At 37.8% G+C, this 72089-nt stretch overlaps 1 long non-coding RNA gene across 1 annotated transcript; it reads left to right on the top strand.

Annotated features, from left to right (window-relative positions):
* The first annotated feature begins 24226 nt into the window (after nucleotides 1–24226).
* Nucleotides 24227–54629, top strand: LOC101793756 (uncharacterized). Its single transcript, XR_003493000.3, has 5 exons — nucleotides 24227–24561; nucleotides 26810–26942; nucleotides 28974–29050; nucleotides 32568–32777; nucleotides 33398–54629. It is a non-coding gene; the product is annotated as an uncharacterized lncRNA (long non-coding RNA).
* Nucleotides 54630–72089: the final 17460 nt, after the last annotated feature.

Genomic DNA, 72089 nt, shown 5'->3' on the forward strand with positions numbered 1-72089 from the left:
GGGCTTTAGGGAAAGGTTCTGCACCCAGAGGGTGGTTGGGCACTGGGAGAGGCTCCCCAGGGCAGTGGTCATGGCTCTGAGCCTTCTGGAATTCAAGAAGTGTTTGGGCAACGCTCTCAGACCCGTGGTCTGATTTAGTCCAGGAGTCGGACTTGTTGGTCCTCATGGCCCCCCTCCATGTGGGAGAAAAGTAAAAGGCCATAAAAAGCAGGGTCATGTGATATTCAAGAATCATATTGTTCTGAAGATTTACCTGTCCTGTGACGGTCTGTCTCAAGCTTTCTCTACTCCTTTCATAATACAAAAGTCACTTGTATACTTGCCAGCCATGAATGAAAAGGGGAACAAGGGTGCAATAGGTGCCTTGCAAGTGCCCACAGACCTTTGTAGGGTTGCATTGATTTATGCCTATTCTGGAACAAATTTTGAGATCATGTGACAATGACAAACAGTGATGTACTCACTTTTTAGATACTAAACATTAAATTCATAAAACAAACTCATTTAAGGACCACTTACTCAGCAAAGAAACTGATATGCTCTCATCCCCACTCCCTGCTTAGAGAAGCAAATGGAATTTTCCAAATCCTCACCAAAACTGTGGACTAGTTTGACTCCTTTGTAGACAAGATACATAACTCATCTCAGTCTGAGGTGATGTCCCAGAAAATCCCAGTTGATTTTCTGAGGGCTGATAATAAGCATGCTCCTGCTAAGGATTTCCTACATTTGGGTTAAGTATGGAAACTGTGTTCTATGATCTTCTTTTGTGACAGCTTCATACTCAAGTGCATCTTTATGCTTAAGCTTTGATTGAAGAATTGATTGCTCATCTGCTCAACTTCATAATTTTTTAAGCACTCTGTGAGTCGTCCAGCTCTGAGTGTGAAGTGAGCTTGAAATTGGCCAATGGGTCCTGAAAGTCATAAGAGAAGAGTGCAGTCTGATGTTCAAGACAGTGAGACAGACACAGGACATGCTAATTTTTCCTTTGGTTTCTGGATGAAATGCTGATGAGAGACAGGAATTACAGAGAAGGCTACAAAATAAAACAACAAACAAACAAACAAACAAAAATGACTGGTTTTGCTTACTTAGAGATTAATTTAAACCCCATAGAACAAAGTGCACTTCTTCAGTGACAATGGCTTGGAGTTGTATACTTGGCAGCTGTATACATTTCCTTGTTTTTTACAGCCAGGTGTTTTTTACAGCCCAAACACTGCAAAATAAGACATAATAAACTAGTTGGTACAATGCCAGTCATGTCAAGTACTTCTTACCATTTGAAAGGAAAAAGAAGAAAGGAAGGCAGAGTATCTCAGACTGTTCCTTTTCTCATGGAGAGAACAACTATGCTTACATCTTTATGTTAAGTCACTACTGCTCTCTCTTTTTTTCTCTTTTTAAGCTCTGACTACAGACATATCTAAACATCTACAAAAATTCTATTTGGCTGGACAGAAGAAGTTTTTAGGCTCTGAGATCGATGTAAATCACTTGTAAATGTAAATCACAGAAATTGCCTTAGCTACTGCTCCAATAGCTACTGAGAATCCAGGATTTAGAAAGAGAAAGTATAAAAGATACTGCAATTTATAGAATTTATTTTAGGAACAACAACAACAACAAAAATCACCACTTAAAGTGGGTTTTGTGTTTAGCTTTACTTCAAAGAAATGATGTTATTTCCTGCATCTAAACAAACTACCTACTTTGGCGTTAGTTTAACCTCTGGATTACAGGCTTTCATACATTAAAGCTGCACAGAACCAGCAGGTTGTGCAAGAAATGAAATCTGCTACTGTCTGGAATCCTCTACTAATCCTTTTTCTACTTGCAAGCTATGGAAACGAACAAAAACAACAACAACAACAACAAAAAAACATGCAAAAATAAACAAACAAACAAACAAGATATACTAGGAAGTAGAATGATGTAACACACATACAGACATTCAGGATACTTCTGTCCATATTTGCTTCATGAGACAATTTACTGACTTTCTCCAGAATTCCAAGTTCCTCTGTCTTACACAAATTTGTTGAAAGTCTTCATTTAAAGCTAGAAGATCAAAGTGTCCAAAGGAAGTGCTTGGCCACTTACCACTGGTATTTCTTGAAGATAAATAATACTGCCAGGTGATCCAGGGCTTCCAACAAGGAAACAATTTGTATGCTGTGTTTTGAAAGGAAGCTGAGTGCATGCCAATAACAAATACTCTGTACTTATCTGATGTATTACTCCTCAAATGGATAGCTTGACACTATTCAAAAAGATGAATAACCTGCACCACACAGGCTTATAAATGTCAATCTGTACTTTCTCTGACTGAACAAAGATGGGCTATGTCACCCCTATATATTTTATCCCTGTGCCAAATATTTCATTCAGCCATATCTACTCTATACATCCTGGGGGTGTTAGCCCTGGGTCTGAGTAATAATATTGTTGTATCTCTATTCACTTAGCTTGTTCATTATTATTAGAACAGAGTGTCTAAAGATCACAAGCAAAATTGGAAAAGAACAGGCTGGATGGTGTACATTTTGAAAAGATCTTACTGCCAGACCAATATCATCTCTGAGCTCCAGTTGTGGCATATGCATCAGCCTACATGAAAAGCTGGAGAAAATCTGTTCAATAAAAAGATTAAGAGATTATTTAAGCTACAGTTAAGTGAAATAGATGACTTCTAATGTAAGATAGCTCTTTAATCTAGTTGATAAAAGCTTAACAAGATACAACAGGTGAAGCTAGACAGATTCAGACAAGAAGTATTAATTACATTATTAAGAAAGGGTAGTTAACCATTGGAACAAAATTGCCCGTGCTAGATAAATTCTAATTTATTCAGGGTAAAATTCTGTCTCCAGTTAGAGTCATCAAGAAATTTGGGAGTGTTGTACATATGCCTAAAAGATGGGCTTCAACCCAAAAAGAGGTTAAAGGGATTGCTGAAGGAATCATAAACATCTATGTGAGACATTTTTAAAGAGCAGGTCACTGCAATGATCTGGTGTTATCTGAAACTCCTGGAATAACAAACCACCATTGCTGTCTGTTATAGCTAGCTGTTTGAACAGGGAATATCTGAAGGAAGCACTCAGAGGAGACAGAAAGACAAAATAGATTGTCTAGGATGAAAAATATGGCATCACCATGATTAGACTTTACTCTTTGCTCTTTGGAGGGATGTTTTCAGGCAGATTATGATGTCTCTGTTTGTGGCTGGTTATGCATGTCTATGGAACATCTGACTTGTATGAAAACTTCTAGCCAGAAATTAGAATCCTGTAGGATTATTTATTTATTTATCTATTTATTTATTTATTTATTTATTTATTTTTAAAAAAGTTAGATCTGTTGTTCTAACCTGTTGTGGCTCAAGTCTGTATTTTGTTGCTGAAAGGTAAGACATTCAAACACATTTCTACATGTATTTATTTAAGTTTTCCTGAAGCTTCAGCACCAGCACCTGGGTCTTTTAGTTTCTGTCAAGAACAGTACTGGTATACTGTAATTTGTTTCAGAAACAACATTTAGAGTTCTTTGGAGTACTTTATGAAGTCCCATTATCAGAGTGGTAAGATAACATACTATTACTAAAAAGAACAAGATGACATGTTTGATATGCCCCTGGGCCATAATGGATTGCCTTGGTTATGTGATATGAATTCTTTCTCCTATTATTCCTTGCATTTTCATGCATGCTAAGATATGCTTATGAACATTGCATTTGTGCTATTCTTTGTAGTTGTGACATTCTAAAATAGGAAAACAGCAACAATAACAAAAGAAAGAAGTCCACATGGGAGGTGTTTGATCAAACAGCTTCCATAACTGGAAGAAAAATTTTCAGGCTCATAAGTCTTTTACCTTCCATCTTTAAGAGATATCAGGGATACCATTTGTAAGCACTGAAAGGTTTCTAGATGTGTTGTTTCATCCTTATTTTGTTTCTGAAGACCACAACACTGTTAGGAAAATAATTCTGTGTACAAGTAGTAGATTTAACAGAAAGGACCACACACTCAATGGGATCTTTGGCATCTACCCTAATACCAATAAGAGACTTCAATATGTTTATTTGGAACTATTTCATCAGGCTTTCCTGAACTGCTGGATGTTTGTGGATGTGTTTACAGAACTAGTGTTCTAGTGTTCTGTTAAAAGAAAATATTTCAAATGAATAGCACAGACTTAACCTAACGGAGCCCTTTTCTTAAGACTCCAGAGGTTTCCTAACAAGACACCATACAGCATGTCAGCCAGTCAGATCTTCATGATGTTTCAAGTATGTGCCACTTCTTTGCAAGTAATTTCATTTTCAGACTTCTGCTGTTGTTAGAATTAATTTAACTCTTTAACTGCTACATTTGTAAGCCTTGCTTTGCAAGAGATGGCAGAACTGCTCTGTGGGTTCAACTCTTCATTTAAAGAGATAGCACACACAAGGAGAAGCCTAAAAATTGAAGTAAACATGCTTACCATCACTTCTGTTCTTGTATTAGAATTTCCATGGCAGATATTCTGTGGGTTTTTATGTATTGTTATCATTTTTGGAGGCCAATGGGGGTGGTGCAGTGTTTTGTTTTGTTTTTAAAAGGGAAGAAAACAACAAAAGGAAAGAAAAAGGAAGAAAACAGCAGGTCTACTTCCTCACAGTTTTGCGTATCAGCACCTGATTAATGCCAGTGGATACAACCCAACCTATAGCATGGAGAGCTGTAGTAACTCTGTAATGTAGATTCTTTCCATGCAGAGCTCCCCATGAATTTTTATTAATGGAATCTGTCTTGAAACAGCAGACATGTGCTTCAGAACATCCAAAGAGGAACTTGAATGGATATCTTCCCTCATGGATTTCATAGTCACTTGTAGAATTGTATAAATGCAACAGTTCTGTATGGGTGTTATTCTGAGCTTGTATTCTATTAAGACTATTGCAGCATAGCAATAGCAATATGCTATTGCAGCATATTATAGGGCTTCAATGAAGAAATGAATTGACACGGATAGTGTGTACAAACTCTGAGGAAGAGCTCAGTAAGTCTGGGTGATCAACCTAATTACATCTATGCCCATAAAAGGGCCAAAAACAGACTGTGATCTCTCTCTTTTGCCACAGCACCTGATATTCAGCTTTATCTGGCACCATTCTTGATTGTCATTCAAATAATTTTGGCAGTTTGTCTGCTGTCAATTAACCTTTAATTCTGGTTGGTCCATGTCCCAACCTCTATGAAGTCTGCATGTCTGTAAAACACCTGAAGAAGCTTCATATTACTGATCTTGAGTTCCTTTCAAACTCCACTTTCTCCTAACTGAAGCTGTCACCTGCTTTTCCTTAAAATCTAATCAGCAATCAAATGGAAGACTCCAATAAAACTCAATTAATTTTCATTTAAGCTGTAACTGTTTCATGTCTTATTTCCCTCTGGAGCCCTTTAACTCTTTTTCTTCTTTCAAATACTCTTCTTTCAAATGTTCTTTCAAAAGCCCTTTGTACTACACCCAACAACAGGCATAAATAGTCTTTGTCTTATCTGCATGCAACACTTCTTTCTTTCTCAACTCCAGTTGTTTCAATCAACTCAATTCATCCGAGCTTAGAAGCACAGAAGAACAAACTAAACCTTATGATTTCCACAAAGGTCCTTTGCCAGCTAATACCCTGTTTCCTAGCCCTGTAAATATTTTTGATGGCATTATTGGTGTAATTATTTCAAAAGAAAGGAAAAATAAATAAATAAATAAATAAAAGAGTGGATGTGGCTGTAGTTTTCAGTCTGAATCTGGTCCACTATTAAAAGTCAGAAAGATGACTACCTCCACATTTAGTGTATTCTTTCTGTCTTCCTATCCTATTCGAACACTGTTTTTTTATGTCTGTAGGCAGCCTTGGTGACACCCAGAGGGGCTGTGTTTCATGTATGTTTCTGCAGCCTATTTAATATAGTTCAAAACACCGTGCATGAATGTAAGCATCACTCTAAATGTCCTCAGAACCTGCTAAGCACTTACCATTGCTTCAAAAAATAAAGTTGTTTCATTCAAAGCAATGAAGAAAGAATTATTTTCCATATGGTTTTTTCTTCCATACCAGAGGCATCTCCATCATCTTCCACGTATGTGTCCATTCGTTTGTGTCTGCATTGTAAAATGAAGCCAGAATATACTCATCAGCTGTTTGCTAACACAGAGAGCTTGTTTCTATTTTTTTTTATCCACAATCTGTTTTTAACATGAAATGTGTCCCTTATGAATCTAAACCAGTAACCCATTAAGTAATAAACATTTCCAAGGTATGCCACATTCTTTTTATTCAGGACAGGTGTGAGCCCATTTTCAAACTGAGACATGAGAGTATTCTTTCACTGTCTGACATACATGCATATATGAATTAAGGCCAAATCCACAGCTTTGTGGAGAGAAGTTAAGCATCTAGTTATCTTAGTGGAAACCTAAACTTTTATTTTTGTAGATGGGTTGAATGCATAGAGCCTAGCCCACCCACAGATAGTTTTCAACTTTTCTGAAATAGAATATGAATTATTTGGGACTGAAATGTGGACTGAAATTCATGGATCGAAGGGTTGCTCTGGGACATGTCACACATAACCTTGTATGTGAAATTTGGACACATATAAATTTGATTCAAGATGTTTTTGAAGGGGTCCTAAAAAAAAAATATTGCCATAAAACTTGGAGTAAAGCAAAGGCTATTAAATTTCAGAAAAACAAACCAAACTAAAAACAATCTTAAGCAAAAAGCTAATGAGGAGGGCATGGCAGCCTCATCTTCAAAACACTTCACAAACTGAATCACTGCTTTTGGGGAAAGTAATAGAGTTAAAAGTATTTTATGCTTTTAAAAGGACCATCCACTTTCTTTACTCCTGTGCATAAAGTATAAGGAAGCAGAAATCCTGCCTGAGGCAGCACACACTGTGCCTTATACCAGCCATCTGAGTTGCAAAGCCAGAGCTCCAATGAAGGCAAGGCAAGGCAAGGCAAGGCAAGGCAAGGCAAGGCAAGGCAAGGCAAAGAAAGGCAAGGCAAGGCAAGGCAAGGCAAGGCAAGGCAAGGCAAGGCAAGGCAAGGCAAGGCAAGGCAAGGCAAGGCAAGGCAAGGCAAGGCAAGGCAAGGCAAGGCAAGGCAAGGCAAGGCAAGGCAAGGCAAGGCAAGGAAAGGAAAGGAAAGGAAAGGAAAGGAAAGGAAAGGAAAGGAAAGGAAAGGAAAGGAAAGGAAAGGAAAGGAAAGGAAAGGAAAGGAAAGGAAAGGAAAGGAAAGGAAAGGAAAGGAAAGGAAAGGAAAGGAAAGGAAAGGAAAGGAAAGGAAAAATATGGAGCTACACTCCCCATTTCTCTACTGTTGTCATTCCTTCTAAAATCACATGGATGAACAGATGAGCTTACTGAGTAGCAGCTCCTCTGCTGACTAGATCCAGTACTTTAAGCTCACAGGAGATCCCAGTGAGAACATCTGCATCCTTAAGGGCAAACCCTAACATAACAACAAAACAAACCTTATTTTGTTCACAAGATTCAGGGTATAACAATGGAAATTTGTTCAACTACATTAGTAGCTTGCAATTGTAATGTGTCACATAGGAACGTAGGGGATAGTAAAAAGTCAGCTCTGCTCAAAAAAGAAAAAAAAAAAAAAGACATAGCTCAGTTAATGGAAGATCTTAGGGGTATTTTTAATTTTTTTTCTTTACTTTGTTTTTGTAATAGTGTACAAAATAGAGATGTAGGGGATAAGTACTGTAAAACCTGAGTTACCCTGAATAGCAAGCTGTCCAACCTCCACACTGAACCATAATCTCCACCAAAAAGAAGGCTTAAACAAATTTTGCGAAGGTATTTAAGAGCCTTGGCTAATTTCTACTTCCCTCACTTCCAAACAAGTCAATGACTGACTGATATTCGAAATCATATATATATATATATATATATATATTTTTTTTTTCCCAATGTAGACAAGGAGCTAGGCAAGCATGGTTTGTTGTCTCATCTGGTATTCAAAGAAGGCTGCCTATATCTCATCAACTACAGCTCAGCTTAGGGAGCTCTGAAAAAAACACTCCTGCACAAAACACAAAACAGAGCTTCTAGTGTTATTTCCTACAATGCTAAAATTCAACATCTACGTCTTTTTTTGATTTTATTTATTTTTACAGCACCCCACTATTTCAGAAATACTTATAAACTGTCACACCCCCAGACCACGCCTGTGGCTGATTCCAACCACAGAACATGAAAGACCACTTCTCCAGATGCTAGTACAACAATGATGCAGAAGGGATTTCTCAGGAATGCTGTGAATGCTGTGCTTTTTATGTGTACTGGTCAAAGATGTCTATGGAAAAAAAGAAAAAATAAACAAACAAACAAACAAAAAGACGAATCAAAACCCAGAAGAACCCAAGTCCGGAAAAGCTAAATTTCTCCTTCTTCAAAGCAGGCAAATAAATAATTTGCTTCCATGATGTTGCCTTGTATTGATTGCAATAGTCCTCCAGAACATCCCTAAATATTTTGAAACAAATTATACTTGGTAATGACAAAACATCTGTAAAAAAGTAGTGATATAATAAACAGAAATAAATTAAGTTTTAGCATTTATCCCCTTGGGATACAGTGTTAATTATTCTTGGTCATGTGGATATCATAAAAGTATGTTTTATGTTAACAATACAGTTTGGATAAAGGACATACTTACTGCAGAAAGGCAGATCTAGCAGGAAGGAAACAACTATAGAATATATACACTGGTACAGCCACATGAGTGTATTGGCTAGTATAAGAACACCATCTATCATAGGAGTTACAGCTTGCATGTTTAGCCAAGATATTTATGCCAGCTTTTCTGTTTCTTTATAATTAATAAAGGAAGGACTAGATTGAGGGTTTGGCTCAGGTTTGTTATCTTATCTTTCATATGTTAACAATTTCAGAGATTTATTTATTTATTTATTTATTTATTTATTTATTAGGGGGGGGGGGAGGGAACTGGGAGGCTGGGGAGGGGGAGAGGGATGGAGTGGGAAGGGGTGCTATAGCTTATAGCAAAAGGCACTGTTTCCTGGCCCACTTTAGGCCTATGGAATCTATCCCAGAAATGTGAGTTTGAATCAGAGGATAACTTTTCATAAAGCACATCCTTGATTGAATTAAGCAAGAACAAAATGCTTTCAGTGGAAAGTTTATTTTGGGCTAGGGAAGTCTCTGGAAAACCTTGCCATCTTTTTCTGCTGTGTAGACATCACATTACATAAATAGAATTAAATATCAAATAATGCCAAGGTGTTCAAGATCACTGAGTATGGTTTATCCCAATTGAGAGTATCGTGGAGCACAGCATAGCTTTGCACCCTCAAAGTCATCGAAAGAACTTCAAATTGGTTTGCATGCTTTCTTTGGTATTTTCATTTTTTCAATGTCACAGAAAAGTCCATGTTGGCCTCTTCATGAAGTGTTTGGCCACGTGCACAATTTTAAGCACAAGTCATTTAACTGATTTTAAAATGAGCACTTGGTCGTAGTGATTTCTTGAGGAAGAGTCTACATTTTCTGAAATATATTTCACATCTCCAGGAAAGGGAAAAACATGAAAACTTTTATAAAGTTTGTTAGGAAATGTGATTTATGAAAGAGAAATCTATCCCGTCAAGTAGCAGAAAAAATATTACATAACTTCTCTTAAATGTAACATTTAGAATACCACCTAACCAATAGACTATAACAAATAATGAGTTAAGTTACTATCTTCTTAATCAACCTACCAACCAACCAACAAACAAACCAACAACACCAAAACAAAACAAAACAAACAAACAAAAAAAATCTGACATATGGAAGTCTTCCAAATAAAGGCCAAAGACATGTTAGGATTAGAATGAGGGCAGTTAACACACGTGTATGCTCTTTTATACACATATTCATCGATTTTTTTTTTCACTGAAGTTATTTTTTTCTACAGACATTGAGATTATTGCAAGTATTTATTCTCCTCTTATGTTCTTTTATCTCCATATTAAAACCTTGTCTCCTTCCCACTGCCATCCTTCTTAGATGAATGGGTTTGTTGCCACACAATTATCTGCATACCAAAATCAAGGATTTCATGGTTTACAGCACAGGGGAGGAAATTTACTGAGGATTTTGTAGACAAGAGTAAGTACACTCACATGTGAACAGAGACACAGAACTGCAGCTGAATAAGACCTGCTTCCTTGGGCTTCTATCCCTTAAAGTAGAAATAAATGGTAAGGAATAATGTTCTGATAAAATCAACAGATCATTCTTTGCTGTACATGGAATATGCTTTGGAAATGCCTGTAAATTTATTAATGGGAAACAAAGCAAAACCAAACAAAACAACCAACATTCCCACCCCCAACAAACCTGTGGAAATATGCAGTAGCTGGAATTCAGCTTTTTTAATAAGCACTCTGCTAGTCAAATCTTTCACTCTCTTGATAACTAGAATGGAAAGTTTGCATTTATCTTAACTTTCTATTATGTCTTGAGACAGATTTGTTCTTTAAGTCCTTGTAACAAGAGTGATCAAAGTTTGTGTTATCAGTTCTTCCGGTTTTATTCATCTGATTTCACCAGATGTTGGTGGTATTTGTGGATTTTTTTTTTTTTTTTTTTTTTTTTGGGGTGGGGGGAAAGGTTATGGTTGACATGTTATTTTTGAACAGACAGCAAGTTCTTTAAGAAGAAAAAATGTTGCAAGTGTGAGGAAATGCATACATATATTTGCATGCCTGTCTTGAAAAAGGCTCCCATTTCTTCTGTTAGAAAATGGAAACCTCTATCCAGTTCTCAGAATACTGCAAAGTGCTGAAAGTTTTGTGTTTTAGAACGCTGATATTCTGATGCCCTTTGGCAGCCTACTTTGTGTGATTATGTTGTCTTTTGTCATTGTCTCTAACATTAAGAACTTGAAGAGCCTTGCCTTTTGAGCTAGTATGATCTGGATCAAATTACTATCTGCTACATACTTCATAGCTGGTTTTCCTTTTCTGTTTCTTGCCTAAATTAGAGTGAACATACAATAAGTTCCACACTATCAGGAGCAGGCAGTGTTTTTTTGTTTGTTTGTTTGTTGGTTGGTTTTTTATCCTCTGTTCACTGAAAGGCATGTCCATACCTTCAAAAATATTTTGCAAATATGAGAATTGTGAACTATCAGATAAAGAACCCTTTCAGGAGATCTAGGTAATTAAAAATATATATTTAGGTGAAATCCAACCAATTTCAGTGAGCAGGACATACAGTTAGGGTGATAGAAGATTTTCAGGAGACCTACAGAGGTAAACTGAAGAAATCAGAAGACAACTGAAAGAGCGTATGTTTAGATTAGACATTACAAAAAAATTCTTTACTCAGAGGGTGGCAAGGCACTGGAAAGGTTGCCCAGAGAAGGTGTGGTTGCCCCATACCTGGAAGTGTTCAAGGCCAGATTGGATGGGGCTTTGAGCAACCTGGTCTGGTGGGAGGTGTCCCTGCCCATGTCAGGGGGATTGGAATTAGATGATCTTTAAGTAAGGTCCCTTCCAACCCAAACCGTTCTGTGATTCTATATGATTCTCTGACTGGGAGGGGGACAATTTAAAGTTAAGAAAATTTTGAATACGTCATGTAGCCATGCTATCCTTCACAGACAAGTGCAAGAAATAAATATAGTCACAGTGAACTATTGCTGAAAGGAGGTTTGATCTCACTTAACCTTGCAATTCTAGCACACCCAGACTTTGCTCTTTCATATTTTCAAAACTGAAAAGTAATAGGAAGGAAACTGAAAATATTTGGGAAGTGTTTAAAGACAGAACTAAAGCTGCCCCATCTTTTTTACCTGTTTTTACCTCATTAAGAAAAAGAATATCACTTGGAAAAACATTTAGATTTTATTTATTTATTTATTTATTTTTTCCTGTGACCAGTAACTGCATTTATGTCTCTGTGATCCTTTCTGTTCTTTGACCTGCTGATAAAATGTACCACCTAGCTCATGGCTGGACACATTTTCATCCTGTTTGTCCAGCTACACAAACATACTCAGAAATGTTGTATAATGTCATTGCCTCTGCTATTAAACTTATTAGCTTAATACGAGAGCTGTCACAGGTCCCACAAAAAAAAAAAAAAAAAAGGATCACTGAGGTACTGAGCAGTTTTCTTTAAACATCATAATTTTGAAGTAGAAAAAGCAATATACTTGTAATTTCATAGATCTCCTAATGCAGATAGTTGCACTGCAACTGCCAGTTCACCACCTTGTTCAGTGATATAGTCTTTGTGAGACACTTTTCAAAAGTAATGAATAGATTTTTCCAGCATGCTTGTGTCATTTTATGAACCAAATCTTACACTCCCCCTCCCAAAAGACATTTGTTGCCACATGCTATTTAAAATACACACACGCAAAATGAAACAAATGAACAAACAGAAAACAGAAGAGGGAAATATATCCCATAAGGAGTTGTTAGTTGTTATCCTGATTTCCCAGGTACTGGGTTGCCCATTATAACAGTATAATAGTTCCTTCCCTTTTTCACTCTTTGACATTTAGATATGAGCATAAAATGTCTTTGCTGTTAGTGTTCTTGGTCCATTGCTTTTGCAAACACGTAATGAAATGTGATTAAACTGTGTATTAAGAAGATCATATAAAACAAGATGGCCATATTATCCTGCTCTGAAAGAGCCACATTTTCTAGTTGGTGGTTCTGTATTATCATATCTTTTAGTGTACATGCTTTCTGAATTAAAAAGCAGGAATACCAGCATAACCACAGCCCACACAAGGGCTGAACTTCCACAAGGACCTTAAATTTAATATTGTATTTAAGGAAAATAATCTCAATAATCTTATACTAGTTCAGCACTGCAAACAAGTCCACTAAAGCTCCTCTTGAGAAAACAATTTCTTTTTAAATAATGAAGACAATATTTTTCTAGTTCTCATATAAGTTTGTTCAAATATATGCAGTAGATATGCACATATGCAATTTTGTTTCCTGTCATAGTTATTCCTGGTAAGTAAAAAAATAATAATAATAAAATAAACAAACAAACAACAACAACAAAAAAAACACTATGTTGTTTTCTGTCTGCTGTGCATAATTTTCTGTGGTGCTGATTCATGGTATTTTGAACGTGTCTGTGTTTACACCTCTGCCACTAATAAAGAATTTTTTAAATACACAATATTTTATTTTATGAAGTTTTATTTCAAGAGTTTCAATCATTCTCATTAAGTATTCTTAACAGCTAAATAGTGTCTGAAAATCAATTCTATTAACAACCATAAAGGAGGAGAGAGATTAATCAAAACAGTAAGGAAAAGGGGAAAGCAAACAAACTTTACAAGACTTTTTTTCTTTTTTTTTTTTTTTTTTTTTTTTTAATTTTAATTTAGAATCCTGCTTACACTGTATCCTAATGTTATATCAAATTTACCCTGATATAACCCCAAAAACTTAGGCTTTAGTCATGAAATGTTATTAGAGCTGCAAAATCTAAGAAAAAAGAAAATTAGGTGAATTTGAAAATATTATTCCACAGTGCACACAGAAGTTTTACTACAGTGGATGAAAGCCATACATTTTCACATATCACGTTTGTCACTGATATTCCAGAGCATATTATGGTTGTGTGCTTCTATATTTGTTCTGTAGATTTTGGAAAGATTGCAGTTATGGCAACTGTCCTGACTTATGCTAATGACCTTACTTGGAAGTAGTCTTGTTTGTATCAGTGATTGTTCCAATAATAATTTGAATTATTACAGGGAGATAAAGATATCCCTGAAGATATCCTCCTTCCAGCTGGGTCTGTGAAGAGGAATAGACAGCTCTCTGCAAATGTATAAGAAGAAATAGATTAATTCACATGTCCCTCACACTGATTAACAGCCTGACTTTTGGATTTTAAAGGAATTTGGCCTATATCATAAGTATACATCATGTAACAATTATGGAGTTATAACAAGAAGGTTGACAAAAATGCCTAGCTTTTGAATTTTTTTATTTTTTATTTTAGTTATAATTAGAAAACTTGGGACAGATCACAGGTGCTCATGAAAATAAAAACATTCTCTGAGTTAAAGTGAAGATCGACCTCCTTAAAAATGGACCCTCAAGTTTTCAAGTGAGCACCAAGTATAGAAATATGGTTAAAAATGGTCAGTGTCAATGTGGTAACTAAATGCACATTTGGAAAAAAAATCCACATGGGTAGTTCAAAATTATTCTGTAATATGTTTCATTATCAGTTCCAAAGTTGTGTGCTGAATCCACCTGATTTTCTTGTAGATAAAAAAAAAAAAAAAAAAGTGAAAGGATGGTTCACTGTTGCACTGAAAGCAAAGGATGTTTTGATGTCTGTGTTGATGCTATGATGATGGTATGATGACCCTGTAGGAAAGGGAAGGCGGAAGAAAGACAAACCTCCATCAGAGAACCAAAGTCTGATGCTCATGGGCAAGGGAAGAGCTTCATTTAATTATTATTTCTCTTTTTATTGTATTAGAGGTGCTGGAAGGAGGATAGGAAGGAGGATGTTTCATAGAAATGCAAAATGAGAGATTTGAAGGGCTCCAATAGCAGTTTAAATTAAAACACATCTCTGCTTATTTATGCACTCTATTAGCTCTGGTTCTTTAGCAACAGCCCCTCAGCACAGTCAATTGTTATACGTATCTGGGATTAATTAGGGATGCTGGATGCACAAATTACGAACTCAAAATTTCTGCAGAAGAACCTGACGTAGGTTGATTTGAAGTCAAGACTACAGCTGGTTTGCTTGATTTGCCTGCCCCTGCCAAATTTAAGAGACAGCTTTGCCCAGAAAACCTTACTCAGCTTTTAGTGGCCCTGTAGGCCTACTGAAACTTATTACAGTTTCAGTAATACACAAAATATAAGAGCTATCTGTGATTCAGTTTGAGTTACTTCCAGAAATGACCTGAACTGTTGTGTGAAGTAACAGTGAAGATAATGAAAATCCTCCTTTTTTAAAACCTAGTACTTGAGATTGGCAAACAATAAATAGTTGTGTATAATTGGGCATTATATTGCCAGAGGAAGTATACTTTGTTAAATCAGCTCCATTTCTTCATTAAACAATCAAATTTTTCCAAAGAGTGATGTATGACATATCTAATATTGTGTTTTTTTTTGAACACCCACACCTCTGAATTAAGTATGCACATGTATTATTATTGTTATTGTTGTTGTTACTATGTTGGAAAACAAACAAACAAACAAACAAACAAACAAACACAATGATATTCCTATTAATCTCTACCAGCTTTACTTGTCAGTTGCATTTCTGGTATGTTCTGGATTCCTGTTCCAAGGACCTTTTACTCTGGGTTGAAAACAAGGCTTATTGTAGAAGGTAGTCACTTGGACCAGACACAGTTCACCTTTGGTTAACCCATTCAGACTCTTTCAAGCAACTTCCTTACCTTTTATGTGTGAAGAGATGTGATCCAAAGGATTTGCTTCATGATTTTCCCAAGTACAAAAGTGAGGCTGATTAGTCTGAAGTTTCCTGTCATCCTTTTCCCCATTTTTGAAGTTAGCATAACATTTACTTTCCTGTAGTCATTAGAAACCTGCATCAGACTTCTCAACTTTTAAAAGAATACAGTGGCATGCCAACTCTCAGCATGCTCAGTACAGCCAAATTGGGTCCCATGGATATTTTGGTTGTGTTCTTACGAGCCATACCCAAAACAGCCTTCATCCACCACTGGCCCTCCTCTTTCTTGAAACTTTTTGCTAAGCACAAAGTTCAGGGAGAACTTGCAGGTGAAGACTGAGGTTAAGAAATATGAGAGGCCATCACTTCTATCTGTGTCCTCTGCCACTAAATCACCCATCTCTTTCAGCAATCGGCCCACATTTTCCTTGCTTACCATTTTGAACCAATACAACAGCAGAAGCTGTAGTTGTCCTTGATGATATCTCTTACAAGCCTCAAGTACAGCTAAGTTCTGACTTTGCTGACATCATCCCTTGGTGACCAGGCAATATTTCTGAACTGGTTCTTTGGGCCTGTGCCTTCTTCCCATTGCTGTATGCTGTGTTTTTGGGCTGGAGTTCTGCCATTAGTTCCCTGCTTAGTCAGGTATATCTTCTAACAAGTCTGCTTGTTGGCCAGTGCATCAAAGTGACTGTTCTTGTGCTTGAAGATGCTGTCATTAAAGGCCTGCTAGCTTACCTGAGCTACTTTGCCTATTAGAGCTACCTCCTAGGGATTCCACATACCTGCTCCCACTGAATAAACCCAGCCTTGTTCACCTGAAGTCCTAGGTCTGTACTCTGCTTCTTGTTTGCCTCTCTCTCTGCAAGATCACAACTTTTGATCTTGACTATGACTACTTTGAGGTCACTACAGTCAAAACTGTCTTTGATTATCACCTCCCCTGACAGTTCCTCCTTGTTTTTTACATGAAGTATGTAATACTTGCACTGTGATCCCTGACATCTCTCTTGTTCCCCTCCTCCTCCACCCTCTGCTTTTCAACAGGGTCCAACACCTGTTTACACTGCTGTGGGTCATTCTCTCCCTTCCCTGTTGTTTCTAGTTTACATCTCTCCTCATCAGGACAAAGGGATTCCTTTGGGCAAAGGGATTTTGTCTTGCTGGGTCAGATGGTGTTCACATTTTGAACACAAACACTGCTGGGTACCTTCAAGACCAGCATCCATGTTTCAAAGTATGACAAAAGAGGGCTGTCTTTCTCCCCAAACACACTCTTTGTTCCCCAGACTCAGGTTTTCCTCTCCACTCTCTTCACATGCTTTCACAAGCCTGTGGATAATCTATTAGCTCATGTACTTGTATACCAATGAGTGTTTTAGAGGTTCATCACCCTTCATCTGGCCTACAGAGAATAGATGTCTGAACAGACAACCCTGGTAAGAAATCTTCTCTGCTACTAGCATTGTATCTTAATTGTGATATCCTCTGTTCAGTCCCTGGTGTAGGCTGGGGAAGACAGCTATTTCACATTTATATTCTAGTTAATTTATCTGTGCACACCTTTTTTTCTTGACCTTTCTTAATTCCTGGGAATTTGATAGGTTTCTTGGTCTTGGTAACAAATACAATCCTCTTACACAGCTTCTAAAATTTTCAATAAAATTGATTTTTTTGTTCTTTTGAAAACATTGATAGTCATGTCAGGTTACTATATTGGACTTCACAAAATAAAATCTCTGGGCCATGGAAGAGAGTCTGAAAGCTTTCTGGTGGAAAAAAAAAAAAAAAAGGAACATTCAGCTAATGTAGTGTTAGATCTAGAATGCAATATTTATTTTTCATTGCAAGCAATCTGTGCTTACATAAAAGCCTTATCCTCCTTTTATTTTATTTTTTTTTTTAATTTTTGTTTTTGTTTTTGTTTTTGTTTGTTTTTTTGTTTGCTTTCTGTCTGGTCTCCCAGAGAAAAGCCATAGCATCTGGCTGTTTTAAACTAAGACATCTTTATACTGCTTGGTAGCAGAAGTTTTATGATGAATGTGAATATGAAGTACCTACTAGAAGATACCTAGAGTTCATAATAAACAATGTATTACATTAATATTTTAATGACATAAAATTGATTTCTTTAGAAATGATCATACAATGTTGAAAAAAAAAAACTTTAGCATTAGGAAAGAAGGGTTCAATGAACCTTCTGCTACATATATGATGAATTTTGCAGGATTTTTTCAAATGCTCTCTCCCCCTCTTCACTTCAAAGGCAAAAAAAAAAAAAAAAAAAAAAAAAAAAGGTAAAATCATGAATGAGAACTACCTCATCATTTGACATTTGAAGTTGAACAGTGTTTCACAACAAGAGCAGACACCCTCTGTGCCAGAATGAGAGCTCAATTCCTGTTGCATGAAACAAGGATTATTGAGCCAGAAGAACTGTTCTCAATTAGACTGGGATGGGCAAAGGATGGGGCTCACAGCATGACAGTACTGTGGGTTTCCTTCCTGAAGGTTTGGGGACCTGTGCTCTAACAGCTTGTACCTGCCTCAATCATCCTAGAGATTCAACCATGCTTCCTCTTCCCTTTTTCCCACCTGCCTCACCTCTATAAAAATACGTATCTTTGGCTACATTTTCTGCTAAATCTTGGCTTCACTAATCTGCCACTAGCATTCAGTTCTCTCAATACTGTCTGCTCTCTCACAGTCAAACTGGAAAACATCATTGTTGTGTACTAAACTGGCACACATTGTCCTTGATAAAAGATTATCCAGGAAGTAATAGAACCACAGTCTCTCTCTCCCAAATGATCGTTTCCCCTTTGCAACTACTCTTTCTGGGTGAAAACCAGCTCTCTCAGGAGTGCCATCTTCCAAATGCTAACTGTATGCTCTTTGAATTAAAGGAGCTCAGAATCAATCCTTCCTCCCACCCCCCAAATTCCTGCGTAAGGCAAATTATCTGTGGTTTTGGTTTTGTCTTGTTTTGCTTTTCTTCTGTCCTAAGTCCACTAGCCTGGGTCACTGGCAATTAATATGACAGCTACTATGGACAAACAAGCCTACAGAAAGAGAAAGAAAGAGAAAGAAGCATGTTTCACTGGTTGCTTCAAAGACTTGTTGGACGGTGCAGGGGAGGGGAAAGAAGGCAAATATGTATGCTACCGTGTTTGTGAGAAAGAAACTGATGATATATATAATTCCTCCATTCTGTGCAGGGAGGGCAAGGCCAGAATCAATATTGGCTTTAGGTTAACTGAGCAGATGTTTCTCGTGGATTTCTTTAGTTAAGGACTGGCCAGTATGCTGTTGCTTGCTTTAATGCAAGGAACTCTTTCATACCTGCAGATAATATCTGTGCATTTACAACAGCAAGAAAAGGACTGGGCTGCATTTCCCCCTTCACTACCCTGTCATGTGAGACGTCTGCCCTTCATTTTGACTTGCTCTGTCATAAAAGCTCCCTACAAGGACAATGTGGTTTCTGTCATTTGACAACAGTAAAACCGTAAGAAATGTAAATAGCACCATCAAACTTCAGAAAGTGTCAGGAAGCAAACAAAATGTAGATACATTGCAAAACTATTTGAACGCCTGACCTCATTCACTATCACATTGCTATTACATTCACTTTCAACAACAGCCTGGAACTGCAGCCCACCTACATTTACTTCAGCCTCAAAGCACCCCTTACACATGCAGAATCAAGTGAGCTGTGCTTGGTGCAATAGGGATTTAGGCTGACTGACATTTAGGAAATGGATTCATAAGACATTTATAAAGTATCTTGCCCTCCACATAAGGAGATGTAGGCAGACTATTTTTACATGAGAGGATGAAAAGCTCACAGTAGCAATTTTCACTTTCTGTTACAGCAGTTTAGGCGTAGGTAACCCCACAAAATCCATTTGAATTTAGTTTCCTTTTTATGCCTCAGAGCAAGTTTTCTTTTACACAATGAAAGCTGTAGCTGTGTGTTGCAACCCTTACAGTCCTTTTCCAGCAGGATTAAGTGTTCTCTTCATGCAAAACTCAAAATGGGGCCAAAAAAACTGAGAGGAACACCACTCCTAAGAGCTGTGCCTGATGCAGCATTTCTGCCCTATTTGTTGTGCTGTTAAAAAATCACTTCAGACAGGTTCCTCTATAGTGAGCCTCCTCTTGTTGCTGGATGCAATACCAGCTTCATCCAAGATACCTGTTAAAAGTGGAGAAAGTAACTCCAAAGCTAGAACTCATAATTGAGTTTGAGTTAAGTTAATGAGCACAGATTTGGCTGTAGATGGATCAATTATTTAAACATGTTGTGGTTAACTGTCTGTAGTATGAGAAATGCTTTAGAAGTTTAAAAGTTTCCTTGTTTTGTTTTGTTTTGTTTTGTTTTGTTCTACAAACTCTCCATCAGCCAGACCTGAAGCCCAGTAAAACCCATAGGTTTCTTCAGCAGACTGCTGATTACACTCTGAATGCAGGCAGGTTTCTGTCTAGGGCAGTGAAATTTCTAGACCCACTCTGTTCACATGGGATCTATGAAATGGGGTTAAAGGAGGAAAGAAGGAGTTCTCCACTGGCATTTTCCCATGCAATATACCTGATCCCAGCTGTGGGAAGCAGCTATAATGCTGTGACATCATTCACCCACGTCACACTGTGTCAGCCTGCTGACACATCATCCTTCTTCAGCTGTGTATTTTGCAATTATGTCTCTCAGTTGTCTTTTCAGGTAGGAAGCAATAGGTAATTTCAGATTTAACAGCCTTTCCCAAACTGTTGCAATGAGCAATGAAAAAACTCATTAAAACCAGTCAGCCCGTTTCTCCCCACACAAACATATACACACACTGGTGTGCTTCCCCATAGCATAGCTTTATCTTCCCGTTTCAGTGAATTAATCCTTTTGTTTTTCTCTTCCTATCAGGTGGACTGATAAGTTATATTTACTCTGATCCAACTCAAAACATGATTCAAACATGAATCTGAAGGCAGAATAATCCCTGGTGGCAAAAAAGAACTACATTTAGACTCCCCTCCCCTCATAAAAATGGAGTAATGGTTTCAGGTTACTCTCAATGGATGCCATGTTTTGGAGGAGAAAACAAAAACAAAAACAAACAAACAAACAAACAAACAAACAAAAACCTTTTCCATAAACATATTTCATTTTTTAGAGAAAAAAAAAAAAAAAGAGAGAGAGAGAAAATAGTTTCAACAGAACTCTGTTTGTTGTATTTCTTTTATCTTATTCTTTAAAGAATAAGCAAACAGCTATTCTTCAACAATGCACCCCCCCTTTGTTTCTGTTAATTTTCTATTATTTTACAAGAATGTAGTTATTGTGTGTATATATATTGTAGTATATTTAAAGTATAGTATTTTGAACAGAAAGAAGAAATTAAATGAGTCTATGAACCATACTAAAACTCTTTGGTAAGATTTCAGCAAAAATTTGGAAGGGGAAAAAAATGGACACCTTCCAGGTTTTTCACTTAAAAAAATATGCTGACTTTCTTGAAAAGGTTTAGCCTGCTTTCTGATCAATTGCCTCTTAAAAATTTCAGAAAAGGGACAACCTTTAAGTTATTACTCTAACAATGAACAAAAACGGTAAAAATAAAAATATATCAATTCTCCTTGAAAAACAAAACATAACAAACAAACAAACCAAAACCTTATGACCATTGAAAACAGAGGAATGTAACTAAAATAACCATTTTGGTAGCCTTCTGTTTCTCTAATCCACATCTGTTGGTTCTATGGAATGTAGTGGGTAAAGGTTTTATTTTCTACTGTCTTAGTGCATTGGCTTTGCTGGACTATCTATTCTACAGTGTAAAACAAAGCTTTGCTTCAGGTAATTTATCATCTTTCCTAGTGTGTATGCAGGCTCCTGGTGCTTCTGCATGCTTGGTTAGTGTGACATATTCCCACAGCTTTTGGAAATCTCCCAGCAAGAAGATACAACAAAGATGTGATTCCACATTTTAATCCCTCTGTACAAAGACAAAACCTCACCAGATCTCTTTACTTGGTAAAAGGAATTGCAGGACCCTTCTGTCCTGGGAATTCTGTTTTCTGGAAGCTGGTTTGCAAATGCAAAGGCATTGTTGATTCTGCCCAGGATGTACTCACATCAGCAGGGCTAAGGAGGTGATCGTCCCCCTGTACTCGGCTCTGGTGAGGCCACACCTTGAGTACTGTGTTCAGTTTTGGGCCCCTCGCTACAAGAAGGACACCGAGGTGCTTGAGCGGGTCCAGAGAAGGGCGACGAAGCTGGTGAGGGGCCTGGAGAACAAGTCCTATGAGGAGCGGCTGAAGGAGCTGGGCTTGTTCAGCCTGGAGAAGAGGAGGCTCAGGAGCGACCTTATTGCTCTTTACAGATACCTTAAAGGAGGCTGTAGCGAGGTGGGGATTGGTCTATTCTCCCATGTGCCTGGTGACAGGACGAGGGAGAATGGGCTTAAGTTGCACCAGGGGAGTTTTAGGTTAGATTTTAGGAAGAACTTCTTTACCGAAAGGGTTGTTAGACATTGGAACGGGCTGCCCAGGGAAGTGGTGGAGTCATCATCCCTGCAGGTCTTTAAAAGACGTTTAGATGTAGAGCTTAGGGATATGGTTTAGTGGGGACTGTTAACGTTAGGTCAGAGGTTGGACTCAATGATCTTGAGGTCTCTTCCAACCTAGAAATTCTGTGATTCTGTGATTCTGTGATTCTGTTCTCCCATGCCCTGCCTGCATCCAATTCTTTCAGAACAGCTTGTGGCTTTCAAAGTCAGAGTAGTTATCCCCAGTGGAAACCCTAAACCAAAGTGGGATTCTGCAAAATAAATAATTAAATAAAGAAACAAAAACACCACCACCAAAAAAAAAAAAATCCATAAAATAAAACCCCAACCCACATGCAGTAGCTATGATTCCTCACTTGAAGAAATATGTTATGTTTTAAAAATATACAGCCAACTCAAGGGCTGGTCCTGGACAGCTTCCAAAGATACTGGATGCTATTTTTAAAGCAGTTCCTTCCCCACTGCTGTGTCACAGGACACTTCAATGTTGATCTCAGGCCTGTGAATAATTGATGAGAAATCACACAGCTTTTAAGAAAACCACACCCCTGGAGAAAAGCTGTTTCCTGAATGTCCATTATTCTTGCGTTCAAGTACGTATTGAACAGTTTTGAGACTCAGCACTTTTCTTTATCCTTCACCCCCCCACACACACCCCTGCAGAAACAATCCTTACAATATGGGATTGCAAAACAGATTTTTTTGTTGTTGTTGTTGTTCCTGTTTAAACTCTGAATAACTCCACCAATCAGGGCAGTCATAATCTTTTGAATGTGCTTGCATTGTTTTGAGGGATTATGGTAGAAATGTCCCAAAAGTTCAAACAAATATACATGTCAAGCTTCACAGCTCTAGGAAAAGAGATTTTATTATATGTGCCACCAAATATTTAAGTAGTAAGCCAGTATAAATACATACCTTATTTTCTTACATTTACACTGCAGCATTGGTTCTTTCTACAGAGTAAACAGAAACCTTGTTTGTTCACGGCACCTTATCACTGTATCATCAATCATCAGAGACGCCATTTGTTCTAAATGGCTGAAAGTACATGAGGTAATCACCTACGGCTCTCAAGCACCACGCCTGATTTTCTCCCTCCAGTAGAAGTTTTCACCTGCTGCCCCCTGTTTTGATGGCAACCAATGTAGTCCAATCCATATCCAAAGGCAGGGGGCCTCATGGTGCATGGTTCAGAGAGACCTTGAAAAATTTCCCTTCACCTCTCCCGCCCTGAAGCTGCAGTCAGTTCCATGTAGAAAAAAAGCAATTGGTTTACATGTTTCAAGACTGCAGGAACACAAAATCTGCTATACAGAAGCTCCCCTGTTATCAGAGACACCAAAGCCTGCAAGGAAGCTTCAGTAGCTCATTTTAAGAACTACATAACCTGAAGGGAGGAGGGCCTTGTGGAAAGGAAACAGCCTTTCCCTGATTTTGCTATCTTGGATACGTTTTTAGGCATTTCCTCACCAAAGATAGATACAAAATTGAAGCACTTTTTTGAAGGCCATGGAATGAAGAGGAAATAAGGAATTTTGAAAGGGGTTGTGTTCTCTCATGTTTAACTAGTTAATTCTCTTCCAAGGCATGACACATATGAGAAAGCTGAAGAAACACCCTCCAGTGAGCACTGCATAAGGCTGTTCATGTTTCATGTGAAAATGTTGTCCTATTTCCAGGGTCAGAGTTCCCTGAATGCAGCAGACCACTTACCCCCTCCCATTACAAGCTGAAAACAAGCCTGAAACCCAGACAGCTGCTACACAGCACGCAGGCCACTTGTGCCTATTTAAAGAATGATCAGCTTCAGTTTTGAACGTTATTATTTATTTACCACTGCAGTGTAGAACTCTGTGTGCTTATTTTAGCAGCACAGCCAATTAGAGATCAGCAACTTGCCTATCCGTAGATGTAAATAACCACAAATATGTTCATTAACAAAAGAACTCTCACTTATTTTTTATTAAAAAAAAATTCAAATCTCCCACTTTTTATTTTGTTTGTTTGTTTAAATATTAAACCACTGTTATATCCTCGTAAGAAAAAAATAATGAAAGAAGAAACATACTGTAGCTTTAAAACATTCTTGACTATAAGCCAAAGAGAACCTTGTTGAAACAAATTGTTCCATCTTTGCAAAAAAAAAAACAGTTAGGAGGTGGAAAACTGGAGCTGTGCTCTGGTGACTGGTGTCTGCAACAGGCTAATGCTCATCGGTGCCATCTCTAAATCCCAGCAGGTGGATATGCACAATTGCAGCACCTTCCAGTAGACAGCTGGCACCTCTGTTAAATATTTTGTGGCAATACGTGAATGCAGAGATGACCACAGGAATGCACTACGCATGCTGTGCTGAGGTCTGATTTAACTGTCTGAAGCCAAGAGAAGCTCCACAGAGACTGCTGAGGACACGCGCTGCATAAAGCAGCTTTTGACTACTCCATGACTCAGAGGAAAACCCAGGACACTCGTTATAAAATGTGGTAAGATCACTGCTAAAAATGGATTTCTGCACTCCCTCTTTCACTTTTCTTTCTTGGTCAGCTTGGCACAAGCTTCTCCTTCAAGCTCACTGGAACTATTCCCTCTGTCCCAGGCCCTGAGTCCTGTCACCAGACAATACCAGCATCTTTGCATCCTTCTTAGCCCCAGTAGCAGAAATATCACTCACTAAGTTGACCTATGTATGGGCTTAGTGGATCAGGACTCCAAGGTGCTGCACTAACAGTACCACAGAGTGATCTGAAATGCCTGGAGCTTATAAGCAGCTCCATGCTGATTTCCATGTTAAAACCATCGCCATACCAGGGCTGGGCTAGGGCAGAAGCTCCTTAGCAACCTGAACTGCAGCTGTGAAGGAAGGAGATAAATAGATATAGGCCAGGATCCAGATGCATGCCCATGCCCTTATCAATTGTTTATTTATATGTTTTACACAGGATTTGTGGCATTCTTGAAAAACATTCTTAAAGTATGCAGTATGTGGAGTTCTGGGTTAATTTGCTATGAAAATTAAGGTCTACAGGTCATATCAGAAAGAAGCTGGCTATGTTTTTGCCTAACCCTACAATATCTTCTTCTACTTTGTATAAGTAAAAGGAAGAAGCAAGAAGATCCAGACTAATCTTACTGCTCTCCTCTAGCTTATCCCTTCTCTCATAAAACCTACAGGTTGCAAAAAGCTCTGTGCAGTTTTCAGGGATGCTATCTAGTCTAGTCAAGCCCAAGGCACTACAGATAATTTGTGTTATAGCAATTGCGTGCCAAGGAACTTCCTCAGGGAGACAGTCAACAGCCAGCAAGGCACTCTACAAGGAAGGGATTATATCCTGGACCAAAAGTTTGCTTTCAACAGAGTGCTCTTCTCACGCTTACGTTATAGCAGAAACAACTGCTGTGCTTCAGCCACTCCCTCTAAGTGCATTGCTACATACTCGCTTCTCACTCTGAGATAAGCAGGAACATATGCTAAAGAGCTACACGGGCCTTTTCATCATAGCTGAATAAGGGCTACAAACTCTCATGAATTAGCACAGAATCAGTTTGGCTTTTACTTGGGTGAAAGCCATATACATGTATGTATAAAAACCACCTATAGTGGTACCATCAGTGAATTGAAACATGCACTCAGGCCTGGGTGCAAATCATCTAACCTACTGCTTAGTGACGTACAGCTAAGTGGCTTCAGCCTCCTTTCTTTCTTTCCTCCTTGAGACATTTATTTTTTGTCCTGAAATCTGAACTAATGCTTTCTGTGTTTGTGTCCAATTCTGTATTTAGACTGCTGAATGACAAACAGAAGAGGGAATGAAGGAACACACTTAGGTGACACAATGCCTAGATATGCTTTTGCCATGCATGTGACAGAGCAAAACAAAGATCCAAGAATGAGTGAATATAAGCCAGTGATATACATGTATATTGCTTTGATCCCCACACACAAGCCTTGAATTAAACACTATCAGATTATTCCCATTACTGAAAATACTCTCCCTGATGAAATCAAATTTTTGAGGTCTAAAGGTAAAACATCCCAACTGCAGTGAACTTTGTTTAGTCCAAGTGACTGTGCATTTGTTTTTCTCACAGAAGCAAAACTTCTGTAGGTTAACTATTCATAATTTGAATTAAGGATTTGTCTCCCCCAAGTATCGTTAATATCCACTAATAAAAAGTAGTATACTACTATAGTACTATAAAAGTAGTATGATCACTGTACATTAACAGTTTTTAGCTACATCTCAGACATTGTTTTCTCTTTCCAAAAAAAGGTTCTCTGACTGTAGCAGTAATATATTTTCAAAGTTTTCCTTAGTATACTCACAGCATACCTCAAACCCTATTTTCAGCCAAAGAAACAGAGGAAACTGCTGTGTACCAGTGGTACATGGATTTTTATTTTTCTCATCACCACCAGAACTATTTGGAGACCACAACTAACTTACAAGTCTAGCACACGATATTAAAGAACCAATGCAAAAATATCAAAAATGGTAGAAGGCCAGATTGCGAATTCTATGTATTTTCACCAGCTGAAGATGTAATATACATGTACATTCAATATGTATTGAAGTCTGTTTATTTATCTAAGATAGGTTACAGCTTGACATAACCTTGCCAAGAATGTCAAGTGATGGAATCCAAATATTTTGACTGTGATGATTAGACCACTAACATATCCTCTCTTTCTAATAGTTTCTTAAGTTTCATTTTATTAAATATGTACTGCAGGGAATAATGCTGCATTGGCAATAGAAGTGACACGAAGACCTATTACTTCAAGAACCCCTTCATCTCACATTACCGTGATTCCAAATGGATATCATTTTAATCTATTGGACAGTGCAAACTATAGCCGATATCGGTAAGCCTTGTATTATTTTTCACTGGGGCCAAAGCCAATCTTCCCCAAAATTCTTCCCCAAAATGACTCTATAACTTAGTTACAAATCTTGGGGGAAAATGAAGGATAAAAAGAGAAAGAAAGGGGTTTATGAAGTGCACACTAACAGCCACCATCTGGGAGCAATGATTCTGCAAATGGACATTGTTTTACCTAATCAATCAAGTTTGTTAAACACAACAGAAACCCTTGATGTGTGTAATCAAGGAAAACTAGCAGCTGCTTAGGTCATCACTGGAGATTTTCCTACTATCTGATGAATATAGCCCTTTGCCCTTCCAAATTTCTGGTTGTGTATTAATGCATCAGAAAGAGAGGAACAATGCATTCAATGCTTGTTTTTCCTGATCAATAGAGGTTTGAAAAAATGATCTTTCAGAAGCACCATCTCTCCACTAGTGGCATATATTTATGCTCTGCTATATTTAAGTTTTAGATGCAGGACTTTTCAATACTGTGGCTTAATTCAACTATTGCAAATAAATACCCATTATGATCCAAAGAATATTTAGTCTTCTACATATAGCTAGACTTCAGTCAGCTCAGGTTTTACCATCAAAAATGAACATTTTTCCACTGTCATTGAACATTTCCCCACAGTTTACACTCACCTCAAATTATGGATTTACTTCCTAAGAGCAAACTTTTCCAAGGCAGAAGTGTAATTATGGTTGCAGAATTCAAAATGTTCTTGCTAGCATCTTCTTTGACCAAGCAGAGGAAGAATTTGGTCAAAGTTTGCAATTACTGGCTAATTATCATTTCAACTTTTATTTATTTAATCTTATTACACAGAAGATCTTCCTGACTTTCACACAAGATATAAATAGTTAGCTCATCAACTTCAAGCTTCAAAAGACTGTGGCCTAATTTCAGATGTGCTAAGCCACTGTAGGCTATCTCTACTGACATCTAGTAGTTAACACTGGTTACTTAACACTATTGGGAAAAATGTCTGTTATTTGGGTAGTTTAGTGAAGATTTACATGCCAAATTTTGCATTTTACTTAGCCAAAAGTGTTACAATCAATGAACTACAGCAATATTCCTGCCAATTCTCCTTTAGAGACACGGATGAAAAGAGAAAGCTGTTTTTGTAAAGCAGCTGCCTGGGGATTTCTTTCGGGGTGCCATTGTTTTGTTTGTTTGTTTTGTTGTTGTAGCTGTTGTTTTGTTTTGTTTTATGTATGTACATGCAAAAAATACCAGTCCACTGGAATCTGGTGAAACAGACCGCGATCATTCCTTACTGTTGCAGTGACAAACAATTCCAGAGGTCTGCAGTGAAAGCACTTTGTAAACCATGTAACTGCTCCTTCAGAAGGAAACATGCATGTGTATCTTCCTACAAGTACTCTCTGCAGAATATCCAGTGTATCCAGAGAAAGACTAGACACTCCCTGTGGCCTTCATGCAATATACAACAGCTTCTTGGAGCCATATATGATAACATCATCTCCTCTCATAGCACCTGGCTCTCTGCAGAGCTCTTTGCTGGAGACCTGCCCCACTGGCAGATCAGATACAGAGTTTCCAACATTTCCTTCTCCAGAGCAACTGCACAGAATTACATCCTGTGGTTTTCTGCAAGGGTGACTATGTTAATGCCAAAGCTAATTTCACATCCTATAACAGATGAAATTATTAATACTATCCCATTATGGCCACAAATAGTTTTTTTTGTTTTGTATTGTATTGTTTTGTTTTGTTTTGTTTTGGGGGGGGAAGGTTTGTATTTTTTTTTCCTTTTCCTATTTTTTTTTTTCCTTTTCTACACTGATATTCTTTTGGATCTTTCTCTTGAAAATTCAGAGAGATGTATGTACGAGGAAAGTCAAGACAAAGAAAGTCTATGTCAGACAAAAGAAATTGGAAAAAATATCTTACTTTCTCTTGCCACTTATGACATATCAAATAAAATCCTTTAAAAAGAAAATTGCTAGAGTATTTTATCCCCAGAATTACTGAAACTCTTTTTGCTTATTTTCACAGAAAGTAAGAGGAAGACCTGTCTGTCTGCACACATACCATGCCATAGTCCATGTTTCATTTGAAGTTTCATGAGTGAGGTATGTGCCTTTTGAGGAAGTGTAGTAAAGAGATTAAAAAGCAGACAGCATTGAGCATAACAGCATTAGCAGGGCTAAATGCAACACAACGATCGTGATATCAGATGAGTTCACATTTAGTCACTGATCAGAGTGAAACCCTGCCTTTTTTCCTGGGAACCAGCACCTCAGTAGCAGAGAAATGAAGGCCAGGCTGAGCAAATGCACACTGTGCTGGGCAGTGCTGTTCCCAACCAGAAACAGCACATCATCATTGCTCTTCATCTCTCTGTGCATTTGCTGTAGTCTACAACATTATTTTTTTCAAGGGAAGGAAAGCTTTCAAGTTTTGCTGATCTGAAAGCTGCCTCATGATTATTACTTTGATAACCTGAGGGCTCCTGGTAGAGATGGTGAAAAGCAGAGACAAATTTTCATGTTGGTTCATTTTCAAGGCTCCTCTGAAAACAGCAGAGCACTGATTATTTTTGTTTATGTTTACTTTCTTCTCTGTAAACAGATAATTTACTGAAGTTTGAAATGAAGGTTCAGACCAAGTCATGAGAAGCTAATAGCAGCTGGTTAGATTTACATAAAAATAATATGCATTCACACATAAAACTAAAGTCAGTTCACTGCAATATGTTTAATATGTTTGAAAAGCATATTAATTTCTATGAAAAACTCTGCTTTTCAGTTTGACTAAACCAATATAATTTTCTATTCTGTGTAAGTCAAGATTCCAAGTCAAAATTTTAAAAAGGATAAAAATGCATAGCAAGATTTTGAATTTTCAACCAAGTTATTCATTCTTTTCTGGTGCAAGAAAGCTATAAAGATCCAATGACAACATATTGTATTCTGGAAACAGATAGTAACAAGTGTAGAAGCAACAGGTAGTAAAAGTAAATAAGTGTTAAAAGCCATTAAAATACTAACTAAATTTTGCCTCAAATATTAAAAAGCTAGAAGTATGTTTTATTGTTTTGGGTTTTATTCTATATGTATCTCATTCAACTTTAGAATTACGTTTTCCTCAGATGAACTTAGTCAAGAAAAAGAAAAGGAAGATTTTAAAGATTGGCTCGTAATGTATAGTCTGAAATGGAAACAAGCTAATACCTAATTAACCTGGTATGTTCAGATGAAAGAGTTCTTTTTTTCTATAATCTTGAAGCAATATTGGTTACCTTACCACTCCTTCGTAAATAAAATGTATTTAAGCATCTCAAAACTCCACACAGCACAATAGCTTTGTCTTCCTGAATGTTTTCAAAATTTTCCTATAGAGTAAATTACATCCTCTTCAAGAGATAGCTGTCATCCGTGGAAAGGCAGTTATGAACTGAATGCTTTTCACTCCGTAAATGATCAGGTTGCATCTTTGTGTCAAGAACAGTCATTAACTTGGAATGACATACAAGAGTTCTTGTTATATAGGTGGTATTTTCCACCAAATAGAAGTTTTTTGGGGGGTATGGGAGGAGAAAAACTGTTTCACCAGCTCTGCTGGAAGCCTCTACTGCAACAACATGTTGAAGCTGGAAACAAGGCCAGACTTATTTCATTCACCAGGCTCTCAGGAGAGTCCCAAGAACTGTTTCCTCAACCACTACAAATAATCAAGGCCTGCTGAACATGTGTATAATACAGGTGACTCAGAGCTGGTTCAGTCTGGAGAAGCACAGGGAAGGCTGAGTTACCTACCTGTACCATATTCTTTGGAATGCAACTCCCATACAAGCTTGCCCTTCTTTTTTATGAAACATGCAATCTATAATTAGCCTCTGTCTGGCAAGAAACTTTGAAGAAAGTTCTATTAATACATCCTTTTCCACCTGACCACTTTGTCTGTATGTACAGTTAGTTGTTTTTATGTGTTTCCATGCAGAAAGAACAAACATTATTGCAACTTGTTTGAAAAGACTTTCTTTAGAGGAAGACAAGAGGCAAACAAAGAACAGAAGAAAAAAATCCTATTGGAGAGTACAGAGGGTACAGACTTGTGTGAACAGTGAACATCTTGTGCCTAACCAAAGGGACAGATGCTCCCCTGAGACTTCATTCAATCTGAGCTGCCATGGACAACATCCCAGAATCACAGCAAAAACATAGATGCAAACACGATGGCTACAGGTCCCACAGGACAAATTCATTTGCATGCTTTTGAACATGATGGAGCAGAATCAGAAGCAAAGTATCAATACCTTGTAGAGACATGCTTTTTTTTTTTTTTGTTTTGTTTTGTTTTGTTTTGTTTTGTTTTATATATAATGAGCAAATGGATCAAGAATAATTAGAAAAGATAAGTGGCTTAGCATGTTAGCTGTCTCCCCAGGAGAGTGCAATTAGTGTCTCCTTTGGGTTTCCAAAGGCATGAATCTCCTCTTAGTTGCAGTTGTAAAATCAGTTGCTGCTCTGTACATCTTCAAGGTACTCAGCACTCTGCAGTGCCCTCAGTTTATCTCTATTGGCTTTGCATCTGACTGTAAATTTCATCATGGAATAAGCTCCATAAATATGCCAGGTAATATAAATTGATATGAAACTGAAACAGTTCAGAAGTTTATAATTTTAGCTCCTGAACCTACCAAAATAATACACCAAATTTTCTGATACAGAACTTTTGCTTAAAGAACACCAAATGTTAAGCACTATACATTTAGGCTCTCCAAATACTTCTGAGTGACAAAAGAAAAGGCACTTTCAGATTTTGGTAATGGTGCTCTACAATGGCCACAGGTCATTAACTTTTCAGGTCAAGGGCCCAGAGCTACATATGCAGCTTTAAAGCACACAGAAATGTTTCCTTGAAACAGGCCAGGAAGAAAGCTTTTCTGGTGTAGGGTGGTGGGAAAGGGCTGCCCATTAATCAGGGCTCAGAAGACCTGGATAAGACAATAAAATAGGTATAGAGGATGTAACTGCAGTGTTACAGACTTGTCAAGTGGAGGAAAATAAAAGTTTTCAGGTCACTGGCTTCTCCATTCAGTCCTTTCAGGTAAACAACCTGCACAAAGACTTTCTCTATCCTTTGTCCATATGTCTCTTTTTCCCCTTCCTTCTTCTCCAGCTGGTACTTCCACTCCCAGACCTGTATTCACTTCACAGCATTGTTCCATATCTTATCCTGCCTTATATCTGCTGTGTTACTTCTCACTTACACTTTATAAAAAATATTTATTGATAGTCCCCTCCTCCCAACAAATTCTCCTTTCTTTCTACACTGCTCTCCATAATTTACATCACATTTGTTACCTACCTACTGTTCCCTCCCTTCCTTCCTCACTCCCTGCCTTTCTGTTTCATCTGTCCTAATAATGGACCGTGAGCTGTTAAAGACCATTTAGGACGTCATGCCATTCAGGCCTCCCATTCACAGTAATATAATAAAAATTGTCACAAGCAAGCACTGATGTCTTAACTTTCCACAGGTCCATCTGTTACTTTATCAGAAAACTGAATCTTGGCTATACATTCAAGATGCGACTTTAATCCACACCTTTTCTATTTTTCCTCTCTTATTTTTACCTTCCAGATTATGGACAGCCTTACAGCGACAACATCTAGTGATACAGTCTGTGTAATTATTTCACAGGGGCCAGAAACTCCTCCACCATCCAAAATAAGCCTCTGTCTCGTTCAGCCTGCTGGCTGAAAGGACAAGTATCCAGCTGCTTGCACTAAGATCACAGGAAAATATCTGAGGAGATGAGATCTGGTTGATTTTCCTCCAGACTTCAGCAAGGTGAGTGAGACACCTGATCTAGGCCCTCACTGTTATTTCTCTTCAAGTGAGGGAAGCCCTGAATGTACTGCAGCATCACATACCACTTCTTCAAAGGTGCATATACTGCATTAGGCACGAAAACTATTCTTGTCACTTGCTTTGAGCATGTGGAAGACATTCATACCTCCAGCTTGCAGTATATATGTGCTAAGAGCATTGCCAAATCCATGGGAGGAAATTGTTTTGTGACCTTCGTGGAAGTGTACAAATGGGAGATACTGGGTGCTGAATTTACGGGAGGCCTCCAGGCCTGCAAGAGATCTTTTAGATCCAGGAGTCTAACTGGCAGCCGCATTTCCCACCCCAGTCTTCCCAGTTTGGCTGAGGCACTGCGGAGACCCAATACTCCAGGCTGTATCTATAGGACAGCAGAGGGAGAGAAAGGGAAAAACCACTGGCCAGGGACAAGTGTATTGGTTGTGCAGTTCAGCAACATGATCATGAGATAGTGGTTTACATGGCTGCTAATTTCCAGCTTGTGATTTAATTCCATAGCATATCAAAGCATTACCTAACTTCCACCAGTTTTGCTGAGTATATGCTGGATCTCCACATCATTGTTCATTTTCTATTGGCAGGATTATAGCATGTCTCTGGATAACATTCCTAGGAATAAGCACAGAAAATTTGCCAGCTGAGTTCCCACAGAGATATGAGCCTGACTTGGAACCTATCACTTGCTCTACCTGCTCCTATATTTTCTGCATAGTGAACAACTCATTTCCTCAGCAGTTCTTGAAATCACTTCAATGCTCTTATTTGCCAATTGCAGCAGGAGAAACAAAGGTAGAATTTAACAGTTGCATTTTGCAGTTGAAGGAAAGATGGAAGCAAACTAGTAAAGAAAAAGAGAGACGTAGCCCTTTTAAAACAGGCATTCACTCATTTAAGTAACTGAGTGACATTGTCAGGAGGTACAGGCATGTATTGGTGATCTTGATGCCTGGCAGGTAAAAAGAGTGAAGACATTTTCTTACCCTATGGAAATCCATTATAGGTCATGAACTCTAAATTTCTCATCATCAGACGCCACACACTGGCTTTTCTTGAAGAAAGAATTAATATACAACGTCTCAAAGCTTCATTATATTTCACTTACATGTAGAACATGGTTGAACTTCACTGGAAATGGTATTTACTCTCTATAGCCTTGTTTTTTTAGATGCTTTTTGTTGTTGTTGTTGTTGTTTGTTTTTTCATTTGTTTGTTTTGAGTCAGGGTAATAGAAATATGTGCTTTACATCAGGACTGAAATACACCTGCAAGTTAATGGGCAAACCAGCTTTTTTTGTTTATATATATATATAAACAAATAATATATATATATATATATATATACAAGTCATGATTCAAGATTCTAGAATAACAGTGTGAGAAAGTAAGTTGTGCTGCAGTAGAGAATTACTTTTCATAATTCCAAGGCAGTTATGTAGTCATAATAAGGAGAAATGTTAAGTAGATAAGTAGACAATAGAAGGTAAAATAAGCTAGAAGCTTGAGAAAAACAGGATGAACAGTGTGAGAACAGTAAAACAAAGATCACAACTTCTCAAAACATAAGAAAGAAGGAATTAAAAGGTTGAAAAAAAAAAAGAAAAAATGTACATAGATGGTATAGAGGAGTGTTGAGTAGCTTGTGAACCTGCTGTACTCGGCTAATAAGGAAACAGGAGAGGTGATCAGGCAGAAGGTAATAGGGAATAAAAGGTTATGATTTGTTTACAAAAATGTGCTCGTAATTGACAGCATGCCAACCGTTGCAATCACGAATAAAATAGCTTCACAGAAGATCCTGTCTGAATAAAATTGTTTTGAGATGTTTCTCACAACAGTTTTAATAGTGGGGAAATTGTATATGAATGGATGTTGAATACTGAGCATGTTGGCCCATGGATGTGCAGAAAATCTTGATTCATATTTGCATGTAAAAATTTTCTGAAAGCTTTCCATCACATAATTCCATTTTCTTTAGTTTCTTATTTCTGTCTAATTTCTCCACAGAAATCTCAACCCAGCATTCCAATGGAAAACAAACAAACAAACAAACAAAAATACCATAGTTGATCTGGAGAAAAAATAAACATGTGAAACTTTATATATGACACCATCTATAAACAAAAAATACTGAAAGTTTGCCCTTTCAGAAAAAGGAATGGGGAAAAAGGCTGAACCTCTGTTTCTATATCTAACAATTCATATGAAATGTGCACTTCAGTTGTTCATTATTATTATTATTATTATTAATATTATTAAACTAGTTGCTTTACTAGTGGTTAAACAGGTGTGGCTCAGAATAAACTGAAAGACAGTTGTTGGCTTCGGCAAGCAGCCATTTTGTGTTAACAATGACAAGATTAACAGCAAGAACATCAGAGGTGGAGCTTTTTGAAAGCTTGTCAGATTTTTGTTTCACGTAAGCAAAGCAATATGTGGGTGGTAAAAAAACAACCCTTGCTATAGGCAAACTTGAGAAATTCAAACCTGGAGTTAGTTGCCTACACTTTTTTTTTTTTTTTTTGTCATATCTGTATTGTTGTGATTGACTAAACAAGAATCTGAGGCACATAATCTGTTTGCAGATAAAACAATCTACTAGTGTCTGTAATTATCACCAAAGAAATCCCAAGATTGTACAACCTGGCTTGCACTAACTGTCTAAAAGTTCATCTGCTTCTCTAAATCTGAACTCCCCTGATTTTGTCATCTGATCTGGAAGGTCATGAGATCATACGTGTTTGTGGCATCAATAGTACTTGTTTGTTCAAGCAGAAGAAATATTACCGTTGGGCTGTAGTATATTTTAATTAATTGTTGTAATGCATAAAGGGACTGCTAGAGGTTTTTACAAATGTTATGTTCCCTCAACAGACATACATGTACTGATGGTATGCTAATTATTTCCCAAACTGAAATTATACAGTGACCGACGGGATTGACATAATTTATCACAAGCATAACCTGATATCTCTAATGTCAGAGGCTTATACTTTGTTTGAAACTGGAAGTAAGGAGCTTTGGTGATTTTTATTTATTCTGAAATTAGTGATCCAACTGTAGCTCACTTTAGCCGAGTTCTTGTTTTGTTCCTTTATAGCTTTGGTAGAAGTTTTTAAAGAATTTAATTTTGATGTCTTTAGTTCAGTCGTAAATGCTGCCAACTCCTGAGAGCATGCTCAAGTTCCTACACCTCAGTAATTAGCTGGAAGTCAATAGCAATACCTGTGTGTCTAAATCTTGGCAAGTTTCATTCCTGAGGCACCTTAACAAGCCAAATGATTTTCTAAAGTGTCAAGCAATTGGTAGTTACAATAGGCTTCTGCAAGACATGATTAAAAACACAGACATTGTCCCTAAAGCCTTTTACCCCCTACTAAAAAAAGAGTGTTCCTAAAGGCAAAGTGACTGGCAACTGCTCCAGCAGAGCTGGGACCCAGGACTTCATCTCTCTTCTCAGTGCTCTGGACACAATACTTGAATTTACGGGGATATGTGCACTCAATAAAAAGTCAAGATAAACCGAAGGGTGCAACTGGACAACACAACTAAGCTAATGTAGCATCTAGCTGACTCCAGAATGGCCAGGTTGTCTGAGCCAGCTGCAAAGTGTCTTGAAGCACCAGGCTCACAGACCATGCGCCCTACAGAAACAATGGGGTTGTTTGTTGCCAGTGGCCCTCCTGAAGATGTTCACTGTTCTGACAGCAATTGCCCACAAGACAGGGAGAAAAGTACAGGTGGGGGCAGGCTGGGCACGGGAGCACTCCTTAGGACACTATCCTTAGGACACTATCACAAGAACTTCAGGTGCCTTTTTCTCTATCGTTAAACCACACAAACATCCACAGGTGTACTTTTAACTCAGCTTGCTAAAACGTGCAAACGAAATTGCAATGTTTGTTAATGGACAGTTAGAAATCACCCCTTTCTTTCCCTCCACCTGAGGTGGACTATTTTGCTTTCTATACGGCATCCCTGCTTCTTAGCATGCAGTACATGTGCCAGGAAAAAGTAGGCTCATCCAGGTCCAGTTCCAAGGGAGTAGAGCTAGCTTATTTAAATCAGAGGTATCATAATGCCTGTCCACAGCCCTGAGTACAACAGCCCTGAATTATCTTACACGTGGCACTTCCAGGTAGGATCTACCCAAGCTGTTCCACGTTCAATACAGCAAAATGCTAATCAACACATGCAATTAATTACTGTCTATAAGTAGGGCCTGAAGCCTTAATTAACATTCCTCTCTGATTAAATTATCACTGATGATTCCAAGTCTCAGGTGAAACTGAGTGTCGGAAGTTTTTAGTGCTTGATCTTCCACCCCCCTGTCTCCCAGGACTTCAAAGTAAACATAAGGTCCATTTCCCAAATCCGATGGAGCCTTGCCATGCTCCTTTATTTCCCTGGCCGTATTTCCTGCAGCAAAAATCCTGAACTTAGCAGTTTTGCCTGTTTCACTGTCCCTTGATGTCACCAGATCTCTGCAATTTAGTTTTATAAAAGGCTTAAGAAGCTAGTCATTTATTTTTCAATGTTAGAATGTTACTGGTTTTATATTTGAGGTGTTTCACAAACAAAGATGAGGAAAGACAACCTCTAGCAACCTCTAGCAACATATGACTAAATCCAGTCACTTGAGTGAACAATGTTCATTTTGAGTTTTTACTACCTTGTCAGTCAAAGTAAATTTCTCTGCCTTAAAATGATCCTTTTGTTGTGTCATTTCCATCATCCATATCTCCTGTTTTGTTTTTGTAGCTTATCTCCTGTGTTTCAACATCTGAAATGGTAACTGACTGTAAATCCATCAAAATATATATTTGTAATTAAAATGCTGTTTTCTCAAAAACAGCATGGTTTTATATCACCAAAAATCTAAAAGCACTCTAAAATATTACAGAAACTTGTGTGTTAGCATGTTACACTTTGCTAAAATCTAGACATTACTTTTTAAAAATTAGGGTAGACAGAAGCCTGCCCAACCATCTCATGTGATGAACAAATGTGTCCAAGTATTAGATGAAGTGCTTGGAAAACTACCAGACTGAGATGATTAATAACAAGGAAGGAGGTATTTACTTCTGGGTACTCAGCCAAAGTTTTTGTTGCCTATAAGAGCATGATGGTTGCTAGCTGACATCAACCTTTAGAGTCCAGGTGATTAATTTGTTTTACTAACTGTGTTATCACCTCCTTCAAGGGGACTACCTTAGGGTCAAGCTGATCCTAATGGGCCCCTAACATCAAATTTTCAGATATTCTAAAGTACTGGGAACATCTAGAGACTTCTCACTTTTATAAGGTCATATATGATAAAAAATATCAACAAAAATATCAAAACAGACTGAAACAGTTTCCCATACCAAGTTTTCTTTTCTTTAAAATGAAGACAATAACATATCTTTATCTCTTAGATGAAAATGCATGTTGAGAAATATGCTTGGGTACTTGGGGGGAATTTGTTACAGATATGCAAAAATCTGTATTAAAATATATGTTGATTTAGATCGTTATTTTAGTAAATTGTGTGTCATATAAAGAAAACTGTTTTGGTCTAGATAATAACTTCCTCTGATTTGCAACTTGCTAACATTTTTGAGATTTTGATTTTAGTCCTTGGAACAGTGAGAAATAAATATTTCAAAATCTTGTATATTTGCATAAGGTGGGGAGATGAATTTCCTTCTCATCTCCTCTGCTTATCTCTATCTTCTTGTGAATTGTCATTCACCTTTTAGCTCATCTTTATGTTATATGCATTTCATTTTCACCTTTTCACATAGTTCTCTACAGCTACATAGACTTAATACATTTAATCGTAGCTTAGTACTATAGCTCTGTATCATAAAGAAAACAAGCGTATAGATATAGCATAATTAGTATCTTACATCAGAATGAGGGAAAGTAATGAGTGATTATAATATCTGGCTGGAATACGTAACTATACTTCCAATTTGATACAGTGTCAGTGTGTCATGATTGGGAAATAACTTTGTGAAGGATATATTTTCTCAGAAGGTTTTTTGTTTTGTTTTCTTTTGTTTTTCTGGGAAAATAACAAACAACATTGGATAGTTTTTGTTACCTTTGAATAGATGTGTTACTAGAAAAAGCAGAAGACTAAACAGGTTTTATCCACTAGCTTAAATTTTAATAAAGTATAAAAACTGCCTCCAAGCAACCATCCAGTTGTGCCTTTGAGTGAGCCATTTGGGGCACTTTTTTCATTGCTTACCTTCTGATTTCGCTCTAGGACAATACATACCAGTGGGCAAGAAGTATGCTTGCCATATCAGAGCTGTAAAGTGCAGTCCCAAGGAAAATGAATGAAAGAGATGAAGCTGTTCCTTGTGAAATGTTGATGTTGTTTCAAGGTCCAAGCATTCCAAAGAATTAAGATGTAAGGCATAGATGGAGGCATTCCCTCTTTTTTTCTTCTGTGGCCTAACACAGAACATGAAGCTATATCTATTGCTACCTGTGGGATCTCAACAAATAAAGACAGATCTGGACCCTCTGCCTCACAAAAGTGCTGGGCTGAAGACAGTCATATGGAATTTCCTCCTTTGGTTGGGCCTTGTTGCTGCTGTTAGCCTGTTGTTTGCAAGGGCTTTGTAACTCTGTCTCCCTGTTTTGGACAATGCCCATCTTTCAAGTTCTTGTGCCTGATTTCTGGCAGTGCACTTAAAACTATTTGTGATGATTATTCAGCAATTTCTAGAGCATAATGCAGTGAATCACCTTTTGCAGTAAATATTTCTTCAAGAGGCTTGGGGTGTAAAACAATACCTGCTTGACATATTCTGGTTAAGCCTACCTGTTGCTAAAGTTGACTGATGAGTCGTCAAAGGATACGGATCCCTGCCCTTCCTTTACAAGCACTTCCCACTTAATTTTTAGAGACTTAATAGTTGAGTCACTGTTATATTAAAGAGTCTCCGTAGCTAGAGACCATAGCTCAGAGTGCTCATCAGTCACTAGCTAAAATCATTTTACTATCTATCTCTGAGTATATGAATGTGAAATATTCTTGCTTCATGCCCCACAAAAGATCCCTCATCAATTCTGAATGCAGCCAAAGTCAGGCACCAACTCTTCTAGTAAGAAAATGATTTGTTCTTGCTTAACAGAGAGCAATAGTTGGATTAGAGATGCATTGGGCAAGTTACTAATGAGGAAGCACCTCATAAGCAGTGTCAAGAAGTCTCATCCACAGGACCTGGGGTTTCAGTGGTTGGCTGAAGGAACAAACACTTTTTTTTTTTCTTTTTCCAGTGACTGGTGGATGAGGTATTCGAATTTGAAATAAATAAAATAAAATAAAAAATATTAAAGATGGTAAGTGTAACCCTACATATCCTTCACCCACTTGTCTTGCATTGATGGATGGCCCCTCAGTTCACAGCTGGCAAATATAAGGTAATCTTATGCCAAAGTCATCATGGGTCAGGTGCTCCTTCAAGAATAAGGTAAGACAAGACAGAAAAGTAAACTCTGCTACTCCATTCAGTACTTGCTTTGATGAGGTTTTGGCTCAAAGGCAACGCATTTTTTTATGAATTGACCACTGAGGTGTGAGCTTTTTGCAGGGCAGGTAAGAAGCAGTCAGGCTAAATCCTTTGGTCCTACTGCTACTCACTGGCAAATGATTTGGTTTGACAGCAACATGCCCTGATGAGATGCCCAAAGACACCCATAAATGACTCTTTGTTTCATAAATATTTTTGTTGGACACCTTGATGCAATGACATGACAGGTCCCACCTGTGATACAAACCTTGCCTGTACGTGGGTAAGTACGAGCCTAATACAAGTAACCCAGACCTTTAACACTGACTCAACCATTTCAAATTCATGCAATGTGCAAAAACAAGACAACCTACTTGTCGGACCGACCTACACAGAGCTTTCTGGAACTCCCTAGGTTCCAGCCCTGAAAAGTTAATTTCCTTTTGCCCCTTAAACCTCTATTCCATGTTGGGACATGATCTGCATGCATATTCCCTCTGTTTTACCTTTTTCTTTCTCTGTTCCTTTGCCATGTATCTCGGATATTCCACAATTTATTACCAGGAAACCAACAGGTGCTTGACAGATGGCAATTTGCCTGCTATTAATTGCTGGGAAACTGCTCACTCAGAGATCTTATCTGTTCATTTTCTACTCCTTATACTAATTGGCATTCCTGATTGGTGATAAGGAAGAATAATTAGATATAGATGGAGCATTTTGACTGATGTAATCTACACAGCAAATACCTGTACAGCAACAATCACAACTGTGCAGGAGCTGGCAGAAAGATTTGCATAGAGTTTGTGTGTGGTGTTCAGAAAGGCAGAAAGCTGGTGAATTACCATGCAGACTTGCAGAGCTAGCTGGGATATCAGAACAAGCTAGAAGGTATCATGTCGGAAGGTGTTAATTAGCATTGCCAAAGTCCATTCTCTAGTGTCGATAGCCTTCAGGAGCAGGCAGCCTTCAAAACCCTTTTAAGCAAATAGGCCCATTAGTGGAGGCAACCAGAGCAATGCAAGCTGGAGCCAATCATTCCAAGGCTGAGCAGCACGTGCTCATGCTTCCCACCACCCTCCTCCAAAAAGGGCAAACCCTGTTAACCCCTACTGATGCTATTTTTGCACTGTCTCAGTGAAGAGCTCTGCAGGTGCTGGTCTCTGAAAACCGCACACTCTGGGGTGTGCACACAGACACTGCCTGCCAAGCCCAGGCTCTGCAGAGTGGTGGTGTTTCAACTTGCAGCAACTGATTTCATGAGCTCTGGTGATCATCTGCTGTGTTAACATGAGTCAAGGGAGATCCCTACCAGGCAGGACAGCAGAAATGAACAACAGATGGAGCTGTTCAGAAAAAGGAATGTTTCTCAACAAAAGCTTTCAGAAATATTTATTTTATGAGTAAAGATTAATGTCCTTTAATTTGTTATGGAAAAAAAAAATAATATTGCATTAGGTAACTGTTTCAGGCTTGTCTGCTGTGATAGATGTTTAATGAAAAACAATCTGGAATTAGTCTAGGGCAGACAAGAAAAATTTCCTGAATGCTGACCATTGAAATTTTAATAACAGAGGAAGTAGCATGTATTTTGCTGGGGTTTGTGTGTTTGCAAATGACATGCAATATGCTATTATGGTAAGAGCAATGAGATAATAGAATTCCCTCCTGGCCTACAGGTTCAGAGATCTCTGTAAATGATGTCTCAAGTTTGCTAATACTCATTTACACTTTAAAATTATTGTATTTTCTGTATGTTCACACCCTTTTTATTTTGTCTTTCTGTGACTCTTTCACTGAGAAACACTGCTGACAAGAACATTTACCCAATGGCAAATTCAAAGCCAGTTAGGTGGAGTTTCAGCAAAACACCAGGTTCCAGCCCACATCCATGAATACTCTCCTGAGAAGGCCAGCTCTGAGAACCTGTTTCAGCTCATTTTGAAATAGTAATATATCACGTGAATAATCACATAATCATATTCTCCTCACAGCAGCTCATATGGTACTTGCTAAATATTAAGTATCGGAACATGTATACAAATAAATTACAAACCCAAATAGAAAAGAGTTGTGTGGATGAAATATATGACCATTTTGAAGTGAATGAAAAAACAAGGTTCCTCCAACCATCACTCTCTGAAAATGTACTCACCAGGGGCAGGAAAGAAACCACCACCTTCTTTCTTTAGATCTTTTCCTTTCTCCCCTACTTTGCAGACTTTTATCTGACATCAGGAACCTATCCTCCTGCACCTTCTCCATGGATGAGAGAATAGCTGCACTTTGTAGTCTCTCTGTTTGCCAAAACAATCAGGTAGTATATTTATAGGCAACTATAATCAGCTACAGCAAGCAACTAATTTTTCTTGGAGCAGTTGAACCTAACAGGAGGTGGATATAACCTTTCTGGTTCCTCCTTTACTTCTTTTTAATTTTCTTTATTTCTTTACCCTTACTATTATTACATTTTTAATTAATAATAGGTTGGAAGGAGGGAGGGAGGGAAAGAAAAAGAGAGAGAGAGAGAGCCTGCTCCCTCTTTCTGCAAAATAGATATATATATAAAGATGACAATGTGATAAAAAATACCCCTACTTCTTGACAATTTGTGCTACAGAAATCTCCAGGTCTTTGGCCTGTGAAGGAATCCTTATGTGATGAGAACTTTTCTACTTGATAAATCCTAGCTTCAGGTAGTATTTCAAAAGAGGTAACCTCTAGAGGACTCAAACATGATGATAGAGGTCACATGACAGCTACCACAAAACAAGGCAAATCTGTTTTAAGAAGATAAAGTAGTCCACCAGCTAATAAGGGCCTATGTTTGTGTGTGGTCCTGTGTTAAGGAATGATTGAAGGTCTGAACATCAGGAAGCACTTCGTTACTGTGCAGATATTTACCTGTGCCAGGAGCACTGGCACAGGTGGCCCAAAGAGATGTTGGAATCTTCCTCCTTGGAGGTATTCAAAAACCATCCAGGCATGGTCCTGGACACGTGGACCTAGGTGGTCCTGCCTGAGCAGGGACATTGGACCAGACATCCTCTCCAACCTCAGCCATGCAGTACTTTTGTGGTTCAATCTGGACCTCGGCATCTTCGTGGATTTAACACTGAAAATAAATGGAAAAGAAATTCATAGTGAAACAGTGAGATATGGAGATATGCAGTTCCTTTCAGATGAAATAAATACATTTGCTTAGTTTCTTGAACACCTCTGTTTTGTACTGAAATTTTCTATCTCCTGCTATTTAGCATTCATCCTTGCTACTTCTGCAGGTATGTTTACAATGGAGAGGAATAATTACTGGAGATCCTGAAAGATTCATTCCCCTTGAAGTTGAGAGTCCTTCTGCATTTGAAGCTTCCCCTGCACTTGGACTCCTTAATCCCAGTGTTCCTAACCTTGGCCTATGGTCTCTCTAAACCTAAAGGAACGGCAAAATAATCCTCTGGGCAAACATTTGCACTTGGCCTTTCTGAATTTCTTCTTGCCCACATTAAGGAGAAAGTCATGAAAATTAAACAGCTTTTAGTCTGCCATCCAGAAACACTGAAGTCTAAACAGCTTTTAGTCTGCCACCCTGCTTGGGGACCTGCCTGCTGTTCCAGGACACGTACTACATGGATTGCTTTCCTGACAGTGTCAGCAGGATCTCTGGGCAAATCAGTTTGTTCCCTTTCTGCTTGTTCTTTATTGATCTCACTTATTCTTCAGAAAAGAAAATGCTATCAATCTCTTCATGCTCTGTAAGCAATAGTTTGGGGACTTGATTTTATTCCAGACCTCAAACCACAGCAAAATCTAGACATTAACAGTGCCCAAGACTATATAGAGTAAAAACTGATATATACCCCCATATTTACTATTTCAGACAGGCAGTGCTTCGGGGTTTGTTTCTTGTCCAACCAGGTTTAGCCTTTAACTAAAACAGAGTTTTCAAAGTGTCTGGATCCCAGCCTAATGCTAGTCCAGGGGAAATGAGACGATCACAGTGGTAATAATATGTATGTTGGACTCTTAGTCAGATGTGGTTGTTCTATTCTTAGCTTATCTGTCCATATGGGATTTCAAAAGAGGAGAAAGTCGTGTGGTAACAATTTGCTTGAAAAGGCCACTGTTTTTTCAGTCTGAAGGTTTAAGGGGGTTGTTCAATTTTCATCCAGATGTTAAAAAAAAAATAAAATTAAAAAATGCCAGCTAGTGTAATATTAATCAGCTCTGACTAGATGTTGTATTGCTGGGGTAGCCAGGCATATGCTTGAGTTGTCAGGTTCAGTTTTCTTTCAATTTCCTTTGATTGTATCAGTCGGGACTGGTTCACATTACAGTTGTGCTGGCAGTGGCATGCTTTTCAGGGAAGCCCACCTATCTGCATGATTCAATGGCTGTGAAATGGAAGTAACTGCCTGATTAAAAGTGTCCTGTGCATTGTGCAGACCTTGCTGGTCCCTTCCCCAGCCATTCTGCCATGTCGTGGTGTGGGACTGGACTGGGACAATGTGCACCAGAAGTGTAATAGGCTGCAGACCTGCTCCCCCTTCACAGCTTGTTCTGAGGGAGGATCAGCTGCATTCAAAGGAAAAAAAAAATATTGGATCTTTCTGTGATCATGATACTTCAGATTTAATTCTGAGTACTGATGATGTGATTAAAGCACAGAGTAACCTACCTGTGTGAACTCAACATAAGCTTTTTTTTTTTTTTTTTCCAGGAACCTTAGTTTCTCAACTTGAATTTCTGAAAGACTTTGAAACAGAAGCCAAAAGTAACTCTGAGTGCTAAAATATGACTATAAAGATACAATAATTCACTCCTTTATACCATTTTTTTTTTATTTTCAGCAATGAAAATACATAAAATTAACAAAAGTATGAAAACTTCTTTTAATTTCCCTGATTATATATATATATACGTATTATATATCGATATGTTTAGTTATTCAAGATTTCTTTTTTTATTTTTATTTCTTTTATTGTTTTAATTCCCAATAATTTCAGTTTTACATTGCTCATATGCCTTGGATGTTGACTCTCCATTTACACTCATGCAGATAAACTTTACAGTTGTAAGCATTTATGGAAGTTTTTGTAAGGTCATACCTAAGCCTGACTGAAGTGGATAATACCAGAAAAAGATCCTGTTGACATACTGTTTTTCACATCAGCTAATTTTCTTTTCATGGTATTGGTTTCTAGAAATATTTAATTCTCAGTCTTAGAAAAAAGCATTTCTTTCAATCTTAGAAAAAAGCATCTGGATTGTACTTCAATATTTTGTGATTACATTTCTAAAAGGACTATTATTGTCAACATTCAGAGAACAATTTTTTTAGTATGTTCGTTATCCTACCACTTTTTCTCAAAACAGCAGATCTTAATTAGAATAGAAATTGTCACTTTGCAAAGATCTCTGCTAACTAATACGTTTACTTAGACTTTACTTGCTAAGATATTGCTGACATGGAATACAAAACATGTTTACTGTGTTTTGACTGAGTGAAAATAACACTAGAAAAAAAAAAAAAAGTCATGATTTTCTCCGTATTGTGGTTTCATGGATATCTGCACAAATTGTTGGACACATAAAATCTTATCCTTATGATTTGACATGTACTTTCCACAACCAAGGTTTATATCTTATAGAGAGAGGCAATGCCACCAGGCATGACTGGTTGATCACAATGGAGGGAAAAAATTTGCATTTTATGTTGTAAAATAATCCTGCTGTAAGGAAGAAAAGTATTGTAAGTGGTTTTGGAGTCCTTATAACAAACAATTTGTAAGTAGATGACAGGTTTGAGAAAAATCTGAAGTCCTTTGTGTCTGATGTCGTAGGGGATTTTACAAAGACAAAGGACAAGGTCAAATTCTGCTGCTGCTCACTTCTGCTCATGGTGCTTTGCAAGCCTTGAGCATCTGAAACTGTGGATAGCAACAGGGGTCTGTCTGAGATGGGCATCAGTAGATCCGCTGCACCACAGTCCTGTTGGAAATCTTTTAATTTCTTTGGCTTAGGGAGGCCTCAGGTGCAAGCAAAAAACCTCAGCCTTGAAAAGGGAGACACTAAGTAATGTTGGGAATCTCCCACTTTGGCATCATCTCTAAGGAATCTGTCTATGACCTAACATAGACTAAGAGTGATGAAAGCTCATTTGATCACACAGCTAATGAAAAAGCTTTGTTTTGCTTTTATGTATACAGCAAAACCACATCCCCTGTTTAGTGTTAGAAACAGTAGTAGCTTCATTTTTCCTTTTAGTGTATAGGATTATGTTCTGGCCTACTCAGTGAAGAACCTATGACTTAAATGCAAAAGAGTGCAATATAAAGGAAAGTGTAATATGGTGGACCAAATCCAGTGTGTGAAGTTTACTATATTTATATATTTAAGTTTCATACACATATTTTAAAAATATATCCTTCTTTCTCTGTTCTGGCCAAACTTTTCAAATCTTTTTCTCCAAGTGTGTTAAATCTTGCTCACATAACAGCAAGTGTGAGGCTTAATAGACTTTATACCACAAAGAACCTTGAAATTAAATTATGTAGGATTATTCCTTACAAACAAATAATAAAGTTAAAACTTTGTTCAAAACAAAACTTTGAGCTCACAGATAAACTAATCTGTTCTCTGTGATTTGCTGATCTTTGCAGTGAAAAATACTCAGAGTAATATATTTTATTCTATCTAGCAACCAAGAAAGAAAGTGATTGTGCCTGTTTATAAGCTCTATGGATATCTCATTTTTTCAGGCTGAATCTGTAGTTTTTGTGGTTGTGTAATTTAACTAATTGAGTACTAGTCCCTTGAATAGACTGACAACCTTCTGAAACTTTATCTTCTGTACCAGTAGTTACTAAACCTGTCACAACAACATAACTAAGTTATGTTATAGATGGTTACATTCAGGCAGTGAGGCAGTGAAAACATTGAATTGAAACCCATTAACACAAGCAACCCTCCTTCCACACACACACCCCTTTTGTTTTTGTTTTTGTTTTTGTTTTTCCCCCTATAGACTCTGTTAAATCCCTGTCAGAAAAGCAGCATCCCATCTCTACTACTGCCATAGATTTATTTTAGCATTTGGACAAATACTTTAAACCTAGGGCCAGATTTTGGACCTCATAACTAACTTAGTATTTGTCATTCATGACATATAACTGAGCATGTGGGCATGGTTTAAATGGCTGTTTCCTCAGTGTACTGGATGATTATCCGTTTTCCTTCCCTTTGCAAAGTTAAGAAGATGTTTTGAAAGGTATTAACAGATGAGAAAGATTTTTCTAAGGTTGTGAAGGATATCCATTCATTTGCTCTAACAGTAGGAAAAAGGGGATAGAACAAGACTGTGTGTGACAGCAAACCAAACTGGCGACTTCAAGGAAAAATGTTAAAGTGCCTTAAGCTTTTTTTAGTTTCATCATCATCAAGTGCTGCCTCAGTCATGAAAATCTCAGCTCACTTTGGAGATAAAGGGGATCTCAAAAGATATAGTAAATTGTGTGGGCTTTCAGCTAGGAAGTAGACACAGATTCTGTCCTTTGAGCTGTGTAGACCAGGAGTTTTCCTCAACCAGGAGACACCCTTGTTCTGAACATTGCTTTGATCCCAAATCACAGGAAACAAAGTCAGGAGGAAGTGTTTTGCCTTTCTGCTTCTCATTTCCCAACCTGGCCAGAGCCAGGAAGTGCAGAGATAAGGTTAGTGACAAAGACTGCTTTAATAAGCTTGCAAAAGCTACTCCCTTCCTTTTAGGAGCTTTTCTCTCGCTCTGTCTTTTTTTTTTTTTTTTTTTTTTCTCATTCTCTATGCCACCTGGCAAGCCAGTCTCTCTCCCCAAGGGCCCATTAGGCTTTGCAATACCTGAAATGCATCAAACTTGGCCAGCTCATGGAGATATCTGATGATATAAATTCTATGTGCTGAAATATGTGGAGAAGAGATTTCCAATTTGAGGCTAAGCAATATAAGATTATGAAAAAAGAAAACACATTCGCTGGCAAGGATGAAGTGACTGTGACATAGGAAAGGAATGAAGCATTCTAGCTGTCCAGTTTTGTACTGTTTACCATAATGATAATCTCCACACAGACACTTAGCATTATTGAGAACTTTGGCATGATTTATCAAGTGAACACAATCTGAACAATGTCTTTTCTTATTGCTGTAATGACATTGCAAATTCATAGCTAATGTCTGTGATTTGTTATCAGATGGGTGGATCTGGAAGTTTCTAAGGCTTCTGCTATCTACAATTAACTTTCCCCATCGCAACAATCTAAATCCTCCCAAAACACAAACAGTTTTACACTTAATTAACTTCAAGCCCTTGAGTTTACAGACACACTGTTCTGCATAACGCTGAGCCCAAATGTAACTGCAGGGCTGGATCTGAGCCACCAGTTCTTCACCTAGAAATTCTCCGACTCACAGCAAAGGAGCCCAGAGCATGACCGTTCTGGCCAGTGCACAACTATGTTCATCTGGAACGTGGCTGCAGTGCCTCCCAAGAGCTGTCCTCAGCCTTCTCCTACTTCCACCTCCCCACTGTGCTGTGCTGTGGGCTGGGACCAGCTCTTCTGTGCTGCAGGCTGCTGGCAAGGGTGGAAAGGTGCCACTCAGTGCTGGGTCTGCAGCACAGCTGTGAGAGGGTAGCACAGCTGGGGAGACCAGCCCTGCCAGGGAGTGGCAGGCATGAGGGAAATACAGTGGCCAGTCAGGTATGACAGTGGGAACAAGGACAGAATTCATTGTTATATATTGAACAAACACTTCATTTTGGCCAAGAAGCTCCCCAAAAAAATGACACCTCACCCCCCACCCCCAAACAAAGAAAAAAAGGAAATAAAATTTCCTTGTCTGGGGTTATGATTTTGATGTTGTTTCTAAAAGGAGAAAGGGGAAGGGAAAAAAATAAATAAAGGAAACTAAAAAAAAAAAAAAGTAAAAAATATATTTTTAAACAAAGGGTGTTCAGTCTGTAAACTAAAATGAAACCATATCTCAGGATACTGTTTCAGCAGGATTTCTCTTCTAGTCCTGTTAGTTATTAATCTTCACACTACAGTTATTTACCTGCTGTCACAAATCAGATAATCACAATATTTCCTAACAGCAAGAAATGAAGTCTAAGGCCCCACCTAATCCAGACAGGTGATGTCACTAGATTTGGTAATCTCAGGCTGTCATCTACCATCCATCTTATAATTCAATTACCATGCCTATTACTTTGTCAACCACACTTATGCAACGTATATCAAAACCTACTTGGAAAACAGAACTTGTATGTGATTCACAGCTGGAGTGTAGAAAATTTTGTGTGTTTGGGGTGTGGAGAGGAGGAGGCAGACTATAAACAGGGGAGAGAGAAGCAGGATGGGACTGTGGGCTTGGGTTCCAGCAAGGCTCTAAAAGTTCTCTGTGTCAGGGAAATCAGGCATGCATTTCTGCCAAGTGCGCATAAGCTGGTTGTTACAGGACTGAGATGCAAATGAAGTCCTAAACTTAATGATGATACAAATCTCGTCAGAAGAAACTGAATGAATCCATTGTCCTCTCTGCCTGTCATTTCAGTTTTTTTACATGCTCAGGGAATCCACATTGCTTAGATTAAATTAATTCCTTGTCTTGCCCCCTGCCTCTCTTTAAAATAAATAAATAAATAAAATGAAATTAAATATGTTCTTTTATGTACTAGCTTTTGGTTTAAGAAACACTACATGCTAAAACACAATTTTCTGGCCCATACTAAATCCTTCTGTTGTGCAATTGTAGGATGCAAGGGATCCCAACCAGAGAAAAAGGCTGAAAATATAAAAGCAATATGAACTATTCAGTTGGAGTTTGTGAGTGAGGTAGAAGGCACAGACACTGAAGTCATGGGAATCTTATTGATGAACATAATGTTGGTTACTTAAAAGTACCAAATTTCTCAAAAAATAAAGAATAGTAATAATTAGCCTCAGTACAGTGATGCACGTCATAGCACAGGGCAGAACGAATAACACTAACAATGCATCTGAATGTCTCATGTCTCTAAACCCATTGCTAGGTAGGAGACTGAAAAATGAGCATCAGTCATTCCTAAATCTTCAGTTTTGAGCAAGTCCTGCTCCTCACAAAGCTGGTAGAAGCTGACTATCAGGTAACTCTCCCTTTCATAAGGACCAAAACCCTGGTCTACCTGCACTGCACACTTGGAAATTTGCACAGAGTTTCTAGATGACTGGCCTGAAAACAGTGAATTCCTAATATGTTCAGTATTACAGCCTAAGAGCTGCATATTCCTGGTTCTGTATCAAAACTTTAGCCCCATTGTTTTTTATGGAAATTCTCAAGTGAAGAAAATGCGAACCACTATCCAGCAATAAATCAGGTTAGATTTATATATTTCAGAATATTACTGTCTAAAAAACTTTATCTCCAGCCAAAATTGTAATGATTTCTGTTTTACACTCAGCAATAAAGCTGACTTGAACTTTCTAGCAAAGAAAGATTTCTTAACACTCTTCTTATGCTGTACTCTATAGGAAATAATATTAGAAACATAAAACATGACTTAATTTCCAGTAGACATAAAAAAGCAAATTTTTATTTTGAACAATGGAATAATGATCTGTTAATAAATGATTGTTCCCACTAATGGCCACCAACGCCAAGCAGAGGTGGGCTGGGCGATTCAGAGATCCTTGCCTGCCTTTGCAGCTGTATATCTTTGAGCGGGTCAGTTTATCCAGAAACATTTGTAAACTGGCAGGTTACTGTGCTCCATGGAAAGCCTGACTTTATGTGAAAGAGCTTGTGAGTGCTGGTGGCTTGAAAGCACGAGGTCAGCTTGTGTCTGAGCACTTGAGAAATCTGGCATCAAGGTATCTTGCAAAGAAAATCTATTGCTCTGAATCAGAGTGACTTTCTTAGCACGTGATATCTGGTAGATACCTATATATGTTGAAATTGTTTCACTGTTCATGAAACAAGCTTCACTGCATGACAAAACACTTCCTTATAGTAGATAGGTGTTGCCTTAACCACAAAAATGTGTGTAAGTTCAGCTGAGATAAAAATCCATCATTTCATATGTTTATTCACAGGTTTCAAACAGTTCAAATGTGGGTTTTCTTCCAGTACCTTTGGATCTGTACCTCTACAACATCATAAAACTTGGTAGAGATAAGAAGAGGAAAAAAAAAAGAAGCAGAACTTCTGCTGAAGTTTGGTGAAATGCAGTAAAAGAATCACATTTTTATGCACTCAGAACTAACCTTGTGCTGATTGCTGTGATTCCTACACTTCTGGTAAAATTTCACAAGTTCTAAACAGATGAAATTCTAGAAAACTGATATTTAGTGCTAATGCATGTAATGAAATACCATCCAAAAACAAACAAGCAAACAACAGCAGTATACTGATATTTCATTTTTATTCTAACTTAATAAATTTTATGTGTATTCTTGTGGTATTTGTATTATAAGTCTCCTTTAGAAAGAGTTAGACAAAGAAGAGGGGAAGACTACAGAAGAATACTTCTCTTCAACAGTATAATACTGAAATAATAATTGTAATGCATTCCACAGATATGATTATTGTACCTGCATGGTTAAATTTTGACATTTTCAGAAAGGAGAAGGAATGCACACAAAATATGTGGCTGGGCAGTTCATTATTCTGGCACTGAAAATATCTGGAATAACCTGAATTCTACAGTTATTTTATTTTATTTTATTTTATTTACTTTTTTCTTTTTTTTTTTTCTTTCTTTTTTTTTTTTTTTTTTATGAAAAGAAACCAAAAATTATAGCCCAGCTTTAGAGACCAGAGAATCACATTTCAAATCTATTTGACAACAGCACAATTTCTGTTATTTTTGTGGAGACATACAGAACGTCCCTTTTCTTAAAATGTAATCCTGCATATTTCAGAGAATCAATGATTGGATGAGACTGGAAGGAACCTTTGTGGGTCATCTGGACCAGAGGTTAAGGTAAAGCAGACTGCTCAGGGCTGTGTCCAGTCAGTATGTGAGTATCTCCACAGAGAAGCTACCATTTCTCTGAGAAGCCTGGTCTGATGCCTGACTGGTTAGTCAGTGCTGTGTTTAATTGGAATTTTCTGTATGTTGGTGTGTCTATTCCCTCTTATCCTCTTACTGGACATCGTCTGCATCCATCCAACACCATCCAACCTTACAACCTCCCATCACCTGTGCACATTAACACATGTATTAGTTTACATGTATTTCCCACTAAAATGCAAAATATCTCATTGCTTCTGCTTCAATAAACCTCCATCAAATAAAGGATATTTTAAGCTTTGGTAAGTGCACTCAGTGAAGTAACTCAAAACCAGATGTTTTTTATCATCCTATTTCTGGCAAAGTCTTTCACACTAGGGATTTTATCTCATGCACTATGAACAGTGTCATGCACGTGTTAGAATACCCCTGTGGATTGGTTTATGTGGGTATAGCTGGCTGCCAATTCAAACAGCATATGACAGAAACTGAGAGATCTTTTTCATAGGAATGATAAAGAATGTTTTGTGGCAGTCCATCTGAATTGACTCCAGTGAGACATTTCCACTCTGAGTTAACTGGAAATTAAAAAGTCATGAAATTATATCGGGGAAAAAAGGATGGTCCAGGACCTCTAAAGCACAGTTCTGGCAGAAGATTTGTATTTATGAACCCTAAGCTCTGTCCCATCCTTCCCCCCCTTACCCCACCCCATCCCCACCCCCTTTTAAATTCACCTTGTTGCTTTTTCCTCCTCACAGAAAGAGAGAGGGGAAAAAAAAAAAATAAGAAAAGAAAGTTTTTCCTTCCTTTCTCTGTCTTGCTTTGCTGTTTATTTTTTTCCTAAGAGGTCTCCTACTGAAACCCTGATTCAAACCTAACAAACTGAACATACAGAGAAAAAAAATGAGCAGCTCAGTTCTAACATCACAGACCATCTCTTTACTTGTCTTGCCCAGAGGTAAGATCAACAATAGCAAAGCAAATAGTTGTTTTCTTACCTTGATCTTCAGGATCTCCAATATCTAAGAAACTGTAGTTTATTCCTGTATTTAACTAGAAAGTCTTTGGTCGCAATGAAATTAATACAATTAATACTTTGCCTTGTGCATATAATCCCATACAACTTTTCCTTTCGATGGAATTGTGCAGTGAGCCATCCCGCTAACAGTCTTTGGGTTAGGTCCATAGCTACTGACTGAAATGCTTAATTTTATCAGCACCAGCTATCTCTGGAAAAGGCTGTGTCTAAGTCTCATGGCTCTTCTTTGCTCCTTCTTTATTCTATGACTCTGAGTAGACCATGTGCACTGCCCCTAAAAAATCTGATGCTTCTATTATTTTTAACTATGAATCTGGCAGTACAGATTTGTAAAATTGCAACTGGAAAATTTCTGGCCTGCAACTGAGGCTAATGATTTGAAGGAAGGAGCAAAAACAGAACACCTCCCATACTCAATTTTCTTCTCTAAATTGTACTGTCGCAAATTGTATTTGTCTTCACCATCTGCACGTCTTCATATTTCTTTTGCCTGTTGGGAGCCAGACTTAGCAACACTACGAACTGGTTTCCTCCCAGCCTGGATGCCAAAACTGTGCTTAACTGTCAGCATCACAAAGATGTGTTGACTCTAGTATGACTAAATAGCCAAAAGATGTGGGTTTAAAACAACAGTTCTCAGACTTTTGGCACCACAAACCACTGTCAACTAGTAGGATGCTCACTGACTACTCCTTGTACAGTCTAATATTAATTGAAAGCTCTAACAAGCCACTATGGTCCTGGTGACTATGGCCATGGATACCAATGACAGTCTGCAGACCACAGGCATATAAATTAAAATGCAAAGAATCTCAGGCTTAATTGCCACTTCTGTGTTTCATCTGATTTTATATCCACATTATGCAAAACATCCAACAAATGGCATTTGCAGTTCCCAGCCAAGCTCGGCTCAATTTAAAACAAGCCCGTGTTTGCTCAGAATGGACCTGCTTTAAACATACTTGCACGATAGTTTGATTTTTTTTTTCTTTTTTTTTTTTTCTTTTTTTTCTTGGTTTTAGTTAGTGGGTTTTATTGAGAACATATTTCCATAGCTCAAAACAAAATAAGCCTAAGAGACAATTTTCTTATCCCAGCTTTTGGAGAAGATATATACATATATATATATGTATATATATAAACAAACAACTCACGGATTTGTATTGTTTTCAGTGAGGCATCTGCAGTTATACAGAACAAATCACCACATATTAGAGGTATAACCTTCCTAAATAGATAAAATCTCTTTGTAAAATCAGCTAAGAAGCCTAATAAGCTCTATTATTATTATTATTATTATTATTATTATTATTATTATTATTATTATTATTATTATTATTATTATTATTATTATAAATGTAAATGGGTTTTTGATAAAAAATAACAGTTGATATTATACTGTAGTTAGTAGTGCATGTTTTTCCTGGTTCAGGCTTGAAAATGTATATGTTTCAAGAAGAATCAACACCTATGTTGCTTTAATATCTCCTATTTTGTTTGCTTCTTCTCCAGTAATGATAAATGGCATCTTATTAAAGAAAACAATTTATGAGATTTTCAAAAGCATTCACTTTGACCATGCTCTATTTTCTCAGAGTAGTTAAAGCATTCTGGAAAGGTATTAGTTGAAACAGAATTAGGATATTTATGTTTGCTTCTGAAATTTTCCTGCAGAAGGAAACATTGTCTTTTCAGCTCCCCTTGCACAACATAAAACCAATGCTTCCCAATTTTGTCCATATTTTGAGAACGCCCCAATAGTGGTAAAAGCTGCTATTTCTCCAGGACTAGTAGACACACTCTTTAAAAATAATGCAATTCCACTTGGCAGTTTTCCCCTTTTTATACCACTACACCAGCCTGGATCTGTGGGAATTTTTTACATGCAAGGATTTTGGCAAAAGAAGGTAAAAATTTCGGTTCTGGGTGCATACAGTGTGAAGAGGTGTGTTTATCAGCAGACATGAACTTACCAGTACTTAAAAAAACATCTTCCTTTGTGGCATAGAAAGCTAAGTACTTAATTGCCATCTTTGCAAGGTTATAGATTACCACTACAGCATGGATACACTCATGAATTCTTTTCATGTCACCCAGGCTGCTGTTTCTGATGGGGTGAAACAACTCATGAAAATCTCTGGACACCGTGTCTAAAATTATGTCTGAAAGAGTCTAAAATTGAGCACTTGGATTCTTTCTGATTTTCAACTTGAAGAGCTTTTTTTCTTCCATGAGACTTAAATATATATAGAAGTAACAGACAAAAAAAGTAAATGGGTAGAAGAGTTTGCTTCTTCTGAAATAAAAGCCAATCAAATCCCTTTTATAACTGAGGCAGAATAAATTTAGAGGAATGCCAATCCAATTATCTGAGACATTAGATGGTCTTAATGAACCAGAAAAAAAAAAAAAATCTTTATCTTAAAGAGCAGTAAATATTTTACCCAGGCATAGTCAACTTTGTTACTCTTGGTCATATGTAGTTTCCCTTTCACAGTGCCTCTACAACACTGTGCAATGGTCCATAGAGAATATCCAGTCAACTATTTGTGATTACAATTGCAAGAATCAAACTTGGCACTGAAAGGAGAGCAGTCAGAAAGTAAGGGGAAAAAAATGCACCTGCATTCCTTAGCTTCCATGCAACGGTATTATTTCCTGATATCTTTCAAATTATTCTGAATTACATTTAGATCATCCATGCTTCCCTGTTCTCTGTCCCTGCATCTTGCATCCCACACAAACATACCTGCCCTTTACTTTGGCTGAGAAAAATCACTTTGGTCCTCAGGAAATAAAAGTATTTTATGCTTTTCAGCTGGAAAGGCCCTAACACAATCAACATCTGAAGTTTCTACAGTGTTGTGGACTGATTAGTCCACAACATAACATAACAATCATACACAAATGAGCAAATACATGTGTTTTCCCTCTAAAGTGTTTGTTGCATGCATCATAGGATTTTATTTATATATTTTTATTTAGCAGACAAAGCAAAGAGAATGTGATCCAGATTTCTGTGTCTTTGCAAAGGGCAGGAAACATGCATATAAAGCTTAGCAGAACACTTACTCTGCTGTTCCCCTTTGAAATCAAACCCTTCCAGGCTTCCTTGTTAGGTTGTTTTACTATTTTCATAGAAATTGAAAGGGGTAATAAAAGTAACTTCTTTGTAATGTTTCATATTTGTTACACTACTGCAGAATTTAATTGATGAGGCACTCTTGAAATTTGCCCAGTCCCTTGGCTTGGACCTCAGATGCATAAAATGTAATTTTTAGCTCTGGGTCTACCACTGAGTCTTTTTCACAACCAGGCATACTTTGGGTTTAGTACCTTCATAAACAAGACACATTTCAAATTAGTCTTGTCATTTTTTACAGTGCAAGAGAAATGGAGGGGGAAGGACTTTCATTTCAATTTGATGTAATATTTTGAGTCAACACAAAACATTTTTGTTGTTTTGCCAAAAGAAAAAAAAAATGGAAAAAACAAAAACACAATGTATTCAGCTGTGAGTCAAGCCACGACTTCCCAAGTATTCTATTTTGGCTGTCACACTGAAAAAAAAAAAAAAAAATCATTAATCACACAGAGGTATGCTGCCATACACCACAAGATGAGTGGCCATTTGTATTTTAACTTCTCTGAATGCAGAGGGAGACAGTGAATTTCTTGCCTACATTTATTTTTCACCCCTTTCAGATGGAGGGAGCATATTGTTCTTGATACCTGGCAAATCCAGCCACCATGCCTCAGCAATATCATGGGCCACTGGCAAAAGAGTTATTGTACAACCTGCCCTTTGGTTCTCTGTTCAATCTAAATCAAGAGAGGATTTTTTACACTTGTTGCTCAGGGTTCCTGCTTCTCTGTGCTGGTCATCTAATCATCGAATCTCTGGAAGAATCACAAACTCACCAATGCCATAGTTGTGCTGGACATCTGACATGGACTGTGTAATAGTATCACTCATTTCACAGAATCACAGAATCACAGAATTTCTAGGTTGGAAGAGACCTCAAGATCATCGAGTCCAACCTCTAACCTAACACTAACAGTCCCCACTAAACCATATCCCTAAGCTCTACATCTAAACGTCTTTTGAAGACTTCCAGGGATGGTGACTCCACCACCTCCCTGGGCAGCCCGTTCCAGTGCCTCACAACCCTTTCAGTAAAGAAATTCTTCCTAACATCTAACCTAAAACTCCCCTGGCGTAACTTTAGCCCATTCCCCCTCGTCCTGTCACCAGGCACATGGGAGAACAGGCCAACCCCCACCTCTCTACAGCCTCCTTTAATGTACTTATACAGAGCAATAAGGTCACCCCTGAGCCTCCTCTTCTCTAGGCTGAACAAGCCCAGCTCCTTCAGCCGCTCCTCATAGGACTTGCTCTCCAGGCCCCTCACCAGCTTCGTCGCCCTTCTTTGGACCCGCTCAAGCACCTCGATGTCCTTCTTGTAGCGAGGGGCCCAAAACTGAACACAGTACTCGAGGTGCGGCCTCACCAGAGCCGAGTACAGGGGGACGATCACCTCCCTAGCCCTGCTGGTCACAGTGTTTCTGATACAAGCCAGGATGCCGTTGGCCTTCTTGGCCACCTGAGCACACTGCTGGCTCATATTCAGCCGACTGTCCACCATCACTCCCAGGTCCTTCTCTGCCTGGCAGCTCTCCAACCATTCCTCTCCCAGCCTGTAGTTCTGCTTGGGGTTATTGCGCCCCAGGTGCAGGACCCGGCACTTGGCCTTGTTGAACTTCATACAGTTGACCTCAGCCCATCGGTGCAGCCTATCCAGATCCTCCTGCAGAGCCTTCCTACCCTCGAGCAGATCGACACACGCACCTAGCTTGGTGTCATCTGCAAACTTACTGAGGGTGCACTCAATGCCGTCATCCAGATCATTGATGAAGATGTTAAAGAGGACCGGCCCCAGCACCGAGCCCTGGGGGACGCCACTAGTGACTGGCCTCCAACTGGACTTGGCTCCATTCACCACAACTCTTTGGGCCCGGCTATCCAGCCAGTTTCTAACCCAACGAAGCGTGCGCCAGTCCAAGCCAAGAGCAGCCAGTTTCTTGAGGAGAATGCTGTGGGAGACGGTGTCAAAAGCCTTGCTGAAGTCAAGGTAGACCACATCCACAGCCTTTCCCTCATCCACCCAGCGCGTCACTTTGTCGTAGAAGGAGATCAGGTTCGTCAAGCAGGACCTGCCTTCCATAAACCCATGCTGGCTGGGCCTGATCGCCTGCTTGCCCTTCAAGTGCCGCATGATGACTCCCAAGAGGATCTGCTCCATGAGCTTCCCTGGTACTGAGGTCAAACTGACCAGCCTGTAGTTCCCCGGGTCTGCCCTCCGGCCCTTCTTGTAGATGGGCGTCACATTTGCTAGTCGCCAGTCAGCTGGGACCTCCCCCGATAGCCAGGACTGATGATAAATGATGGATAGGGGCTTGGCCAGCTCCTCTGCCAGTTCTCTCAGTACCCTTGGGTGGATCCCATCCGGCCCCATCGATTTGTGGACATCCAAGTGCCGTAGCAGGTCACCAACCAGTTCTTCGTGGATGGTGAGGGCCACATCCTGCTCCCCGTCCCCTTCCACCAGTTCTGGGTACTGGGTATCCAGAGAGCAACCGGTTTTGCCGCTAAAGACTGAGGCAAAGAAGGCATTAAGCACCTCCGCCTTTTCCTCATCTCTTGTAACTAAGTTTCCCCCTGCATCCAGTAAAGGATGGAGATTCTCCCTAGTCCTCCTTTTTGTGTTGATGTATTTATAAAAGCGTTTTTTGTTATCTTTAACAGCAGTAGCCAGATTGAGCTCCAGATGAGCTTTGGCCTTCCTAATCTTGTCCCTGCACAGCCTCGCTACATCCTTATAGTCCTCCTTAGTGGCCTGCCCAATTTTCCAAAGATTATAAACCCTCTTTTTCCTCCTAAGCTCAAGCCATTTACATCATTGCATCTGAATACAAAAAGTGTTTTAAAAGCCTAAGTTTCACAGTATAGTATTTAACTCCAGTTCTCAGCCATTTCTGGGAAATTTTAAACTATTCTTCAGCTGCAGAAAAGAAAAATATCTCAAAAGCTTTTGCAAAATAAAGTTTGCATCCTCAGAGTAGTCTCTCTCACTTCAACTGGCATAAACTGATTTTCTCCCCATTGTCCTAGGATTCAGAATTCCATAGATGTTGCACACAGGTGTAACTCACGATACAGAAAATAAAGTAGTAGAAAAATCATATCCAATGATCTTTGCATCATCTACTCAATAGCTGATAGATCAAATAATAATTAACAAATCCTATTTTTTGAACAAGAAACCATAAAAGTTAAAATCTGATCTCTGGGATGTCAGTATGAATTTAAAGAATTTATACAGGCTTAAAAACAATACCATGGTATGTGTACCAGAACAAGTTCTGCAATCATTTTTGATTAAGTTAATATCCAGGTGGAAATTCAGACTTAATTCACCAACCCCCCATAACTTCAAATACCAATGGAACAAAGTTGAAGTCCCATCACAATTAAAAATTGAAAATAGTGAGTTTAATGAATAACTATATAATTTCTTTAATTATTATGAAAAGTTAAGCATTACATTCATTTAGATTGCACTCCATTTATTGCAAGTTTATCCATTCCTTTGTTGATCTAATACAAATTTATGGAAACAGATACAAGAGTAAAACACTCCAGAAGCAAAAATAACTAAAGAAATCATGAGGAAGAAGTAGCCTTTTCATTTGTTGCAACAAACAGCTGTCATTCGGTTATCTCTTCAGTCAGCACAACCTGGCTTGGTCAGGTGACAGAGAAACTTTAGTTATCTGTTGATTTTCACAGATTTATTTGTCTTTTGATCAATCTAGAGGTTAAACAATGTAGTTTTCCAGAAGTTTTAATACTAAAGAGTAAAACATGATGCATTTAAAAACAAACAGGATGCAATATGCTCTGTGATGCTGTAAAAATACACACACACACACACATATATATACACATCTTTTTAAAAGCCAGGCACTTAGATCAGGTGAAAAATTGACCCAGCATACCTCCATGATTCCTTTGGATCATCATAAAGTCAGCTTTCTGTATTTTCTGTTTGTTTGTTTGCTTGCTTGCTCTCATCACCTATCTTTCCAAAAAGCAGCACATACATTTTTGGTTCCCAGGGGATTCAGTGACCTTCATGGACAACTCATTGTTCAGACTTGTCAGACATCAGGTGGTTCTTTCTGATTCTTATGTGTACATTCATTACTTGGTCCTATCTTCCAAGCTTCTGCAAGCACTTCTTACTAAGCCGTTTGCTATGCAGCCCAGTGAACCTGTGCTGGAGCCTGATGGAAGCTCTGACTCTGAAGAGGAGGCTGGGACATTCACCTCAGGCAGGGAGGCAGATTTTCAGTGAGACTGATCTGCAGCACCTCTCTCTTCAGGGGCCAGGAAGCACCAGTTAATTTCCTCAGAGACAGAAAGAAATAAAATAAAATAATAACAACAAACATACAACCAGGAGTCAGAGATTGAGCCTTTTAGGTGTCAAAATGATGTCAAGATGTCTTTGCCTCTTTTTAGTTTTTAAAATTCCCTTATCTAAATACATGCCACAGTGCCATCAAATCAGGTAGACATGGAGATACAAGACCCTTTAGTCATCACTGTTCTCTAGATCCAAAAAGGATCTCAGGAGGAGCAGGTCTCATTATCATGCTCTATCAATTCAATTAGTAGAAAGTTTCAATCAATGCTGTTTTCAACCTGTCTCTTTTCCAGAGCTTTTTTTTTTTTTTTTTTTTTTTTTTTTTTTTTTTTTTAGCAAAACAAAACCAAATCTAAAAGAAAGCAAAAAAAGAAGAAACATTATCTCACTTGGTTTTGAGTCAGCCTCTCCAGAGTCCTCAGGGAGCAGAACAGCAAACAAGGCTATGTTCAGAATGTTCCCGTTCCTGAGCTGGGCTAAAACAAATACACAGGAGCAAGTAAAAACACATTCAAAACAAAGCCAAAAGCAAGCCTATCTACTTAAAACCAGGACACTGACTGGGGCTACATGGCAGCCAGCAAAACCATGGATATTCTTTTAAAGAAGATATTCAGAGGCTTCACCTCTGAGCACAGGTAACAGAAATGGATGTGTGCAAGTGCTGTTCTGTTTTGTTATTGTGTTATAGATAATTCCAGACAGCTGCTTGCTATAGGATTTGGAGTGTAGTAGCTGCCTTTAGGGATCTAATTGACTCAGCAAAGACCACACAACTCAGTTTGCTTGTGAGCTGCAGGCTGCATCCCATGTGGAGCTCTACCAGAGTTACCTTCTCAGGTTCAAGTCATCCAAGCAAAGAGCACAATGGCTGTGCAATGAGCAAATGTCAGCTGGTACTGTAATTGGGTACCAGAGGCTCATCTGAGAGCAAGGTGGGTGCGTAGACCTGTTACAGCTAGGGTTATGTGGGAATGAACATTAGAACACATGTTATGAGGTATAGATTAAGGACAGAGGAACCATTTCTTCACCAATGAACTAACATGTTAAATTGTAAGGAGACAACCTATGTGGGTCCCTTGTGATTCTGGGGCTGCTTCCAAATATATTTTTTCTTATGCAAGGAACGCAGACAAAGTAGACTCACTGTGTATTCCACATGGTGGAGTTGTAGTAGGTATGTAATCGACACATTATCTGAGCTTTGAAGAAACCACTACATCATACTAGTATCTGTTGTGAAATGGCAGTGGAGACTTCACTGAGGCAAATAACCTATTTTTGATCTCCATCATCTATGGATATTTCTAGGCTTCTAAAGGACATGAAGGAAGGACATGTAGGATTTTGTTAGTCAGTTTTTTCTCCACAATCATAACTGCAGTAAATTTTTAAGTAGCTTCCCTCCCATTATTTAATGTGCTTTCATTTATTTTATGAAATATCAGTAAGTGGTAATTTATTTAAAGATCTGCCTTGCTTTTCTTAGAATCATGACATATATGCAAATACTGAAAATGGACTGTAACAGCCTTCCCAACCCACCTTCTGAATCTGACATTGTTTGTTATGGAAAAACAATTAACAAGAAGCAATGAAATTTGATTTCTTTAATCTATGCAGTGATGAAAGCTCCCCTGATGTGTGCTTGTCTTTGTGGAAGCATTCAGTACTACTACTAATCTTTTGCATTCTTTAGAGAATGCTCATTGATTTAACTACCATCAAATGTAATTATGTTATCCGCAGGTATGTTTGTCATGCTCTACACTGACATACCTTTGAGGCAATTGAGAAATTGCTCCAGAACATAGAAGAGTAGAAGGGATCATTTAAAGCTGTGTTTCTAAAACTTTCTAGATGCCTTTGACCTTTCTTCTACTTTGGCAGTGCATTTTTCCTGCGTGAAGATGAATGGAAAAAAAAATTCTCTTCAGGGACCCTGCAGCACTCAGTTTTTTTGTTTTTTTTTAAAAAAAAAAAAAGCACTAAAAGAATAAAAAGATGAGGAATTTGGAATTTGAATCTCAGTTTTGCTGCTTAAATCAAAACTATCTATAGGTAGCATGTATCTGCCAGTTATTTTCCACATGGAAGGCCACAACTTTTGTTTTCACCTACAGCAGTCTGTGTGTATCATACTTTGGTTTACATCTCTTAGCACTAATAAGGAAAACCTCTCCCATACTGTGCACACACACAGACACTCACATGCACACAGAGTAGTAGTTATATGTCTAGCTTTATGTAGACATATAAATAAAGACTAATCTTGAGGATCACCTTAGTGCAAGAGTGAGAAGAATTCATAGTTCATCGTATTACTCTTGATTTTGATTTTTGCTAAATTTCTACTAAATAAATCAGAAAAGATGCCTGGGATTTCTGAGGGGGGCAGGAGACAGCACTAACCCAAATAGTATCTTTCTGAAAGGGAAGCTAGGAGAGATGTGAAGCCTACACTCAGCATGCTGGAAACCCCTTCTTCAGCAGCTAGTTTGTTGGCTGTCATGGGGAAGTTGCACACAACAGCTTCCCTGCATGTGGTTGTGCAAACAGTTCACCATCAGCAAGCCAGGAGCAATTTGAATTGAATTCCAGTCCCTCAGTAAGAGGAGACACTGATCTTACTGACGTCATTGGAGCATTTGGTTTATGCTTGTGCAACAAAATCAGAACTTGTTGCTGAGGAACCTCCTGTCTAAAACACAACCTTGCTATTCTTGATCCCCTTACACCACAAACAGTGCTATTAGCTTCCTTTGGAGCTATTTTGTATCTGCAAAGGACAGCTCTGCCTATCTATTGGACCTGCAGCCCCAGTAATCTTTCCATTCAGAAATTATGTACAGTGAACACTTGTAATTTTGAAACTAAAACCAGACATTCAAGATGCAGTGAGCATCTGGGAGCTGAATGGCTTGCAGGAATCTTCTCTTCCTCCTTTTACCTGCAGAATATTTTTTCATTGCTTCTTGGGATGACTCTACAATTGCCTTCAACCATTAGCCCATCGGGAAGGGAAATCCCACCTCATCAGAAGCCTGATTGTGAAGAAGCCTGTTTACAAAAGGCTTCTTATGAGTGTATTTTATTAGGAATGGCTACCCAGTGCTAAATATTTTGAGAAAACTGGTTGCAAAAATTTAGGTGTCATGGGAGGCTCTGCACAAATGTTGCAGCACTGTTGCCTTGTTTTTGCATCATTTCCCCAAAAGAAGGGAGGGATCTGCCTGCAAGAAGAGAGCCATACCTAAGAAAAACTGTGGTCATGGTTTAAAACTGAAATCAATTTAAATTTGAGTCCTCATGACTCTTCCAAATGCTCCCTGGGAGGTCAAGATGGTATGTATTTTCAAGACAACTGAAACATGTTTACTTCTTTGTGACATAATTTACCTGTTGCACAGGCAAATAAATGATTTTAATAACTCAACTAACTACTTTGATGAACATTAAAGGAAGGAGAAAATTTATTTCTGCACTAACATCCATAGCCATATAAAGATAGCTATGACACTCTTTAGATGTGGATATGACAGACTGCTTTTCTCATACAGTCATCCTACACTGTTAATTTTACCATACATTTCCATATACTTTCTACCATGCTTTTCCCCGGTAAAATGCCATTTCAGCTTCTGAGAAGGCTCAGAAGAAAATGTAGTGGTCTACTAAGACCAGATATTCTCAATTCCTGTAGTCTACTGATTTGTCTTCCCTATCAGCATTCTATGAACTAATGAAAAGATAATACAAATGATTCTAATCATTCAAACAGCACTTTCTTATTTTAAAATCATCATACTGTTCAGCTATACCGTTGACATAAATAAATTCAGTTTTTCAAATTGTTACTTAGATTTCACAATTAATCTCTCCCCCACCTACTCATTTGCAAAACAGTTTAAAATAAGGTAATATTTTGTGAAGATGTGAACCATATGATTTTCTCTCTACAGTCAGTAAAAATTGTAGAGATTGTGTATGTGGTCAAAGAAAAAGCAAGCAACAAGCAGGAGGAATCTGTGTGCACAAAACCAAAGAAACACTAGGAAAAAAAAAAAAAAAGAAAAAAAAAGAGGATTATGAGAACACTACTGGTTGCCACTTGTCAAGAAGAACCAGGAGGATATAGGCACAATTTAAGCAGGAGCCGGACATACAGCTTGGAAAGGCCTTCCCAACATCCTAGTCGTGTAGTCTTCAGATGCCTTCATAACTATGTTGCAGAACTACTGGGATATATATAAGTCACAATAGCTTTGAACAACCCACAATTTGAAATATAATAATAGCAATGCAGCTGTATGATGAAAAAGCTTTTTAGACCCACTGTTAACAACTGGTTCATTTCTGAAGTCAGACTTTTTCAATAACATTTAAATTAGGACAAAAATATGTGTGTAATTGCGGCATGGAAGAGAAATAAGAAAAGAAAAAGTTGCTGCAGTACAACTTCATTGCTAGGTTACTGTCTAAAGCCTTCGGTTCTACACATAAACAACCGTTTATTTGCTCTTTACTGTTTAGTTTAGTTTGTTGTTGTTGTTGTTTATTTTATTTTATTTTATTTTATTTTATTTTATTTTATTTTATTTTATTTTATTTTATTTTATTTTATTTTATTTACGTAATTGACTGCTCCCACAGAACCGAAGAACTTGTAGCAGGGAGCAAATTCTAAGATTGATTTGCAGTTGTAAACTGATCTTGCTTCACTGACTCAACCTGAAAGATGCCAGTTTACACCTGCTAAGGATATAAGACTCATTTAAAAGCAAAGGAGACCAAGGCAATGTGTGTCTGTTTTCAGGGATGCAATTTAACCAGGAAGTCTGGTGCTGCTGTAGTTCCTGTGGGATACTCAATATTTCCAGCTCTGAAGACGTCAGCCAAAATTTTGCTGAGTTGAATTTTCACAATGATGAAAACAAAAATGAAATTAATTCAGAATAAATACAGTATAACATCATTTTTTTTTTCCTTGTTCAGGGCCCACAGCATTCAAAAATAAACATGTCTGTAAGATCTGATCCGTAGCTTATTCAGTTTCCGTGTTGCCTGAGGATGCAATGAGAATTATGAACCTTGATGTTTCATTAAAAGATTAACAACAGCATCAACATGCTACACCAGAGAGTAAATGAAAACTGAGATTTTGTGATGCTAAGATAAGAGTACAATTTTCTTGAGTGCCACAAGCAGTTATGCTCAATGGCATCTTTCATCAAGAAAGGGCATGTAATTGCAGTGCACACCACCAAAAATCCAATCACCTGATTGATATGTGATGCTAACAGCCTTTTGGGGCACCCCAGTGGTGCCACATAGTTATAGAGTTGCCTGAGTTGGCAGTTTTTCCTGTGCTGGTGAGCACAGAGCAGTCCTTACCGCAGTAGAAGAGGATACTCCAGAGCAAGCAGAGCTATGGCAAGATGCGTTGCACACAGAGAAGACGGTACTGTACAAGCGGTCCTGCAGGAGCCCTTCCAACTGGCACAAGATAAAGCAGCCCTGTAGCTATTCTGATTTGCATGGAAGGGTGGCTCTGAGCCAGGTGCAGGATCTGAAAAGGCCTGAACCCAACAAGCTGAGCACTGAACCCATAATGCTGAAGAGCAATATTCAGGCAAGGAATAATCAAAGTAACAAAAAGGTGGTTATCCAAGTTTAACTCAGAATATTAGGCCGTAAAATGAGCTCTATATAACACTTAGTTAAAAATGAATACCTGTGGGATTATAAATCTTTTGTGTTGAAGTGCAACATGTTGGCACAGAGAGTAAATGCTGTTGTGGAAGAGTTATTTCATTGCATGACAATTGAAATAAATGTTGTGGAAGCATTTACACATGTTTCTTTGGATGTTACCATTCTTTTTACTTTGATAAGATGCAGGCAACATAGCTTTCATAACTTTAAAAATCCCTCTTCACTCATATTTTATATAAGCCCCGTAAAACTGAAAGTACAACGTGTTTCCTCACTGCAATCAATCTCTTTTACACACAATTATTGCCAGAAATATGCAGAGACACCTGGTTTGCTATTCTGGGATCTCACATTCAGGCTATGATTATGATCAGACAAATATTTTACTTAAAACACACATGTGTTAACAAACGCAAACACACATACATGTATGCACATATAAACATGTATATATATATATATATATAATGCTTGAAATATAACATCAATATGTAATAAAAGGTAAATGCATAAGATTTATGCATGCATGAGTTTTATTCTTCTATATAAGGGTTAATTACAAGAAGAAATATGCATCATAGAAGATTATTGGAAATAGAAATTATTAACAGAATTCAGTACCTGCATTTGTTTCAGGCTCACAGGAACTATCTCATATACTACCTCATTTAAAAATGAAACAGTGAATTTTCTAAATGTTTTTGATGGATGACAAAATGTTGCTTAGGACTTATCTGAGACCCTCTTACCTTCTGACTATGTTGATTTGAAATATGTCTAACAGGAATCAACTGCATTATAAACAGATCTAATCAAACATCTGGATGTTTTCCCTGATGGAAGACAGGTGTGTTTTTTTTCGTTGTTGTCCCCCCCCCTCCTTTTTTTTTTTCCTAGAAAAGATTTTCATATATTTACATTTTTAAAAAATGGAGATAGGGATTGATTTGGTTAACAAAAATACTTTGGAAGAAAAAAAAATAAAACATGCCTACTTTACTTTCATCTCTATTATTTATGCTGAAGAGATGATCCTCTCCCACCTAATTTTAATCATGGTGTGAAACACAGGCTCCAGGCTTCATATCATTCCTGGAGCTCAAGTAAACTCTCAAAACTTAGATATATCAACAGGATGTTTCATCGTCCTCCTGTCTCAGACTCCACAAGTTGGAAACAAAAAAGTATGTTACTTTCTGTTTCTACCTAAAAGATGATAAATATTTTGGACAAAGATTACTCTGGTGGGAAAATCACTGTGCAAGGGAAGAGAGACAGACCTTCATGGGATATAGCAAAACACAGTTTTTCAGTGTTACGGGTTTATGTCTTCACAGGGAACTGGTATTAAACCTCTCCTCTGCCTGTAAAATACACAATACACTTGCCTCAGTAACTGATTTTTCAGCTTTTGGACTCTTAGGAAGCCATAAAAATATTTTTCAGTATTGCAGAATTGATTTTTCTTTAACATTTTTCTCATAAGAAAAGAGGAGTCTGCTTTCTTCTTTATTGTGAAATTACACTGTTTAGAAAATTTTGTTCCCTCCAATGTTGAACTCAAGATGACAGTTACATAGAGATATCAGTATTTTAAATCACCTAGAAAATGGTTTTAAAATTAAACAAACAAACAAGCAAATCTTTAAAGCTATTCTGAGGATAAGAATGCCATTTGCAAACTTAAAGATCAAAGAATTTGACTTATGACTAACTGCATTTTCAAAACAGACTTTTCAGATAACAAACAAACAAACAAAAACAAAAACAAAAACACTTTGTTATAAATTTCTTCTGCAATTAAAAATAAATAAGTAAATGAAGTGTTACTCTGAAACTTCCAAACTGCAGGTTGTAGATAATTTTCTCTTGTTGCCCTCAACTTTCTGCTGGAAAAAAAATAGATGTTAACAAAAATCATAATACCTCAAATACTTTTTTTTTTTTCTTTTGAGTAACAAAATGTTTGTCTTCTGTTTGGACAGTGTGATATACAAGTCCTCTCTCAGAAATGACAAGCTGTGTATCCTTAAACCATATCTGCAAAACCCATACTTACAAAATCTCATGCAACATACAGTCAGGGTTAAGTTTCCTAAACATTTGTGACTTGGTTACACCTGAAAATAAGATTCTGATTCTAGTTTCTGAACTAACCTCCTAACATCTCATCAGAACACAATGAAGTCACTGTTGAAGGGAAGTAAATTATTTGCAGACAGTAATTGACCATGTAATTAAGTCTTTTGTTTCCTTCTGTGAAAATGGACATTCAAGCTAACTTCAATTTTAGTAAATAAACATTATGAACTGTTTCAAAATGAGATTCATTTGGTTGCCTATCTGCCAGGTACTGCTTTCACCGCTGCTTTCTTCTTCAGTCATTCCTGATGTTAACTGGTCATGTGGTATGTCTGTTTCCGTACCTGACAATGGAAGCAAGACATTCATAAAAAAGAGTGGGAAGATCAAAAACATTCCTAGAAGAAAAGGTGCCCATACAAAGTGAGAAACAGATTGCATGAGCATTCCAATGGAAGCAGCAAGGAACACAGACACTCAGAAAACAACTGAAGATTTCCGTCAAAACTGGTTTCAATAGAAAGACGAGTCCTTTCTAAACTATTTTTTGTTTGGTTCATTTGCTGAAAAACTCCATCATAATGCTGTAGTCTCATGAATCTGGCTACACATCCATGTCATTTGCCATGAGCTATAATCTGAAGACAGATTTCATCTCCTTTGAGGGAACATAGCTTTCCTTTCTAAGAGGAAAGGTCATGGTGCGTGACAGGATATATAGTGCATGATGGGATACAGTCCAGCCAAGAAGAGGAACTAGAAGGACAGACTAATCCAGCTATAAATCCCAGTAGGCACTCTCATAAACTTCCAAGATCTAATTTAGATGTCTGTCAAAATAATTTGTTCCTAGCCTAAAATATCTTGAGATCTTTAACTTGTAAAAAATCTTGAAAAAGAACTTGAAAGGTTCGTTAAGAAATGAGATCATTATTTATTTATTTATTTATTTATTTATTTATTTATTTATTTATTCATTTATTTTTAAAAGTATTCATGTTTTCTTTAGGTCAAATAATATTTTAAAACATTGCTTTGTGAAAACTTGCTATTTTCCACTTCAGTGTCCAAAGGAAAAAAGAACATGAAAACAAAGGTCAATTTGATCAAATTATGAATAAAATAAAATAAAATAAAATAAAATAAAATAAAATAAAATAAAATAAAATAAAATAAAATAAAATAAAATAAATAATAAAAATCTTTCCTTGAAATGAAGATCTGCCAAAAACATTATTTACAAAATAAAAAATTGTTAAAGTCCAGGAAATAAAAAAATTTATTTCGCAAATATATCATCACTCTCTTCAAAGCAAAGCAGAGCAAAATGAAAGCACCAAAATGAAAACAACAACACCTACAATACCTTCCCCTAAGCCTAAGGAGATTTGGAAAGAGTCATGGAAGTATCAGAGAAAAAATTTTGATCTTCCTGTTTAACTTTATTACCACATCAGCCCTCCAAACACTTTTCTATTAGTTTCGTTCAATATCATAGCCATTATTACTAGGGAATTGAAGTTTTGGAGAATAGGAGAGAAGGTATGAGAAGAAAGGAGGGAAAAGGCAATTAATTACAGAAATATTTTCACAACTCTACAGTATCTTTTGAACTTTTCCAGCTATATTCTGCATAGCCTGTGAATGCTACTTCATAGAAAATGAACATTAAGATGTTTCTCCAAAGTCTCTTGAAGTCAGCTTAAAGACTCCAAATGACATCATTAAGCACTAGATCAAGCTCTTTGACATCTGAAGGTGGAAAGATCTGTTGCTCTTTTTGTCAATTCTGACAAAATCATTCTGAATTAAATGTTGTATATCTAAGTGGACAGCAAATATCCAATCAGGAAAAAAAAAGAAAAGAAATAAAAAAAAGTATGTTTTCATTTAAATTATATTGCTTAGGTTGTCTCTATAGACTTATATCATGCCGCATTTTGCCAAGTTGGCATTTATATTAGTTCAAATAGAGACTGTATGCAGTTGAAAGTTCTGAAAGAATTAGAAACAGATTTTTTATTTTTATTTTTTTTATTTTTTTTTAATATTTGGAAATTTACAAATCCAAAGACGTCACCAGCTACCCAGTGTTTCTATACTTTATTTCCTGTAACAATGTCATGATGACAAACATGATTCTACCATGATCTCTGCTAAACTGCAGAATAAGATCATGGGATTGAACTATAGAACTGAACAGCCCAACCTTACTCAGTCTCCAATATATCTGCTGTTTTGCTATTTCTTGAAGAACTAAATAAGCTACTTTTGATTATGAGAAATAATCTAGAGCCTGTGAGAATTATGTAACAAACATACACTTTCATTTTTAGGATGATGTTATGTTTTGTTGTTGTTGTTGTTGTGTTTGGTTTTGTTTTTCAGTGAAAAAGGCCTCAAAGTGGTAGTGATCTTGAGTGTGGTTAGGAGACTTATATTTTCCCCAAGTACACAGGCATATTGAACTGGATCACTTGTGGCCCCACCAAGATTGCATTTACTTCCAATCAAAGCCAGGAGCACTTTGAAAAGTGTCACTACACTTTTTCAACTCTTACATTTTTTGTCACGGCACTTCAAAGGGCTGCTCCAAACTGCCAAATGGGAGATGTGAAAGTGCTAAGTAATGATCCAGAAATGAAAACCAACCCACAGTAACCATACACAAGGTTTCACTGATTAGAATTGGCTGGGCCATCCTTATAGCGTTGCTCAAGAATGCATATGGGCTTCATAGTTTGGCAAGGGCCTGGCCTTCTCAGGATTGTAAACCCTGCAGGATCATAAATCCTAAATCTGTAACATTAGTGTCATAAAAGCATTAGCAAGATTTTAGGACAAAAGTCAAACTTCGGATCTTGACGTTTCTGGATTCTGAGGATAAATATATCGTATCTTTTTTTTTTTAGTTTAAATGTTTTCACCTTCAGTCCTACTAATTTAGGCATCTTTTTTGGAAAACAGTTAAAGACATAGAGCACAGCTCTGAGCAAGAGCTGTTACTGGTGAAGGGCATCATGCAGAATGAGGACTTCCCACACACTTTGGATAAAGGAAAGACCAAAAAGAGACCTCAAAATACTAAGTAGTAGTGGCCTGACTCCCTTCATGGCATTCACTTGAAACTGATTCAAACAGCAATAAATGCTTTCCAATTCCCTGGGAAAGTCTGGATGCTGCTCTGAGCCTAAGTAATTGTGCCCCACCTCCAGAATGCTGCAGAGCTGACTCTTCACCATCCTGAACACTTAACCTATGGGTTTGTTGATTGTCATTGTTGAGCCCCCAGTATTCCTAAAGTGCTCTTGCATCTAATATGGTAGGCAAAGTAAAACTGGCTCCTGCAGGATAGATGAATATTGTTCCAAGCCCACTGAATTAGCTTGTGGAGGAGAAAAGTCTTCGCAGATA

This window comes from Anas platyrhynchos, chromosome Z (assembly GCF_047663525.1).
Source record: "Anas platyrhynchos isolate ZD024472 breed Pekin duck chromosome Z, IASCAAS_PekinDuck_T2T, whole genome shotgun sequence".
In the NCBI taxonomy this organism is placed as follows: domain Eukaryota; kingdom Metazoa; phylum Chordata; class Aves; order Anseriformes; family Anatidae; genus Anas; species Anas platyrhynchos.